At 34.8% G+C, this 72,089-nt stretch overlaps 1 protein-coding gene across 1 annotated transcript; it reads right to left on the reverse strand.

Annotated features, from left to right (window-relative positions):
- Positions 1–37,604: 37,604 nt before the first annotated feature.
- On the reverse strand, positions 37,605–43,465 carry LOC136202369 (uncharacterized). The gene is made up of 6 exons (XM_065992940.1): positions 43,096–43,465; positions 42,269–42,555; positions 42,038–42,127; positions 41,889–41,960; positions 41,561–41,677; positions 37,605–38,848 (listed from the first exon to the last, which is right to left on the reverse strand). The coding sequence occupies exons 1-6, from the start codon at positions 43,412–43,414 to the stop codon at positions 37,784–37,786; spliced, it is 1,950 nt and encodes a 649-aa protein (XP_065849012.1). The 5' UTR covers positions 43,415–43,465; the 3' UTR covers positions 37,605–37,783.
- Between the last annotated feature and the right edge of the window lie 28,624 nt (positions 43,466–72,089).

Consider the following 72,089-nt stretch of genomic DNA (forward strand, 5'->3'; position numbering starts at 1 on the left):
AGATTTGTATTTCAGGTACGAGCAAGGAGCAAAAATCTACTCAAATACGCGGGGCGTATCATCCTTTACGCGGGGCGTGAAACATGGTGTCAGCAATAATTGCCTTATCCGCAGACGCCATGTGGAATTGACTCAGCATACGCGGGGCGTATGCCACCCTACGCGGGGCGTATGACACATGTCGGAAATAATTGGCCTAATCCTGAAAGTCAGACTGCAATGTCTCCTTGAGTTAACTCTTCGTACGCGGGGCGTATTATCCTACACGCAGGGCGTGCCAGGCAATTCCTCAATGATAAAAACTTAGAGACTCAAACACGCGGGGCGTGCTTGAGACAACAAGACATGGATTTGGTCCACATGCAGGAGATTTCTGACAGAATGGGCACTTACGCGGGGCGTAGACCACCTCATGCGGGGCGTATCATGGGATTTCTGCACCAAATAATGTTGCTCCATACTTGTGCTTTGTGAAGTTACAACATTGCCCTTGCTTGATGTTTATAAATAGGAAGCTCTTGGACTTCATTACACACCAATTTACACACTAGAGAGCAAACTATACTTGTTTTGATTATTGTTGTAGTATAGATTCAGTTTTTGTAGCTAAACTCTCCACCTCGAGAGCTTGTTCGGTTGTTCCGGCATTCCATCAAAGTTCCGCTCCACCATTCATCACCAAGCTCGAGAGTTCCACCTCCACGACCTAGGAGACGGCTTTGAGTCCGGTTATCTAGTTTCAAGGGCGGATTCTCCCCTTTTTACGTGCTAATTAGCTTGTACTCTTCCTATGTACTAGGCTTGGTTGTATTCCGTTTATATACATTCCATATTTATAATTTCATGATTTATAATCTTTATTTCCCTTTACGTGTTAGTGTTTGCTACTTGTTTTGATATTTGTAATTGATTATTGTGTAGGAGAACACGATTTTCGACGCCATTCGGGCTATCCTTAGGGAGTTATATAGGTGTTGCCTTACCGGAAGTGACAAACCGGAAACCATAGGAATTGACAAGCCACGGAACTTACGGGCCCTAGTTTTTAATTCCCCCGCATTAGACACACCTTGACTAGGAATCACGTAGTCTAAGTGCTTCACGGGTCGGTCCTACTACACTTAGTCGTCTTTATAAGAGTAAATTATTATCCGTATACATTTAGAGTCGTTATTTATCGTGGTTATAACTTATCGTTATTCATCCTACTTCATAGGGTTTTAGCTACATAAATTTGTGTCGCCAATAGTTAGGGATAGTGTGTAGTTGCGTCTTACTTTACCCCAAAGTAATCACCGCTTAAATAACATACGAAACCGAGTCGTCTAATACTTGTAATTATAAATCCCGTGGATTCGATACCCGGTCTTAACCGGATGATTACTTGATACGACGGGGTACACTTGCCCCTAAGTAGTCGTAGTGTCTAGTGGAGTTAGAACATTTAAAAGATCACATCCATATTCATAGCACATTCACAGCAATACACATTTAGTTATCGTAGAAAACACTACACTAGGCGCCGCGCCCATCACTGCCTCCTTCCTCCCTGCTCATCAATTTTTTTCCTGCGTTCATCATTATTCAGGTCTGTTTATGAGTTCCTCATATTTGTCTTTTCTTGCTTGCGGTTTGTGTCTGCAGTATTCTGTTCTTCCTTTTGGTTTGTCTGTCTTGTTGGTTCTTGAGTCAGTGATTCTCCCCTTCACTTTTTTGTTCATCTATGGCTGATTCCGAGCATATAGTTACCTCTGCCCCTGCTACACCAGCAACATATGTTGCTTCCATTCAAAAGAAAATCTCCTGATTATCTATCATGTGTGTCTAGCTTTGCTACCTGGTTATTTCTTCTTTTTCTTCTGACATTCACCATCTAGCTTGTGGATAGATTCTGTCTAACTTTTTATTTCTTCTGATTTGTTCTTGCATTTCATCATTAATTTTTCGAAAAACTTCTTCTTTATATACTCTTCTTCTCCCTTCTTCCACTTATTCACCGTTTTCCCCTGTCTCTCTCTACTGAATCAATGCTCACTCCATCTTCTATGTCTAATTTCAGCACTCCTTTTGCTTTGATTTGATTTCCTCCATTGCTGATCATTAGCAGCTCTTCTAATCGGTGTATTCGTCATCGTCTTATTCCCTATTTTCTTGATTGATTGAGTGATATCGATTATTTATCAGATTTCTCTGTTATTTGTGATCATTGAGGTTGTTTTTTTTTGGTTCAGGGTGAGTGGTTATAGCTCGGGGGTGCCAACCTAGTTGGGATGTCCAAATGTTTCCCCATAGTTCCAGCCTTTACTCGTTGAGGTTGTTTTTTAGTTTTTGGGAGGTTCAACGTTTTGTTGCTTGGCTGATCAAACTTCTTTCTTCTTCTTGCCCGGTCCATCTTGTTCCAAACCTAACAATATTCTTCGTCTGTCTATCATCTTCAATTTTTAAAACGCTATTACTAGTTCAAGTTTTCAGTTGAGTTATTATATTTCCTATTTTTAATCGGTTAAACCAAATCCTTTCTATCTCTTATTTGTTCCCTGCTTGTCCAACTTCTCTCATCTTCTCTGTTTCAATTTGAAATTCCTAAATTCTACTATTCTCTTTGCCGAATCAAATTCAATCTTCCTTTCTCCTTTGTCTTAATTATTAATAGTTCAAATTCTGTGGGATTCCTTATTATCAATCATATTTCTTCCTCCTCTTCCCAATTCTGTTTTTTTATCCATTGTTTTTTATTTTTATTTTAGCATTTTATTTATCCTCCAAGATCGGATCAATCCACTTACAGATGTCTTACGCCTACCTCTTCAAGTACATCATCACCAGTAACACTAGAGTTGGATAATCATATCTTCTTATTCAATTCACTGATTGGAGGTTTCAGCCCGTCCATGACTTGACCACGACATCTGCTTCATTCCGACTAATCAAGTTGCGGCTATCTTAATCAATCCTCTTGCAAGAGCTCAGTTCGTTATGCTTTGATCTCGCCTTTTGGTTCGCTCTCGCTATCGGCTTGAGGGAGGGTGTTGGAGATAATTATTGTTAATTATCTCTTTAGCTATCATCAGATACTAACGGATAACTATTAGACTTGTTTAGAGTTATCTAATAACTAGTGTTTATGTTTATCTATATTACGTATTGGCAATCCTAGTTAAACTCTAACTCATGTAATCTACTATATATACAAGGTTCTATGATCAACTCTGATTGAGGGAAATTTATTAAACACATTGTATCTATTCTATTATATCTCTATCGTATATTCAACAATGACAACATTACATTTTGATGTATTGTTCTTCTCAAAGTCGTGGTTTTCTTTGCAGGTTCATTTTGACAGGGTGCTACGATTATTTTGGAAGGTGAAATAGGGCACACGCTTTATGTACCCTTTTTAGTTTCTGTGTTAGAATTCGTTGTTTCCTTTTGTAGTTAGCCTTCCTTTTGAAACATAATAGATTATGATCCAATTTATGTAAACTATTGTCTATACTTCAGGGTTTGGAAGGCTGCACGCACATACTCGAGGGGCATGATGATGATATTACTTTTGTAAGTGTCCTCAAACCAGGAGGTATAAACAAGGAACTGTCTCTTTTTGCTGAGCCATCTCCCTTGTCGTCACTTCTCTAACTGTTCTATTGTATTTACTTGCAAACTAAAGGATGAACACAAGCTTATTCGTAATGAAACATATTCAGTGTTCACCTACCCATGACCACAAACTGCATGCTGTAACAATTAATTCCTTTTCAAATTCAATCTGATGGAAACTTTATTCTGATGATCAATTGCCATTCTAAAAATTGATGGTGCTTATACTGAGGAATCGCTAAAGAACTAACTAAATATTATATTCAGGACACGTATATTTGCTTACTCTGAAATTAATCAATTGCTGATGTAAGTTGGTTTGACAAATTAATTTGTTGAAGTGGGGGAAGGAGATGGTCATACACAAATGTGAAGTGCACTTGCAATTTAGTGGCTTGCTATCATTATCGCTTTGCTGGTTGTTTTGTTCACTACGAAAAGGATAAAGCTAGATCAAATAGGCATATGGCATATTTATAAATGATGGAATGAATTCTTCATATGTTTTTGATTGGTATTGTGAGACTTAGAGAAAATCTGACCAAGCTGTCTTAGATTCATTTGCATAGGTTTCTCATCTAAAGAATATGGGGAAGTTGGTTGATAATATCTTACATGTCTATGTTTTTGTTTGTTGTTCATTGTGTTGAATTTATAATTTAGTCGAGTTCCCTTCAATCCAAAATTATATGTTTGACTCTTTTGTAAGTAGTTTGATGAAAGAAAATGTGAATTCCGGAAGTACTCCTTCGAAGAAAATGACGGGTAAAAAACATGACATTGAATCTTCTAAGGTATGTATGGCATTTTTTATATATTTATTTTATTGGGTTATGTAAGATGATTGTATTTTTATAAGAAATGTAGTTGTGGTTTAAGTTGTTATTAATATGATGAAGGAAATAAATTAAAGACAATCAATAAAATAGATATTATTAAAATTTTCAGGTATATTTCGAAAGTCGATGCTCTATCCGCAAGTTTGTGAAACTAGTATCGAGTTTTGATAAACAGAAGACTGAAATTTGTAAAGGTTTTATAGATTTTCCGTAAAGTAGTGTGAATTCACATAAAGTGGTTTGGTGGATAGAATTAAAATTATTTTTATTAATAATTTACCAAAAATAATTAATTTACGTAAAATTGTACAAATATTACAGAAATTTATAAAGGTTTTGTAGATTTTCCATAAAGTAGTGTCAATTTTCGTAAAGTGGTTTGGTGGATAGAATTAAAATTATTTTTTCATTAATAATTTAACAAAAAATAATTAATTTACATAAAATTATAGAAATGTTACGGAAATTTATAAAGGTTTTGTAGATTTTCTGTAAAGTAGTGTCAATTTTCGTAAAGTAGTTTGGTGGATAGAATTAAAATTATTTTTTCATTAATAATTTAACAAAAAATAATTAATTTACATAAAATTATAGAAATGTTACGGAAATTTATAAAGGTTTTATAGATTTTCCGTAAAGTATTGTCAATTTACGTAAAGTAGTTTGGTGGATAAAATTAAAATTATTTTTTATTAATAATTTACCAAAAAAAATTAATTTCCGTAAAATTGTACAAATAATACGGAAATTCGTAAAGGTTTTATAGGTTTTCCGTAAAGTAGTGTCAATTTTCGTAAAGTGTTTTGGTGGATAGATTTAAAATTATTTTTTTATTAATCATTTAACAAAAAATAATTAATTTACGTAAAATTATAGAAATGTTACGGAAATTTATAAAGGTTTTATAGATTTTTCGTAAACTAGTGTCAATTTACGTAAAGTGGTTTGGTGGATAGAATTAAAATTATTTTTTATTAAAAATTTACCAAAAATAATTAATTTACGTAAAATTGTACAAATATTACGGAAATTTTTAAAGGTTTTATAAATTTTCCGTAAAATAATGTCAATTTTCGTAAAGTGGTTTGGTGCATAGAATTAAAATTATTTTTTTATTAATAATTTAACAAAAAATAATTAATTTACGTAAAATTATACAAATGTTACGGAAATTGTAAAGGTTTTATAGATTTTCCGTAAAGTAGTGTCAATTTTCGTAAAGTGGTTTGGTGGATAGATTTAAAATTATTTTTTTATTAATCATTTAACAAAAAATAATTAATTTACGTAAAATTATAGAAATGTTACGGAAATTTATAAAAGTTTTATAGATTTTCCGTAAAGTAGTGTCAATTTACGTAAAGTGGTTTGGTGGATAGAATTAAAATTATTTTTTATTAATAATTTACCAAAAATAATTAATTTACGTAAAATTGTACAAATATTACGGAAACTTATCAAGGTTTTATAGATTTTCTGTAAAGTAGTGTCAATTTTCGTAAAGTGGTTTGGTGGATACATTTAAAATTATTTTTTATTAATAATTTAATAAAAAATAATTAATTTACGTAAAATTATAGAAATGTTACGGAAATTTGTAAAGGTTTTATAGATTTTCTGTAAAGTAGTGTCAATTTTCGTAAAGTGGTTTGGTGGATTGATTTAAAATTATTTTTTTATTAATAATTTAACAAAAAATAATTAATTTATGTAAAATTATAGAAATGTTACGGAAATTTGTAAAGGTTTTATAGATTTTCCGTAAAGTAGTGTCAATTTACGTACAATGTTTGGTTGATAGAATTAAAATTGTTTTTTATTAATAATTTACCAAAAATAATTAATTTACGTAAAAATTTACAAATATTACGGAAATTTTTAAAGGTTTTATAGATTTTCCGTAAAGTAGTGTCAATTTTCGTAAAGTGGTTTGGTGGATAGAATTAAATTTAATTTTTTATTAATAATTTAACAAAAATAATTAATTTACATAAAATTATAGAAGTGTTACGGAAATTTATAAAGGTTTTATAGATTTTCCGTAAAGCAGTGTCAATTTTCGTAAAGTGGTTTGATGGATAGAATTAAAATAATTTTTTTATTAATAATTTAACAATAAATAATTAATTTACGTAAAATTATAGAAATGTTACGGAAATTTGTAAAGGTTTTATAGATTTTCCGTAAAGTAGTGTCAATTTCCGTGAAGTGCTTGGGTGGATAGAATTATATTTTACCTTATGTAACTTTAATTTTCCCTATTTAGTGGTAACCTGTAATAACAGGTCAACTTTTAATATAATTTATTTTATTTTAATTTAATTTGACATGTGTCGCAATACTATTTGTTATTGAAACAAAGTAATTTACTTTGTTTTTAAACCAAGTGACCATAGCGGGCACCCTAAATTATATATTTATGACGTTTCCAAAATGTCCTTCATATATATATACTTTTCTAGTGTTCCGATAGAGTGAAAATTAATTTTATTTATGTGTCATGTGTCATTTTTGTATTGGTTACCTTCGTTAATTTTTCAACACATTTAATTTTTCATTCAATATGGGTTAGATTTTATCTAATTTGATAGGTTAAGGGCCAAATATGACCAAATAATAGGTCAGGGGCCAAAAGCACAAATTTCGGATAGGTCAGGGGCCAAAAAGTGCTTTAAGCCATATATATATAAAGAGAGAGAGATGAGATCAGGTGTGACACATTTTTTATGGTGTGACAAGCCTTATTGTGTGACAATTACCAATTTTGTAATTAACCAAAAGGAGGTAGCAAATTTGTAAATAAAAGGAAAGAGAAAATTGTTTTATTTTTTTTCTTTAAAATGCATTTTCCCAACTTTTCCAACCTTGTTTTTCAAAAAATTTTATACTGTTGGACTCGTCTTAATTAGACGGTCATTTTAAGATCCCAGAAGCTCGGGTAAAAAAAATTTCGGTGAATGGAATCCGGCGATCTGTTTTTCTGTGAGAAAAAAATATCCAGAAAATTCTCAAAACATTCCAGAAAATGTAAAACATTATTCTGAGAAACTTTAATTCTTGACTCAAAATGGGATTTCTTACGGTTTAGTCCCAAATCAACGGAATCCGGCGGTTAGATGGGCGTTTTCCGATAAAAAACTGAAAGTCCCCAGAAAATTCTCAAACAATTCCAAAAAATGTAAAATATTATTTGGAGAAACTTTAATTCTTGAGTCGAAGTAGGATTTCTTACGGTTTAGTCCCACTAAAACTTTTTCCTTAATTTTATCCATTTTACATCCTTCAGTAATTTATTGGGTCAAAACCGTAAGAAATCCCGCTTCAGCCCAAGAATTAAAGTTTCTTAGAATAATGTTTTACATTTTTTGAAATTGTTTGAGAATTTTCTGGGCACCATTTTTCTCGCAAGAAAACGCCCACCCGGATTCCGTTCACCGGAATTTTTTTTACTTGAGCTTCAGGGATCTTAAAATGACCGTCTAATTTAGACGAGTCTAATAGTATAAAAATTTTTGAAAAATGAGGTTAGAAATGTCGGGAAAATATATTTTAAAGAAAAGAAATAAAACATTTTTCTGTTGGAACAATATAAGTATTATGTTGGAACAAATGATACACTGATTTGGAACAATGTAAGTATGACAAAAAATGTGCCCAGAAAATTATCAAAAAATTTCAAAACACGTAAAACATCATTTTAAGAAACTTTAATTCTTGGCTCAAAGCGAGATTCCTTATAGTTTTGACCCAATAAATTGTTGAAGCATGTAAAATGGATAAAATTAAGGAACAAGTTTTATTGGGATTAAACCGTAAGAAATACCGCTTCGACCCAAGAATTAAAATTTCTTAGAATGATGTTTTATATTTTTTGGAATTTTTTGGACACTTTTTTTCTCGCCAGAAAACGTCTACCCGGATTTCGTTCACCGGAATTTTTTTTACTTGAACTTCAGGGATATTAAAATGACCGTCTAATTTAGACGAGTCTAATAGTATAAAATATTTTGAAAAACGAGGTTAGAAATGTCAGAAAAATGTATTTTAAAGAAAAGAAATAAAACAATTTTCTGTTGGAACAATGTAAGTATTATGTTGGAACAAATGGTACACTGATTTAGAACAATGTAAGTAGGACAAAAAACGTGCCCAGAAAATTATCAAAAAATTCTAAAACATTTAAAACATCATTCTAAGAAACTTTAATTCTTGGCTCAAAGCGAGATTCCTTATAGTTTTGACCCAACAAATTATTGAAGCATGTAAAATGGATAAAATTAAGGAAAAAGTTTTATTGGGACTAAACCGTAAGAAATCCCGCTTCGACCCAAGAATTAAAGTTTCTTAGAATAATGTTTCACATTTTCTGGATTTTTTTGAGAATTTTCTGGGCACTTTGTTTCTCGCCAGAAAACGTCCACCGGGATTCCGTTCACCGGAAATTTTTTTACTTGAGCTTCAGGGATCTTAAAATGACCGTCTAATTTAGACGAGTCTAATAGTATAAAAAATTTCGAAAAACGATGTTAGAGATGTCGGGAAAATGTATTTTAAAGAAAATAAATAAAACAATTTTCTCTATCATCTCTTTCATTTTATTTACAAATTTGCCACCTTGCCCTTTTTAATTATCATCAAAACTACGTAGTTTTGTTATGTCACACAATAAGCTCATTGTCACACCCTAACCCCTTGTCACACTGGATCTCACCCATATATATATATATATATAACCATTTAGAAATTTCTCTCTTTCTTCTTTCTCTCGTCGTTTCTCTCTTTGATTCTTTCTTAGTTTACAAACTTGACATTTCGTTTTAATTATCGACTTATATATACGTAAAATCTTTCTTCTTGCGAACTTGACACTCCGTTTTTTATTATTTTGTATATTTTTCCAGGATAATCCTTCCAAAGTACATGATTTCACTTCACAAACTGCGAAGCCTGCGAAGATAAATACTATTTCAGTAAATGATAAAACTGCGAAGAGAAAGTCATTCTATGTAGTAGTATTTACCTTCCCAGGCTTCGCAGTTTGTGAAAAATGCGAAGTGATATATAACATTAAAATCATAACATTATCAAAATTATAACAAAAAGATTGCAACAATAATTAACATTAAAATTATAACATTATCAAAATTTACAACAAGATTACAACAATAATTCAAACCGTAAACAATAATCATAACATTAGAGTGCTTCCAAACTTTACAGAAGCAAGAAAAATCGGCAACGTCATACATAATTAATAGCCTTTGGGAGGAAGTTCAAAAGCAAAAGGAACTAGAACATCTCAATCACCCCTCACTGTGATCGATGTCTTTGTATTCAAGCTAAACAGATACTTGAATTTGATGTTTTGGTTTTCACCATCTTCATCACATCCCAATCACCCCTCACTGTGATTGATCTCTTTGTATTCAAGATAAACGGATCACTGTTGTATTCAACCTTCATAAAAATTAAGTCATTTTAGGAAAATAATGAAAAAAATGCTTCGCAAAGAGCGAATCTGCGAAGAAAAAGACACCTGAAAAATGATGATTTTTACTTCGCAGAAAGCGAATTTGCAAAGAGAAATACACCTAAAAAGGGATGATTTTGCTTCGTAGAAAGCGAATCTGCGAAGAGAAAAACAATCTTTAAAAAAAGGATGATTTAGCTTCACAAAATGTGAAGCAAAATCATTATGCGAAGTTATTTTCTGGAGAAAATACTACTTTAGATGATGATTTTAAATGTGATGCAAACTCATTTTGCGAAGCCATTTTTTGGAAAAGAGAAAGATGAAACAGTAGATACTTACCTTATTTCTGCCTTTTGCCATTAAAATCGATAATAAACATATGATAAACACAAAGGGACGTCGAATGACGATGCCTTTGATTCGCACAAGAAGAAAGAAACCAAGAGACGAAGAAGAAATAGGAAGATGAAGAACCATGCTTTCACAAAAACAGAGAGACAATGAGAGAAAGAAGAGACAGGATAATGAAGAAATTCTTGGTGATTCGCACAATATAAAGGAAGTGGAAGATGAAACGATAGACATGAAGGGGGGATGAAACTGATAGACAAGAAGGGGGAAGATGAAAGGTTTGGGGTATTCTGGAAAAGTCACAAATATATAGTCTAGATAGGCAATGGCTTGGGTAATTGGTCTAAATATATAAATGGGCCTCCCATTTGACCCAGTTTTGTAATTTTTCCTTGTTTTTTGGGTTGTAGGAAACGGTTACAAAGAGCAAAAGGTATGTATTTTGTTGATGTTTGTTTTATTAATATCATTATTCCCTTTTATCTTTTTTAGTTTTAACTTTACACCAAACTACTCTAATTTCATTACACAACCCCTTAAGGGTTTATATTCTTTTTTCCCCTCATTTACTACTAATGTGGTTGAATCCTGTAAGTCCACTTGTAAATCTGCAATTGGATAGAAACAAACTTCAAAGGGAGTCGGAGTCTGGCTAACCCGCTCTGATGCATAAGTTAATTTTGAGAGAAGACTTGGGAATGAACACAATAGTAAATCAAAGTTAGGGTGTAAGCTTAACGAATGAATGGAGTAGTGTACATTGAGTTGTGAAGAATACGGTTATGAGCTTAGGAACGGGACGTGCTACATGTCACTAGTAGAGAGGTGAAACGTACCTGTACCAGATTTGCTAGTATGGTTGGTCCTTATAAAGATGCTACATGCATCGAAGATACTAGCGTTAGCGGCCCTCATGAAGACATTACCCGTATTACTAAGGGTGTAAGCAATCCTCGTGAAGATGCTACACATATAGGATTCGATGCTGCGGGTAGAGGAATAAGGGTCCATTTTGGACTTGATCTACCTTTCTCTAGTCGTGAAGCGACTTCACTATTAGTTGAGCCTATTTTTCCTAACCTAGTGGGAATCACTTTTGAGCCCGAGATTTTTAGCTATAAACCTCCAATGGAGGTTAGAGTGTATGTGTCTGATAGGGGTAAAAAAAACCCTATCTTTTGGTACGGTTTTTTTTTTTGTACTTTTGCTTTAAATTTAATAACTTCGTGTCAATTTCTCCTACTTTATGTTACTTTTCTTAAATATTTGGTTTTCAGTTCCATTTTATCATTTTTATCACTTTTTGCGTTATTTATGTCATATTTAGTGAAATAATGCCAAGTTAAGCACTCACCTAAATTTTCCTTTAAACTTTTGGGCTAATTGATTCACCTATATTCATCATTACCGTATCATTCCATATCCCTTCGGGTAATTACATTATTGAAAGATCACCTAGGAGTAGAGTAACTTAATTAGGAGTAGCTTAATTTAACAAAACTCAATCTCAAACCCCCAAATCCTAGATAACATTAGAAACCGAGTAGCTTGATGTTGGTCCCATGTTTAGTTGCAAGTATAGTTCCAAGGGGGGGTTAGGAACTATTCAAACTTTTTGCAATTTAGGCAGACTTCTTTTACTAAAGAAAAGGTTTGAACAGCGGCGCTGAGTAAACAGCAAGATACTGGCTTAGTCAACAGGTGACTAGGTCAGTTTCTTAGCTTGAGTCAGGAGACAGCACTTAGAGTCTATTCCTGAGCTCTTACGTTTTAATGTGCACAACTCAACTTGACCTCTTGACTTGGTCAGTTTTGATTGTTTAAGCAAGCGATATAAATAAGGAGTCAAAGGTTTAGAAATACTTCACTCAGCAGATTTATCCAGGTTCGGCTTCTTCTAAGCCTGCGTCCTGTCCCCGGAACACGTCCGAGATTTCAAATCCTCTACTGAGCTCTTTAAAGGTAGAGCCTCAAACCTTTTACAATATCAGCAATTGAGTATGACAAGAGTACCTTCCTCTATACTTCTACTCAATCCTAATCTCTCCGCTGAGTACTTAAAACCGAGTACTCAGCCTCTCCTTTCTATTTCTAGAAATGATAAGTGTTTTTGTCCTAATACAAAGATGTGCTAAGACACTTTAGACGATTTACAATCACTCTAGACTTTTACACAAATATGAAAATGTAGTGTAAGAATTTTGCTTTGCTTCTTGCTTGCAGAACTTGTAGAGATTTGGTCAGCGTAATGGCTTGATCAAGTTCTGTATGTTGTGAAGCTTGTGATGGCACTATTTATAGAGACGTCTGGTCATTCGGTCATTTCGAATTTTGAAATAACCGTTGGAGGGAAACGGCTATGTGTCGTTGTCATCCTGACTTGCACAGAGCTCTCGGCCAATCACAATCGTGTATCTTCTGTCCTCGGTCAGCACAGCAGATGGTCTCTCCTTTTATGGTAAAGTCAACTGGACAGCATACTGTGTCGTCTGAACTTTGCCAAAAGAGGAAACACTTTGTCTGGAAGTTTTCCTTTGCCAGCTGCTGTCTTGTACGCTTTGTCGAGACTACTCAGCAGCTTCATCTTGAAGTTGTTCCCGAAGGTCTTCTAGATCCTTCCGATTGCTGAGTTGCGTTTTGAACAAAATGGCAACGTCTTGATATACGCGGGCCGAGTGTACTGAGTTGTTTGACTTGGGCCTTAGCTTCCGTATTGGGCTTGGGCCTTCCAATCCTTATGACTTATAACATTTATACTCAACATTGAACAAACACATTAGTAGAATAAATCAAAGCATTTAAACTTAGTATGTTTAGAATATGTATTTTAATTTATACTTAAACAATTTTGTCAAATCAAAATTATGTAGAAAGGTGTTTCAACACTTGATACTTGCAGGAATAAATCATATGGATTCGATACCTGGACTTGTCCAGATTTTATTACTTGATAACGACGGGGTACATTTATCCCTTAGTGAGCCTCACTTGAGGCGCATCAAGTTTTTAGTGTCGTTGCTGGGGATTTATTTTCTCTGCAATATCGAAACAAAGGTCGAATTTATTAGTTTAGACACTTTTTGTTAATATTGTCTTTTTGTGAATATTTTTGTGTGAATATTTGTTTTTTAATTTTTATTGTTATTTCTAATGATTCTTCTTTTTTGAGAAAATGGCTAGAAATAATGGAAATAAGGAGTCTGTTACGCATTTGCTTAACTTCCTATCTACTCACGGAGATCAAACTTATGATTTATATGCCTCAATTAAAAATTTATGCATACAAAAAGGGATCCTAGTTGATTCAACCGCGGAAGAATCAATTAAAGAACCCTATTTGGTAGGTCGGGTTGATAAGGTAATATCTTTTTTCATTAGCAATGAAGAACTGATCTATAATTATGAGAAACCAAAAGTTTCAGTATTAATTGAGGAATCAGTTGAAATTGAGCCTCTGGAGAAGAATCCAAAGATAGAAGAGTTTTTGCTCCAAATCCAGAAATTTTCATTCTCTTTGATTTACCAATGGAATCAAAAAGGGAGCAAACAAAACTTTTTCAGAATTTATTTAAATTTTATCCTTTATTTTCATTAAAATTCTTTGAAACTGATAATCTGTTTTGTAGGTATGGATTATTTATTCAGGAATTTGAATTCCTAACGCGAATGACAGCATACACCTAGGACGAAATTCTATGTCGAGCTCACCGACTATAACGTAGCACTTCTTGTGAGGCAACCCAAGTTTTAATAAAACTTTTCAGGTTTATTTTATTTAGATTATACATTTATGCTTTTAAGTTTAGTTCTTTAGTTTTCTTTTCCGTTTTCTCTTTTTTCTTCCCTTTCAATGTCCGAGTTTTTTCAAAAAAAAATTAAAATTTTTTCGGACCTTCTACCTGCCAGCTGACCGAAAAAAAAATTCCACCGACCTTTTGCCTTCCAGCTCGCGCCGAGCTGGCCGGAAAAAAAAATTCCCCCCGATTTTTTTTTAATTTTTTCCCCGCTACTGCCCTCCAGCTCGGCGAGCTAAAAAAATTCCCGAGAAAACAAAAACATGTCACGTTGTTTTATTTTTAGTATGTTATAATCCCAAAGATTGTACACTCTATCTGAAGTTAAAGTTTCGTTATTTGTTTTTGGGAAGATTGGAATCGAACTTGAATTTGCATGCTAACTAGTTTAGGTGGGAGACACAAAACTCGTATCTGTAAACTCATGAGCTATAATTGCATCTAGTCTACTTTGTTTCGATTTGCTTATTTTTATTTCAATCGTTTCATAAATTAAGTATTGAAGACATGTGCAATTAAACTTGAGTTTATAGAAAACTATTTAGCACAAAATAACCCAACGAATTGTGAGCAAATTTTGAGCCTTAAAGAGCGAACATCTAAAAGCTCTAATTTCTTTGACATTTTTTGTGTGCTTTTGCTTGTTGAGAGTTATAGATTTTGCACCTAATACCGAGTTAAGTTTACAAGCTTTGATTTGAAACAATAAACGATGAAGGGTCTCTGTAGAATTAATCTTTTCTTTACCTTATTTTTGTCTTTTTCATCAACTCTAGGAGCCCCTTTGAGCCTTAATTTTTGTAGTTTATAGTTTTTCTTCTTTCCTAACCCATATTTTTGCAAACTTTCACTGAGTTTGTTTTCTAACCCATATTTTTGCAAACTTCAATAGAGTTTGTTTTAGCACTTTTTCTTTGTTTATGGCATTTTAAAAAGCAAACCAAAAGGTTAAAAGGTGAACATGCACGCTTGTTTAAATAAAGGACTACTCATTCAGTCCACACCAAAAAGAAAAAAAAAGAAAAAAAAATGCTTCTAAAATTTCAATAAAAAGCTCGTTCCCTTTATGTTTGCTAAATGTCATTTGTACTTTGTTTTTCTAGTGCTAAATTCCTTAACCTTTTAACTTACCCCTGACCTTAACCACATTACAACTTGAAATTCGAGATTGTTTTTGATATTGTTTGAGTCTTAGCAATGTAGAGGTACTCAAATGAACGTGCAAACTCACAATAACTTTAGGCAAGTATAAAGATGAGAGTAAACACCTAGCCACATAAATATAGTGTGATTGAGTGAACAACTTTCAGTGAGGTGTTTATTTGGTTTTATCCATTGAACTCGTTTAATTAAGCATGTCTCCTTTCACTTAAAAGTATGGCATTTGCTAAATCGAATTGCGGCTTTTTGGGCATTGTTTTCTATTTACTTTTTGAATATCTGTGTTTACAGCTGCTTGTTTTTGTGTTGCTCATTTGGTTAAACCGGAAGGTTTTCTAGTTCGGCTAGTCTATTTTTGGGTTTGGTTTTAGTTTACTTGAGGACAAGTAAAGCTTTAAAGTGTGAGGAGGTTTGATAGGGGTCAAAAACTCCTATATTTTAGTACGGTTTTAGGGATTATTTTGTATCTTTTATTATCTTTTTATTTGCTTTAATAGCAATTTATCATTGTTTTGTCAATTTTAGATTTTTAAATTACTTTTTAGCATTTTATTAAATATTTCTAACTTTTGAGTATTTTGTCACTTTTGATAAATTAATATCTATATATTATTTTGAGCTTTATCTGTGCCCAAAATTAAGAAATTAACCTACCAAAAATAAATCAAATTTGACTTGGTAATTAAAAAGGATTTTTGGTAGGATAATTAATTAATTTTGGATGAATTATCTAATTAATATTTTATGAGATTATGTACAGATTTTTAGAGATAAAGGAGGAAATTTTTAATAATCAGAATCAGGACCCACTCGGCGCATCAAATTCAAATAAAAATTATGTAGAATATTTTGGCAGATTTTTAGAGATTATCTTTGGGCTTTTTGTATTTAAATACTTAGATTTTTTTTATCCCCAAAGATAAATTAGTTTTTTTATTAGATAATGTTAGAGTTAGTTTTTCATTAGAATGACTTTTTATTAATTAGTCTTTCATTAGAAATATGTTTTATTAATTAGTCTTTCATTAGGAAAGCTTTTAGTTTTTCATTATATATAGTTCCATTTGTTAGGAATAATATATTCCAGTTTTTGAAATTCCAGTTTTGGTAATCAGATTTTTCATCTATCAATTTTTAGTTTTTAGTTTTAGTTTTTCCATCTTTCATTCATTATAAAAACCCTAGCTTTCCTCTTCAATCATCCTCTCCAACTCCTCCATCTCCTTCCTCCTCCATTGAAGAACATCTGAAGCTCCATTCTCCGAGGATTATTCAAGTTTCCTCCTTAAGTCCTAGGAAGACGCCTGCAGTGGTAGACGGGTTCCCTGAAAGGGATTTTCTTACACTTTTATAACTTGTTTATATCTTGATCTGGTCTATGAATCATAGACTCATTGTATCTCCGTGACAATTTTCTTCATCTTTAATGATAATATAGTTTTTGTTTTGTTCAATTGATTTATCTATTTAATCTTTGTCTTACGCTTTGTTTGATTGGTTCAACTCATTCATAAATCCAAATATTAAGTTGGCACATATTGCGAGCTGAATCTGACCTAGTCAGAGCCTATAAGATTGACGACCTTATAGATGATTAAGCCCAAATTATTGAGCTTAGAGCTAGTTTCGGCCTTACAAGGGAATCACGAACTAGGAACCACAAAAGGATAAAGCACAAGTGACTTAGATTAGGTTTTTAATCAGTTGTCTAAACAACCTATATTCATCATTATCGTATCATTCCATATCCCTTTGGGTAATTATATTATTGAAAGATGACCTAGGAGTAGAGTAACTTAATTTAACCAAACTCAATCTCAAACCCCCCCCCCCCCCCCCAAAGCCTAGATAACATTAGAAACCGAGTAGCTTGATACTTGCAGGAATAAATCTTGTGGATTCGATACCTGGACTTGTCCAAATTTTATTACTTGGTAACGACGGGGTACATTTATCCCTTAGCGAGCCTCACTTGAGGCGTATCAATAATTAGTGGGTCTTAGGTACCCAAGTCTTTTTTGGTCCTTTAGGATTAGTTTTAACATGTTTTGAATTTTCTTCATCAAAATAGTCATTCTTGTGCCAGCACCTATTTGTGACATGGCCTCTTTTTCCATAGAAGCTACAATAAGCTTCTGAATTGTTCTTCCATCCTTTCTTATTGGAAGCATAGCTTCCGTAGTACTGTTGATGGTGGCTATCTTTTTCAAAGTCAAGTGACTCTGAATCAATGTGATGTTCTTTCGAAGGTTTTTAGATTCCTTCTGGACTTCAGTGACAAACTTATGCATGATTTTTAGGTTTTCATCTTACCTGGTATTGTCTAGAAGAAGATGTCGGATGTCTCCGAGTTTCACTTCCTCAATTTCATTATATCTCCTTCCTAATGCCCTAATTTTTTATTGGAATTTTTTACAAGTGCATAGACATCACATAGGGCGTTTATCATTTCATTTCGGAAGATATGAAGGGAAATTACCTCGACATTCTGATGGTCATCATCAGAGGAATTGCAAGCTTCAACTTCTTCAACAGCTACTTGCTCTTTTGTCTCTGTAGCCATGAAACATAGGTTGGTTGTTTCAGCAGCTTTGTGTTCAGAGGATGATGATTCATCATTGTCGCTCCATATTGCTATTGTGGCCTTCTTGTCATACTTCTTCTCCTTTTTCAGAGTTGGGCAGTTTGACTTGATGTGCCCCGACTGATGACATTCAAAGCATGTGATAGGCTTGGAGGGTTCCTTTCTGAACTTATTATCACTTTGCTCCCTTCTTGGTATGTCAGACTGTTTGAACAACTTCTTATATTAATCACTCTTTCTAAACATTTGCTTCATCTTATGAGTGAACATTGCCATCTCTTCATCATCAGTAGTGCTTTCTTCTGAGGAATCAGCTTTCAGCACTATTGACTTTTCTATCTTGTCTTCTGACTTCTCTTTAGTCTCAAAGTTTTTCATTGAGATTTCATATGTCAGAAGAGACCCAATCAGCTCATCATATTTGTATGTCATTAAATACTGAGCCTCCTCAATGGCCGTCTCTTTGGCCTGCCAACCTTTCGGAAGGCTTATGAGGATTTTCTTGACTTGCTCCTCTTCCGAGAAGAATTTCCCCAATCTTTTGAGCTTGTTTATGATATTAGTGAATCTGGAATTCATATCAGAGATGCCTTCTCCATCCTTCATTTCAAACAGCTCATAGAGTCTCATATTTTGGTTCACCTTGGACTCCTTTACCTTCCTGGTTCCTTCATAAGTCACCTCCAGCTTGTTCCAGATCTCCTGGGTTGTCTCACAACCTAAGATCTTGTTGTATTCTGCAGCATCTAAGGCACTGTGAAGAATATTTATAGCTGAAGCGTTAGTTTGTAGCTTCTTTAAATCATCATCAGACCATTTATCCTCAGTGTTACTGATTTGAGTCCCTCCTACTGTCTCAGTATGAAAATTTTGGTTATTACTAACCAGGTGCTCATGCTTTGAGCTTGGATGAAATTTTTCATTCTGTTATTTCAGAATGTATAATTAGATCCAAAGAACAGAGGGGTCAAATCAATAGACCCTCTAGAAGAATTTGAGTGGTCTCATTACCAGGGAGGTTTCTTGTGTTGTTAGCAGCCATTTAGGGATCTTGAGCTCAAGATAGTGTTGTCTTTTAATAAGAGCTTTAGGCTCTGATACCACTTGTTGGTCCCTTGTGAGGTATTATTAGTTCCAAAGGGGTGGTGAATGGAACTATTGGTTAATTTTACCCTTTTTCTCATTTTTCTCACTTGGTATGTTTCTGTTTGCAAAGCACAGAGGCAAGATTTAACATCAAAAGCAAGTTCAGATCAATGACAAGTATTATCTACTGAACATGGTTCTGATCTCAAATATTGCGTTATAGTAGCCTGTTGTTTGGACAAAGCTTCTGATGATATTATGGGTTTAGCGTGTTAATAACAATAAAATAAAGGCAATATATATATATATATATATAGAGAGAGAGAGAATAACTACCAGAGCGAAAATAATCAGAAGTAATAAAGGTAGAGTTAGAAAATAGTTACTCACCAGATTTATACTCGTTCGGCCTCTAGCCTACGTCTAGTCATCATAATACCTTCTTCTGAGCTTTAATCCACTAAAGTACTATTTCACGGGTAGAGTGATACGTTTTTTACGTGTACATGCATGTGAAGGCAATTGTACCTTAATCATGTATCAAGTAATAAAGTGAAAGTAGAATATCGTTCCCACGAGAATGGTGATTATAAGTACTAATCTCTTTACTAACTATCATTATTTAAATAATCAAAAGGTAGAGTTTTTTGGGTAACTAGGTTAAACTTAATTAAGAAGTGGAATGCAAACTAGACAAATTAATTGAAAGATTACTTATATTGAAAGAAACTAAGGCTTCTAGTTTCACTTAACCTCTTTGTTTGGTAATAACACTTAACCCCTTTTAAGTTGTTTTATCTTTCTAAGATGACGATTTTTCTTATTAACTAATAGATTCTTGGGATTGGTTCTAAATTTTTGATTAATTACTTCATTTTGGTCCGACTCAAGCAATTAATCTAGAGAAACATTAAGTTTATTAATCTAAACCTTTTAAACCTATTTTACATTGGTCCGGCTAAAGTGATTACATAAGATTCAAGAAAACCGTTCGAGTAATTAGTTCTTTACTTTCAAGTAATTACTTCACTTTGGTCCGGCTCAAGTAATTAATCCAAAGAAGCATTTAGTTTTCTTAGTTCCAAACCTTCAATTTATTACTTCACTTTGGTCCGGCTCAAGTAATAAATCTAAGATTTGTAATAAGATTCATGAAAAACCTTAAAAAGCCAATAAGCCACACTAAATGGTCATTATGTCCAACTTAAGAGTTTCGATTAATCAATTTAATCATGGTCAATATAAATGATTAATTATATTCGAGTTAGGATTTGATCCATCTCCAACAAGCATTAAGAATCACAAGTTAGTTCTTAAAAAGGATAAGCATAGCTTAAATAAGTTAAATATAATTACACATAATTAAGGTTAAGATCCGTTTTAGCCCATGATTAGATTAAAACACACCTTAGAAAGATATATAATGGAGTTCATAGTAATAAAAGAGATTAAAGTTTAGAAGAAACCGTAATGACGATTGTCGAACAAACTTCTTCGGTAACTTGAAACTTACTTTTATTTGATGAACTTGTGCACAAACAACAACTTAAGAACAACAACAACAATTACAACAGGAAATGTTGAAACACCTTTCCACATAATTTTGATTTGACAAAATTGTTTAAGTATAATTAAAAACATATTCTAAACACACTAAGTTTAAATGCTTTGATTTATTCTACTAATGTGTTTGTTCAATGTTGAGTATAAATGTTATAAGACATAAGGATTAAAAGGCCCAAGCCCAATACAAGAGTCAAAGCCCAAGTCAAACGGTTCAAGACAACTCGGCCCGCGTATGTCAAAACGTTGTCGTTATGGACAAAATGCAACTCAGCGGAAGAAGGATCTAGAAGACCTTCAGGGAACAACTTCGGAACGAAGCTGCTGAGTTGATTCGACAAAGCGTACAAGACAGCAGCTGGCTAAGGAAAACTTCCAGACAAAGTGTTTCCACTTTGGGTAAAGTTCAGACGACACAGTATGCTGTCTAGTTGACTTTACCATAAAAGGAGAGACATTCTGCCGAGCTGACCAAAAGCTGACCGAGGACAGAAGATACTCAAATCTGATTGGCCGAGAGCTCTGAGCAAGTCAGGATGACAACGACAGGAAGCCGTTTCCCTCCAACGGTTATTTCGAAATTCGAAATGACCGATGCCTCAAGACGTCTCTATAAATAGTGCCATCAGAAGCTTCATTCAACACAGAACTTGATCAAGCCATTACGCTGACCAAATTTCTACGCAAGTTCTGCAAGCAGAAAAAAGCAAAGCAATCTTACACTAAATTTCATATCTTTTGTGTAAAAGTCTAGAGTGATTATTCAATCATCTAAGGTGTCTTAGCAATCATTGTTTAGGACAAACACTTATCATTTCTAGAGATTAGAAAGGAGAGGCTGAGTACTCGGTTATAGTACTCAGTGAGAGATTAGGATTGAGTAGAGGTATAGAGGAAGGTACTCTTGTTATACTCAGTTGCTAAGATTGTAAAAGGTTTGAGGCTCTACCTTTAAAGAGCTCAGTAGAGGATTCGAAAGCTCGGAACGTGTTCCGGGGACAGGACGTAGGCTTAGAAGCCGAACCTGGATAAATCTGCTGAGTAACGTATTTCTTACCTTAAACTCCTTATATATATTGCTTGCTTAACTAACCAAAAACTGACCAAGTAAAGAGGTCAAGCTGAGTTGTGCGCATCGAACATCTGAGCTCAGGAATAGACTCTAAGTGCTATATCCTGACTCAAATTAAGAAACTGACCTAGTCACCAGTTGACTAAGCCAGTATCTTGCTATTTACTCAGCGTCGCTGTTTAAAACCTTTTCTCCTAAGAAAAGAAGTCTGCCCTAAATTAAGAAAAAGTTTAAATAGTTCATAACCCCCCCTTGGAACTATACTTGTAACGTTATAAGGGACCAACAAGTGGTATCAGAGCTTTAAAAGCTCACTGTAAAAGGTTTAACAACCTTGAGCTGATCCCCACTATGGGCGAAAACAGTACTCGGTTTCTCCCAGGAAACCAAACAACTCAGATATTGCCTGGGGGGCTGTCCATCACTCGGCCTCCCCTATTCTTCGGGTCTAACTATACCTTCTGGAAGAATAAGATGAAAAATTTCATTCAGGCTACAAATATGGGTGCCTGGCTATCTATAGTGCAAGGCCCATTTGTACCTGTCGAAGTTGTGGCTGGCCAAACAGTTGTAAAAGCTGAGGCCAAATGGACAGAGGATGATCTCAAGAAGCTTCAAAATCACGCTTCGGCTATTAATATGCTTCAATGTGCGCTCGATACTGCAGAATATAATAAAATTTCAGGTTGTGAGCCGGCGCAAGAGATCTGGAAGAAACTGGAGGTCACCTACGAAGGAACCAATAAAGTAAAAGAGTCCAAGGTGAACCAGCAGATAAGACTGTACGAGCTGTTCGAGATGAACAATGATGAGGGCATATCTGACATGAATGCAAGGTTTACGAACATCATAAATGAGCTTAAGAGACTTGGGAAGATCTTCACTGAGGATGAACAAGTCAAAAAGATACTCAGGTGTCTTCCTAAAGACTGGCAAGCAAAGAAGACCGCTGTTGAGGAAGCTCAGGACTTAACCACCTACAAATATGACGAACTCATCGGCTCGTTGCTGACCCATGAGATATCAATGAAAAACTTCGAGGTGAAGGAAAAGTCTGAAGACAAGAAGCAGAAATCTCTTGTCATGAAAGCTGACTCCACTGATGGGAGCTCAACAGATGATGAAGAGATGGCTATGTGTTGAAACACCTTTCCACAAGATTTTGATTTGACAAAATCATCCATGATTAAGAGGCAATTAAATTTAGATACTTTGATTTAATTGTACTAATATGTTTGTTGAATCTTGAGTGCGAAAATATATAAGGTAAAAGACAGGACAAAAGTCAGCACAAACAAAGCTAAGTAGCAAAGAACTCAGCATGACAGAATAGAAGCTGAGTGGAGTTAAAGGTCAGAAACAAAACAAAGCTGACTAAAGCTGAAGACCTCGTCAGGAGCGTTTAAACAAAACGGAGCTGACCTTGGTGGAACTCAGCATGAACCATGAACAAACGGAGCTGAGTATTCATCAGGACAGCAGGAAGGATCCGTTCTACTAAAAGACAAAGTCTGCCAATCATCTGCACCAATAATTGGAACCTCGAAGATACCTAAGAAGACTGATTCCGAGAGTCATGGGACGTTGGATTATTGGAAACAGACAACTGTCACAAACAAACAAAACAGACGCTAAAAGACAACCTGACGCCTGAAGTAAAACAGAAGCAGGGAATGGTGTGCAGTCTGAAGATTTCTAGAAAATGTTCCCCAAAAGAGCCGTTTTGGTTGCAACGGTCAAGACATTTCAAACAATCAAGTCCACAGTTTTCCGTCTATAAAAGGACAATCGAAGAACCAAAATATATAGAAGATAGAAGTATAAAAAGAAAAATACAAGAGAGAAAGTTTCAAAAAGCACTCAAATACAAAAAGAATCTTACACCCACGTTTCTATTCTATGTGTAAATGCTAGATTGAGTTGTAATCATCTAAAGTGTTCTTTAGTTCAAAAAGGAACAAGTCTGTGATCAATAGCAATATTGAGAGAGTAAAGCTGAGTGCTAAGTTGTAAGCATTTCAGTAGTAAAGAAATCTAGGTGCTGGGTTGTAGCACTTAGTAGGAGTTGAGTAGACGAATAGAGGAAGGTACTCTTGCATATTCAACTGCCTTGTAATTGGTTTGTGCTCTACCGTTAAAGAGCTCAGTATTGGATTCAAAAAGCCCGGAGGACTCTGGGGACTGGACGTAGGCAGAAAGGCCGAACCAGGATAAGTAATACTGAGTAATCTCTGAACTCTCTCTTATATTGTATGTGTTGTTTGTTAAATTTACTCAGCATATAAATTGCCTAAGCTGACCTTGAGTAAATAAGTGGTGCTGAGTTAGAAGCTGACCTCCAAGAGTGTCAATTCTCAACTCACAAGAAGACAACTTTAGTCAACATCTGATTAAATCTGTCTTCGAACATATCTCACCAAGCTGACCAAAAGCAGAGTTAACAAACTCTCAAAAATTACTTCCAGTCAGGTCAATTAAATCTTGAAAAAGTTATATTAGTTCCTAACCCCCCCTTGGAACTAATTATCAGGGACCAACAAGTGGTATCAGAGCACAAAAGCTCACTACTCAGAGATTTAACAATCTTGAGCTGATCCCTAAAAATGGGTGAGAATAGCACTCGTTTCCTTCCTGGAAACCAAACAACACAGATACTCCCTGAGGGATTATCAATCACTAGACCACCCCTATTCTTTGGATCGAATTATACATTCTGGAAGAATAGGATGAAGAACTTTATTCAAGCCACAAACATGAGTGCATGGCTTGCAATTGTTCAAGGTCCACATGTGCCATACAAAACTATTAACAATGAGAAAATTGTTAAGAGTGAGGCTGAGTGGACAGAGGATGAGCTCAGAAAACTACAAAATAATGCTTCGGCTATAAATATGCTTCACTGTGCGTTAGATGCTGCAGAATACAATAAGATTTTAGGTTGTGAGTCAGCACAGGAGATCTGGAAGAAGCTTGAAGTAACCTATGAAGGCACAAGCAAAGTTAAAGAGTCTAAAGTCAATCAACATATGAGACTCTACGAGTTGTTTGAGATGAAAGAAAATGAAGACATCTCAGAAATGAATGCAAGGTTCACAAGGAAGATGAAAAGGCTGTTCAGGAAAAATGACAAATATTCTAAGAAGCCTTACAGAAAGTTTGATAAGTATAAAGCTGAGTCCAGCGACAGCAAATACAAGAAAGACAACTCAAAGCCCATTACATGCTTTGAATGTCATCAAACTGGCCATATAAAGTCAAGCTGCCCCACGCTGAGGAAAGATAAGAAGAACGGCAAAAAGGCAATGGTGGCTACATGGAGCGACAGTGATGAGTCTTCATCAACAGAAGCTGAGGCCACCGAGTCAGCGAAGATATGCTTCATGGCTGACGAACTTGTTGAGTCGTGCGTCTCTGAGCATACTGACCCCTCTGTTGCATCTGACGATGAGGAGCAATCAAATGAGGTAATACCACTTTCCCACCTCAGAAACGAAATGGGTAATGCCCTGAGTGATCTCTATACACTTGTCAAAAAGTGTAATAAGAAAATTAGAGCACTCAGCAGGCGCTATGACGAGGTTGAAGAGGTCAAGCTGAGTGACCTCGGATACCTTCTTCAGGACAACTCAACTTTGCATGATAACATGAAGATCATACATGAGTCTCGCTCTGAAGTCCAATCAGTTTCAAAGAAACTAAGAAAGGATGTCACAACTATCCAGAACCAATTAAAGGTTCCAAATAAAAGAAACATTCCTCTGAGAACTCAGTACCAAGGTACTCAGCAGGGATGGAATCCCCAGCGGAATGTCCAGTGTGACTTCTGTGGGAAGAAAGGTCACACCACAAAGGTGTGCTGGCATGCTCAGCACTGGGGTGCTGACCAGTCAGTGAGACAACCTAAACAGAAGGTCAACTGTGACTTCTGTGGAAAGAATGGCCATACTGTCCAAGTATGTCGCCATAAAATAAAATATGATACTTTACCTGTTGCACCTAACAAGCAAGGATCCAAAAAGAATTGGGTACCTAAAAGTAACTAGTTACAATGCAGGTAAGCCTGAGATGTGCTGAGAAGTCAAAGATGTGGTATATTGACAGCGCATGCTCGAGGCATATGACTGGTGATGAAACTCAGTTCATCACGTTTGAGCATAAACGAGGAGGAAGTGTAAGTTTTGGAGACAACAAAAAGGGTAAGATAGTAGAGTCAGGAACCATCGGAGATAATCCTACTATTGAGTGAGTCTCCCTAGTCAGCGGACTCAAATATAACTTACTCAGCGTAGCTCAGCTATGTGACAATGGGAGAAAAGTTATATTTGATGCTACTGGATGTAAAATATACGAGGGTAAATCAAATGAGTTAATTTTAACTGCCCCTCGCATAGATAATGTCTTTATGCTAGACTTAGAGAAAAAGTTTTCAAAAACTGTATGCTTAGTATCAAAGAAAGAAAATTCCTGGCTATGGCACAGTAGACTTGGTCATGTAAGTATGGACCTCCAGGCCAAATTAGCAAGAAAGCAATTGGTTGAGGGACTGCCTGAACTTAAATTTGAAAAAAATCAATTATGCCACGCTTGCCAAGCTAGAAAATAAACCAAACAATCTTTTCACAGCAAAAACATTGTCTCAACTAAGCGTCCGTTAGAGTTACTACACTTGGATCTCTTCGGTCCAGTCCAGCCGTTGAGTCTGGGTGGAAGAAGATTTTCCTTGGTCATTATAGATGACTTCTCTCGGTACACTTGGGTCATCTTGCTGAGTAGCAAGGATGAGACCTTTGAGACATTTTCAAATTTGGTAAGAAAAATTGAAAATGATAAAGACCTAAAATTGGCTCACATCCGAAGTGATAATGGTGGAGAATTTAAAAACCAAAAGTTTGTTGAATTCTGTGAAGCCAGCAGCATTGACCACAATTTTTCTGCTCCTAGAACACCTCAACAAAATGGGGTTGTTGAAAGGAAGAACAGAACTCTGGTTGAAATAGCCAGGACAATGCTGGATAAGCATAGGCTTCCAAAGTATTTTTGGGGAGATGCTGTTAACACAGCGTGCTATATTCTTAATAGGGCTCTAGTTAGACCTATATTAAAGAAAACCCCCTATGAACTTTGGAAAGGACGAAAGCCCAGCATTGGATACTTTCGTGCCTTTGGCTGTAAATGTTTTATTTTGAATACCAAAGATAGCATAGCAAAGTTTGACTCAAAAGCTAATGAGGCTATCTTTTTAGGCTACTCAACAAACAGCAAAGCATACAGAGTTTTCAATAAACGAACTCAAGTTTTAGAAGACTCAGTACATGTTGAGTTCGACGAGACTAACCCTGCAGGTAGATACCAGCCACTGACTGAGGATGATCCACACTCAGTAACCGCTGACCAAGAACTAGCTGCTGAGTCATTTACTAAAAGGCTGACCAAGAGTAAGAGTGAACCTAAGATTGTTTTCACTAACCAGTCTACTTCTGCAGAGATTGTTGAAACACAGACAACACAAGACATAAATCTACCTAAAGAGATAAGGATTCCAAGAGGGCACTCAAAGAGTGCAATCCTTGATTCTGCTGGGAATACCCTGATGACGAGGAATCAACTCAGGAGGTACCTCAACAATGTAGCCTTCGTCTCAGTTCAGGAACCTAAGAACTTCGCTGATGCTGAGGAAGATGAATTCTGGATGAGCGCAATGCAAGAGGAACTTGACCAATTCATAAGAAACGATGTATGGGAGCTAGTGCCACATCCAAGGAATCAGAAGACCATTGGAACAAGATGGGTCTTCCGCAACAAACTGGATGAGCAAGGAAATGTAGTCAGGAACAAAGCAAGGCTTGTAGCTCAGGGCTACAGTCAGCAAGAAGGTATTGACTACGGTGAGACCTTTGCCCCAGTGGCAAGGCTAGAAGCTATTAGGATCTTATGTGCATATGCATCTTACATGAACTTTAAATTATTCCAAATGGATGTTAAGAGTGCATTTCTTAATGGAGTTATAAACGATGAAGTTTATGTTAATCAACCTCCAGGGTTTGAGGATCCAAAATTCCCAAACCACGTTTATAAACTCAAAAAGGCTCTGTACGGCCTCAAGCAAGCACCATGTGCTTGGTATGAGAGGCTGACCAGTTTCCTGCTGACTAGAAATTATGTCAGGGGCAAAGCTGATACAACCTTATTCATTAAGAGAAAGGGTAAAGATACCCTGCTGGCTCAAATTTATGTTGATAATATAATATTTGGTGCAGCTAACGAATCAATGTGCAAGGAATTTAGCAAACAAATGCAGACTGAGTTTGAAATGTCGATGATGGGAGAACTCAACTTCTTCCTCGGACTTCAAATAAAACAAGGAAAGAATGGCATCTTCATCAGTCAAGCTAAATATGCCAAGGAGATATTAAAGAAATATGACTTGGAAAATTGCAAGTCAATATCCACTCCTATGGGCACTGACACTGTCCTCTGCGCTGACGAGAATGGTAAGTCAGTAGACAGCAAATTGTATCGAGGTATGATAGGCTCTCTACTTTACTTAACAGCCAGTAGACCGGACATTCAGTTCTCAGTATGCTACTGTGCTAGATATCAATCTAACCCTAAGGAATCTCATTACATAGCTGTAAAAAGAATCCTTAGATACTTGCAAAGCTCAGTGAACACAGGTTTATGGTATCCCAACACTCATGGCTTTACACTCGTTGGATACACTGACGCTGACTATGGTCGAGACAAGCTAGAACGAAAAAGCACCTCTGGAGGATGTCATTTCTTAGGAAGCAGGCGTCAGTAGCCTTGTCTACCACTGAAGTTGAGTACATTGCTGTTGGTCATTGTGTTGCTCAAGTCCTATGGATTAAGCAACAACTTGAAGACTATGGTGTTCAAACAAAGACAATTGAGGTCAAATGCGACAACAAAAGTGCAATTGATCTATCAAAGAATCCAATTCAACATAGCAGAATGAAGCATGTCAGCATAAGGCATCACTTCATTAGAGACCATGTACTCAAAGGTGAGATAAAGCTGACCTACGTCCCAACGGATGAGCAGCTTGCGGATATCTTCACAAAGCCACTGGCTCGTGAACAGTTCAGCATACTGAGAGAAGCCATTGATATGTTTAATCCTCTTCAGTAAATTCCTGTTCTAAAATGTAAATTTATGCTGAGTGAATTACTATGCTGAATGATTTATGCAAATGCATGCTGAGTGATTGTTATGCTGAGTACTTAACACAAAATACACATCAATACTGAGTCAATATGCACATCGAGTAGTAATCTTAAACTGAGAAATCATCCTTTCATATACTACTGACCACTCAGAATCCAAAACGCTTAGTATTCTAAACGCTGAGTGTTAGATCCGTTGCACTTAATGCTTAAGCACGCGAACAGCCACCTAGGATGACGTATGCGCTGAATGTGTCATAAATGCCAGGATCTTTGTCGGTTGACAATCCCAAGGCAAAACTGACACATGGATTCGATAAGATGCACTCTTCACCGCTATAAATAATGGGTAAATCCCCATTCTTTATTTTCTTTACACCTACCGAATTCTAAGGCAAAGCTTTCTCTCTAAAAACTCTCAAAGCTTCCCAAACTTGTTCTGAAACTATGACTAAAGTTTCCGTCAACATCTCCGGTGCCGGTCACCCTAAGACCAGCTCCGATGAACCCTCCAGGCAAACCTCTGTGCCTAAAACTACCAAGGTCACTACGCCGAGTAAAGGAAAAATTGGGCAAGCTACCTCCTCCAAAGAAAAACCGACCAAAACCAGAACCTATACCAAGGTCTTTGGTAACATTAGCGAATGGAAAGTGGACTTCTCACGATGGGTCTCTGAGTCCTTCTTGACTTCCGAGCAACCCTTCTGCGAATGGATATCGCAAAATGGATGGACCGAGCTGTTCTCTATTAGGGATCACACTTATCCTGACCTAGTAAGGGAGTTCTACCACAATCTCCGTGTTGCTGATGACAACCAGGACTATCTGGCAACTGTGGTAAGAGAAAAACCATTTTCATAAACCCTAACTATCTGGTAAACTTGCTGAAGTTGAAAAATGAAGGAGCAAAGCTGAGAAGATCTGGAGATCATGACGGTACTGGGTACGAAGTCACCTTCTGTAAACCTGAAGGCCACTCAGGAGAAGTCTCCAGTTCCTCTATGGGACAGCACCAAAAGATGGCTCACTATCTGCTGACCTACTTCATTTATCCTAAGATCAACTGCACCACCTCAGCAACGAACTTTGAGCAATGCTTCATATGGCATATGCTGACATACAAACCGTTCAACATGTCAGTATTCCTGATTGCTGGGTTCCTACGAAGCACTGGAACTCTAAGGATGGGCTCGCTCATCACCAGGATCCTCATTGATCATCAAATAGACCTAACTGATGAAGTTAAAGCTAGAGGATCTGAAATCACAGCAGCTTCGCTGAGGGTTTTGAAGTTCAATCAGCCTCTGAAGAAAGGAAAAACTGCTGCTGCTGGTGAACAACAAGCTGAGGAAACAGCTGTCCCGAAGAAAGGGAAAAGAACTAAGGCTCCAGCTGCCCGCAAGGGGAAAGCTGTTGAGACCCCTTCAAAGAAGGCTGAGCCTAAGGCAAAGAAGCCTAAGTCAGTTGCTGAACCAGGTCAGAAGAGACCTAAGTCAGCTGAGAAAAGGAGCAGGCAAGATGAGCCTGAAATTGAGGAAAGTCAAGATGCTGATGAGCAACCTCAAAAGAAGCAGAAGTCTTCTTCACTGACTCCAATTGATGCTATCCCTACTGACGTCATTGTTCCTGGTGACTCTCACTACACACAGTGTCTAGGAACTGTAGCTGAGCATCAAGAAGATGAGGTGCATTTGGACGATCAGTTCATTGCACAAGTTGAGGAAGAGCTAGATGGTGACAGTTCAGAAGATGACGAAGAAGAAGAGGCCAGCGGTCAGGATGACGCTGAGGACAATGAGGAAACAACCAGTGAGGTTGAAGCTGAGCAAGCCAATACTGAGTTGGCTGCTGGAGAAGAACAAGAACATGACCAACATAATGTTGATCAAGTACAAGAACAAGCTGACCAGTTTAATGCTGATCAAGAAGCTGATCAAGAAGAAACTTCTCCATCTCACTCAAGAGAGTCTATCCAAGCTGACACTCCTCCTCCTCGCAGAAGAAGATTGGTTAAGGCAGGTCAGACGACAGTCAGTGACATTCCTGTTCAACAACCAACCCTTCCTGACTTTGTTATTCAGAAGCCAACCAAGGACCCCTCTGCACTTAAGCTGAAATTTTTCAGAAAGCAACCATCCTCTACTCCACCGGCTTCTCTAGAAAAGCAAGCCTCTGTTTCTTCACTAAAGGAACATGCCGACTTGAATGCTTCCGCAAATTCTACGAGTCAAGTGGAATCAATTCCCGTCGATGCTGTCAATCCAAGTCTTGTGCTGACTCAGAACATTCCTGCCTCAGTTAACACCGACAGCATCTGGATTACTTCTTCTCCAATCAACACCTCTGCCGATCAATCAGTTCTACCTGAAACACAAGTGCAGATTGGAAACTCACTTCCAGTCACTGACCATGTCATTCCCTTGACTCCTCTTCCAACCGGTCATACTGATGTCACTGGACAACTTAATGAAGGCTCTCAAAGTTACATAAATGCCACTGAGTCTGGCAAAAGAATAACCGACTCAGTGCAAGCATTGATCAAAGACCTTCAACAAACTACTCCTGCTGCTGCTGGGTCTTCCACTATTGAGACAACTCAGCTTTCCCAAGTCACTCAGCTTCTCAACGAAGTTAAGGGATTCAAGGATTTGCTGAATGTCATCATTACCTTTCAAGCACAGCAAGCTAAGCAGGATTCCATTGCAAAGCTGGCTGAGATCCAGCTGACAATAGTTCAACATCTCAACGCTCTTCAAGAACAAGTTCAGACTTTGTCAGCTGCGAACACACGCTATGCTACTTCTGATGAAGTTAAAATGCTCTTTGCTCAGCTTCACATTGAGCAAAACAAAACCAACGAGCAAATGGTCTCCTATTCTCAGTGCTTAGTGGAGAAAATTGGTGAGGCCGTTCGATTGCTGAATCTGAACAAGCAAGAGATGGATACTGACGCTATGAAACAAAATGAAATGTTGTCTATCACCAGACAAACCTTCAACCACATACGTCACAGCAATGTTCAGCATCAATACTATGACACCTACTTACTCAAAACATTCCATCAAGTCATTGCTGGTCTGACCGATGCACTTACATGGATAGGCAAATCTCAAGCCTTCACAGTCAGCATGATCAGCGCTGCTGAGCTTAATATACCCGCTGAGGTCTCAGATAATGGAGTGGCTATTTTTGATGGTGTCAATGAAAGCGCCGATAGACTTAAAGCGCTGTCCACAGAACTGACCAGAGCCGTCTTAACCGACGCCTTTAGGATTCCTCCTCTCGATGCTGACAAAACGGGGGAGAAAGAACAAGCGAGAACACAGCATGAGTCTAGTCAGTCCAAACAGAAGAGAAAGAAATAGATATAGGCTAGCTCAGTATAGGCTAAGTATGTAGTCTCTATGCCTGTCTTGAACTTTTGTTTGTAAACACTGACTATCTATATTAAATATCAATACTTGCATCTTCTGTTCAAACTCTGAGTTATACGATGCTGTGTATTATGTCATTATGTATCTTCAATAAAATCAGCTATGTTTAAAGGCTTATAAAATTTATTGATTGAACCCAATGCTGATAACATGTTTGACATTGACTTGAATGTTTATAAAACATCGTCTTATAAAACTCATTGAACAACAAATTACTCAGCGCTCTCTGAATGCTATAATTTCCGCTTAAACACTGAGTAAGATAGAATATGATCCATGAGCTGACCTATATCTGAAAACTGACCTTAGACTTACTCGATTAAAACCTTTAAATGTTTAGAGTAAAACTAAGTCAGTAGCTCAACCCTTACGGGAGAGTTTGCTAAGTTATATTAGGTCAACTATCATGGGGGAGCTCAACACTGAGTTCCTCGCTGAATAGTTTTGCCAACATCAAAATGGGGGAGTTTGTTGAAACACCTTTCCACATAATTTTGATTTGACAAAATTGTTTAAGTATAATTAAAAACATATTCTAAACACACTAAGTTTAAATGCTTTGATTTATTCTACTAATGTGTTTGTTCAATGTTGAGTTAAATTGCTTATAAGACATAAGGATTAAAAGGCCCAAGCCCAATACAAGAGTCAAAGCCCAAGTCAAACGGTTCAAGACAACTCGGCCTGCGTATGTCAAAACGTTGTCGTTATGGACAAAACGCAACTCAGTGAAAGAAGGATCTAGAAGAACTTCAGGGAATAACTTCGGAACGAAGCTGCTGAGTTGATTCGACAAAGCGTACAAGACAGCAGCTGGCTAAGGAAAACTTCCAGACAAAGTGTTTCCACTTTGGGTAAAGTTCAGACGACACAGTATGCTGTCCAGTTGACTTTACCATAAAAGGAGAGACATTCTGCCGAGCTGACCAAAAGCTGACCGAGGACAGAAGATACTCAAATCTGATTGGCCGAGAGCTCTGAGCAAGTCAGGATGACAACGACAGGAAGCCGTTTCCCTCCAACGGTTATTTCGAAATTCGAAATGACCGATGCCTCAAGACGTCTCTATAAATAGTGCCATCAGAAGCTTCATTCAACATAGAACTTGATCAAGCCATTACGCTGACCAAATTTCTATGCAAGTTCTGCAAGCAAAAAAAAGCAAAGCAATCTTACACTAAATTTCATATCTTTTGTGTAAAAGTCTAGAGTGATTATTCAATCATCTAAGGTGTCTTAGCAATCATTGTTTAGGATAAACACTTATCATTTCTAGAGATTAGAAAGGAGAGGCTGAGTACTCGGTTATAGTACTCAGCTAGAGATTAGGATTGAGTAGAGGTATAGAGGAAGGTACTCTTGTTATACTCAGTTGCTAAGATTGTAAAAGGTTTGAGGCTCTACCTTTAAAGAGCTCAGTAGAGGATTCGAAAGCTCGGAACGTGTTCCGGGGACAGGACGTAGGCTTAGAAGCCGAACCTGGATAAATCTGCTGAGTAACGTATTTCTTACCTTAAACTCCTTATATATATTGCTTGCTTAAATAACCAAAAACTGACCAAGTAAGGAGGTCAAGCTGAGTTGTGCGCATCGAACATCTGAGCTCAGGAATAGACTCTAAGTGCTATATCCTGACTCAAATTAAGAAACTGACCTAGTCACCAGTTGACTAAGCCAGTATCTTGCTATTTACTCAGCGCCGCTGTTTAAAACCTTTTCTCCTAAGAAAAGAAGTCTGCCCTAAATTAAGAAAAAGTTTAAATAGTTCCTAACCCCCCCTTGGAACTATACTTGTAATGTTATAAGGGACCAACAGCAAACACAAATGATTTTTGAAGAGAATAAGCAAAGTAACATTTTAGAGGGAAGAATTAAGTCTAAGCTTGGTGTGTCTTCAAATGGCTCCCAATGTCTCCTTTTATAGTAAAATGGCACATATGCTTTCAAAGATCAAGTTTCCTTATGTCCAAATTCAGATTTAAAGAGGGTGGCGGAAGACTTTGACAATTTAGGAGTTGAAATGTGTGAAGGTGGGAAAGCAATCTTAGGCTTCAACATGTACATCAACTTAGGACAATTTTTTGAGCCTATTACACTTTGAATTTGGAGATGATTATTATTAGACATTTGTTCATCTTCTCGCTTTGAATCGCCTCCATCTGATTTTGTATGACGGAGATACGATAAAAATACGAAAATGTGTCAAATATGCCCTCAATTTGAACAAGGAGACTTTGTAACTTACAGCTCCCATCTCAATGTGATGCATGCTGGTAGTCAATAAAACTCATTTTTACTCTATTTTACTTCCGATTTCTCGCCTTAAGCCCCGACTTTGGTTATTTATGCCGAAACCTTGCGAAAGTGCCTGAAAAACACAAAAAAAATGACTTAGATACATAAATGATGAAAATATAAGAAAACTATCATTAAAACTTATTAAATTGTACAAAATAACTAGTAATTAAGTACAAAAAATGCTATAAATTACAACGATAACATAGAGCACTAACATTTATACATGATAACATCTTAATATTATCCTCGAGGCAAAATAATAAACGTCCAAAATTGAAAGGATTTATTGACACAAAGCACAGTCGCGTGGTAAAAACCACTGATTCAAAGATATGGCATACACCAGATGAAACCCGGATATGCCACGTGGATCAGACATGCCAAAAGGTACCTACGTCCGCCAAGATGCAGATACGCTATTGTTACCACTGAGCCTTTTTTCCAAGAAACTGTTATGACCAGTGGCATTAAACAACTCATTAAAAACCCTAACGGCCAAACTTGAAGAATGTATAATTAATACATTAAAGGGCACTAAATCCAAAACAGTTCGAATACCACAAAGATGGTTACAGAATATAGTATAAATATGCCAATCCTAATAAGTATTAGGCATGCTTACTGATTCCTTACTATTGCACTTTTGAGTTTATTCTTAGAACCATTACTGACTTTGATAATGGAGTGTCCCCCGTCGATCCCAACACCTCACATGGAAGTGCTCCAGCAAGAAATTTTTTTACAAGTTATCAACTGGTGTGGTGAACATGGAGCTCTCAAATTTATAGAGTTTACACCACAAACACAATGACATCGGAGGGACCAAATCCTCCCACCACTGGCATCAATAACACGACTCAGGGAGTATGAGATGCAGTTCTTTTTTTTCTTCTTAAAAAACGCACTCGTAAAAGTTAAAACCAGTCGCAAACCAAAATGTAACTTTTAATGTGCCATTTTATGTAATTCTCCAAAGATTTATTTTAAAAAATACTGACACTAAAGTATGAGATGCAACTCGTTTTTTTCTTCTTAAAAACGCACTCAAAAACCAGTCAACAGTCACAAACCAAAATGTAACTAATTGTAAAAAATTAAACTAATCGTAAAAATTTAGAACAGTTACAAACCAAAATTTAACTTTTAATATGACATTTTATATAATTCTTCCAAGATTTATAAAGCTTTACAATTAAAAGAAAACTCACACCGAATTATGAGATACAGTTCCCTTTTTTCTTCTTAAAAACGCACTCATAAAAGTTAAAAACATTCACAAACCAAAATGTAACTAATTGTAAAAAATTAAACTAATCATAAAAAATTAGAAAGGTTACATTCCCAAGATTTATCAATCTTTGTAAAAACAGATTATGCGAAGTCTGCGAAGAGAAATGTTCATGATTTTCACCTTCGCAGACTTCACATAATCTGTTTTCACAAAGTAAAATCGTCAAATTTCTCCTCACAGACTTCGCGAAATTCTATTTTCACGAAGTAAAAGCATCCTCTTTCTTGCACATTTATCTTCGCAGACTTCGCGAAATCATCTTTTTTCTTCCTAACACGATTAAATTTTTCTGAATGTGGTTGAATAATAAACATCCCTTTCAGGAAGACGGGATACTGGAATATAGAGAAGTTGAGATGGAACTTGTGAAATATCCATCCCAAAAGGTCTAAACTTGCATTTCTCATCCTTAAATTAGGAGAAATGGTGCATCAAGATTAGTCATATTGACTTTAAAATGATGTCTTAGAAGTTTACTGTGACAATCTTGTTGTAAATTTCGATAATGTTAGTGATTTTAATGTTGTTATTGCAGCAATCTTATTGTAAATTTTGATAATGTTATGATTTTAATGTTAAGATCTCTTGTTATGTTATATATGTGAGATCTGCAAAGATATATATAGCAATAACCTCTAATTTGTTATTAAAAAAAATCGATCCCAACTTGGTAATAACCCCTCAATTGTTATACAAATAGTCTCAAATGTATTCCTATATAAAGATTTTATAGTATATATATATTAACAGTATTTTGAGAAAATCACACCAACATAGTCTAGATATGTAATAGGCTGAGTAGTTAAATATGTAAATGGGTTTCCATTTAATGGGATTTCAATTGTTTCTAATAAATTTGATCGTATAACTATTTTTGGAAGAGCAATTCCCTCTCTTTTTTTAAAGGGTTAAGGTACAAAAATACCCCTAACGTTTTGGGCCAGGAACAATTTTATCCCTAACATTTAAAATAGGACAATTTTACCCCTAACGTTGGAAGCCAAGAGCAATTTTATCCCTAACGTTAATAAATTGGGTTAATTTGAAAAATAATTCATCAAACTGTCTTCTCGATCATGAATCTTGTTATCTACATTTCATATGTATGTCATTTTTCAATAACAAATCATAAACATTCGTTGGGATGTGAAAAAAACAAAAAAATATACTGTATCTTTGTACGAATTAGGCAAAAAAAATAAAAAAATTCACCGAATTTATAAATATTAATCTCAAATTCTATTATTAGATTATCAAAAACATGAAATCCTTTTTTTAGAACAAACTGTTATGTAATTCGTGCAGAATAATAAACAAAAATATGTGTTTTATAATAGTGTTTGAAATTGACACAATTTATCAACGTTAAGGGTAAAATTGCTCTTAGCTTCCAACATTAGGGGTAAAATTGCACCATTTTAGACGTTAGGAGTAAAATTGCTCCTGATCTAAATCGTTAAGGGGTATTTTTACACCTTAACCCTTTTTTAAATTAAACCAAACAGACTGAAACAAGTACATATACATGCATACAAACTAACTATAAAACTTGAATGGGATTATATTCTCACGAGTGATTTATCAAGGTATAGCTAATCATTTGCATATTTAATAAATCAACCCTTGGGCCTTAATTTTCTTGATGTATTGTCAACATCTTCAGAGCAGCTCCCAGAAAGAAAACAAAAGTAGAAAATCATTGGAAAACAAGTACGGTCAACAAAAACCTCTAATGAATGACATGGGTTATTAATGTCAAACCTTATCCAGGAAAAAACTGCAGCATAATTAATTAACAAATGTTCAACAGAATGGTTAAAGGCATGAAGTGCAAGTAAAGCATTACAAACCAGAAAATTTAAAGCAGCAGAAAGTAATTGCAACACCAATATAGTATATCAGACAACATACTGCTAGGTTCATCTAAGACAGATATTTTAATACTGAACTCAAATTAATGTATTCTCCAACTACAAAACCTGACTACACCCTAACAACATTACACAAAATCCACCATCATAGAACCAAAAGCAAGCATAAAAAAACCATACCATTAACTCTGCGGCGATGTCTTGGCAACTGATGTACCGTTACCATCAGTTGAATATGCTGATGCAGGCTGAGAATAGCTACTACCATAAGAAGTGTTGTAAGGTGGCACAGCCTGCCCATAACCTGATTGCCCATAAGCTGCTGGTGCACCATACCCTGACTGAGCACCTGTTGCATTGAAACCAGATGAGGTGCGTTGCGTACCTGATTCTGGTTGAGCATAACCAGATGCTGCATATCCTGGTTGCGCAGCAGTGGGCTGACCATAACCTCCACCAGTAGTAGGCGATTGTTGAGCCTGTCCATAAGCCGGGGGATTACCTGGAGGTTTCTGTGCCTGAGGAGCTCCATAACTGGATCCATATCCAGGTTGAGCTGGCGGTTGGCTCCCATAACCAGCTTGGGAAGTTGGGGTCAGTCCATATCCTGGTTGGGCATTTCCTTGAGGCTGCTGCCCTGTAGCATACCCTTGCTGACCCATTGCAGGAGGCTGACTTGGTGCTTGAGTAGAGTCTCCTTGTGCTCCATATGGAGGAGTATGTCCTTCTTGAGTTGCACCACCCACATTACCATAATTGGGAGCAGTATAACCCTGCTGTTGATCATATGCTGGTGGGTGACCATAACCTGATTGAGTATACCCACCATAGCCATCATGAGCATAACCTTGTCCCTGCTGATTGTAACTAGAAGCAGCTGGTTGACCATAATTATAACCAGTGCTGTCTGCTTGAGCTGCAGAGCCAGCAGGAGTTGGTTGTTGCTGTGAAGAAGCTTGCTGGTTATAATAGTCATAACCCTGGCCGGTCTGCTGACTGGCAGATGCATTTGACTGATCCCAATTGGATGGATATCCACCCGATGATTGTTGGGGAGGATAGCCTGTATAAGGTGGCTGAGACATATTATACTGTGGCGATGGACCAGGGTAAGCTCCAGGTTGTGCATAACCATAACCAGGTTGCTGCGCTGGAGGAGCTCCAGGTTGATTCCAACTTGTTTGTGGCCGTGCTTGATATCCTTGTTGAGGATATCCTCCGCCCATTGATGGATTCCTTGCACGATTCTGCACAGAAGTGTTATCCAAAATAACCCATGCGAACTTCCCACATATGCTATCACTTGCACATTGCAGAATAATAAAAATATATATACATGAACATATAGGCAATAAAAACAACCACATATACAAAACAATACAAAACAAGAGAACGCATGCCTGATGTAGGGATTAACGGATTTCATATTATATCAGGAAGGGGTATAAATGCCTACATACCGTACTCGGTTGGTGGAATTATTGAGTTACTCCAGCAGAAGCCCATCCTCTCCCTACTTGAAGTGAATGGGTACAAAAAATACACCCAGACAAAACAAAAATTCTATACAAGCTTTACCATATAAGTGAATTAAGACATATCTCACTGCCAAATCTGGCAATCAGTTCATGTTCATTTGGAAATGCATATCGATATAATATAGTAATGATGTTGCTATGAAGAATTCATAGAGGCAGGAGGCACGTCTAAAATAAATAAATTTAGATAGGGCATGATATGGATCAATATTATATCAACTTCTCAGAAGTATCAGAATTCATCAATACTGCAAATGCAACAGAAGTATACAGTAAGCAACCAATACTTAGAATTCAGTAACTGACTAAACGCACCTGGATCCTGACTAAGAATGAAGATACTAATAAATATTATTAAAAAAACTATCTTGCGAACTTCATAATATTAGAAAGAGGCTAAAATTCAATACCCAATGATCACCACTAAATAAAGCTACTACTATGAGATGAACCATATAGACACTTTTAAGCCAACAAAGTCACTAAAGTAAAACATATTTCAGTCAATAAAGCCACTAGGATCAGCTCAGGTGATCTCCTCCACCATAATGCTGACATAAGCGCCATCAGCGACATTTCAGTGACACATCATGAAAATAATCAAGGAGAGCAGCCATGTAGCATCCACATGTCCAAAAAATCATAACTTATGTGTCCACATGGCATCTATGGCGCCAGCATTCCAATGGAGGAAATCGTCTGAGCTTGTCCTGGTGACTTAATTGGCTCAAAATTTACTTTAGTGCTTACTGATGCATATATCATATCCTCTACTTTAGTGACCATTGGTGCTTTTTACCCCAATAGCTCAGAGCCGAAAGATAAATCCAATCTGATTCTATCCCTTGCAAGTAAGCTTGCAGATCCTCTAGGCAATGTCATTTGGTACACATCAAGATATGGGATTCAGAGCCATACTACGGCAATGCTGAGGGGAACACCAACACAATGTTATCCATGTTGGTATCACCGAAAGTCCAACAACACTAACCCTACAATAATTCCCAATAGCAATATCAGTGGCATCACAAGGTCAATAAGAGCATTCGGTTCAGAATTGCTATATCCAAAAGTAGCACTTGAGATTTCAACCAAAAGCTAACATTGGGCTCAGAAGTTGTTAATTAGCATTGCCAACTAAAAACAAAATATTAGCACTCCCACCAACCAAAAATCCAATATAATCAGTATTGCACTAAGAACTTATGGCAGATATGACCACTCTTCACGTGTAGACAGAACTCAAAAAAATTCATGTGTAGACGGCACTTAAAAATTTCAAATTGTGGACATGTTGCCTTCAACCCGCAAATCCACCTCCACCTCAAAAAATGTTAGCAGGTACTAGGCATATAAATATATGAAATCGATACAGTAGGCAAGAGAGAAGAAAGCTGATATGCTAATTTAATGTCATTACTTGATCTGAAGAAGTCAGATATAATACTTGAGGAATGCACATTACCATGCTTAGTTCCTAATAAAATACTACACAGCAGCAAATTTTAATAAACATGCAGTCTCAGTTCAAGCAGTTAGTATCGCAGAATCCCTTCTCCATCTTCCAGAAACCAGTTCTACAAAAGGCACTCAGCCAGATATGCTGTTAATTCCAGGAGGATCAGCAACCAAAAGATATCTGCAACTTTCTGAATCTAAATAGTCCAATAACGGAAAAATATATAGATATATCTAACCCAGTTATATATAACCACATAACTGCCTGAGAAAATTAGTTCTTGGAACAAATCCTATAATATTCAGCACAACAATGGAATTATCTTGAAAAATATCAGAATCCAGATACCAGGTGACAAATAAACATAATGGTACACCATCTCTAATTCCATGTGAGGTACAAAAGACAGCAATTTATCTTCAAACTACATAGATGTGACAAGTTCAAATAAAGCCACATACGCATGACACCTTAACTAAATAGCTTGTATCTAATTAATATTGCCAATAAGATTAAGAACTGTGACGAGAACAAAAAGAGAGTATCATAATAAGTTTCTACTGGAAGTCAAAACAACCAATTCACAATTAGTAAAAAAAAAATCAAAAACGGAGTTCTTCAGATGCTGCATTATGAAGAAGAGATACCAGCATTGAATCTGAATAACAGATGCAAAAATTAAGCATAAAAAATAAACAGATATATGCAGTAAGTTCTTGTCATAAGCACAAAAGCACTAAGCAATATGTCCCAGGTCATATAAGAAGGATGTGGAAACTACATATGAAGGAATTACAACCAAATACAAAAAATGGATGAGAGATAGCCATAAGTAAGCAAAGAGATAGACATATAAACAAACTACATATCTTAACAACATAATTCTCCAAATATAACCATGTTTGGAACAACAAAACCCAAGAGGGGCCAACTCTGCAACGAAAATTAACAAACAAGCATACCTCGCTAGTAACTTCAATAACCAATTGTTTTGCAAATTCTATCTGTTCATTGGTGCCCTCTATATGTACGTTTCTTTCTGTTGATGTGTCACCAGGAGGCAAATGCAAAGGTATCACCTGCAAAGGTTTAACAAAATGAACATTCTTGTTACTATCTTGCAATGCAAACATGCAATCAATAATAATACCACCGGCAAAAGTTTACCAAAATGAACATTCTGGTTACTATCTTGCATTAATAATAATACCTACAACACTTGGCACTCATACAGCGCAATATATAATGATCTTATGGCATAAAGATGATGCTTAATGTCAGAAAATAAACCTGTATACGAGCTCCACTCCTTGTTTGCATATTCTTGATTGTATCGCCTCCTTTACCAATTACAAGACCAACCTAAGTCATGTATAATGTATCAGTCACATCTATCACGAACCAAATCAAATAAAACAAGTATGGCTTTCTAGCTATACCTTGTTGTTGGCAATTTTCATCACAAAAGTATCAGAACCACCTTGTCCTGTAAACCTCCGAGAAACTGTGCCAGAACCCCCTGCATCAGCCTGCACAAAACGAAGGGTTAGTACTATGTTAACCGACTAATTCAATAGAATAATGTACCATCTGAAAGTTAGCAGCTAACTAGCAGAACAAAAATAAATGTGCATTGAAGGTAAAAAATAGTACTAATACTAGACCTTCACCTCTGAAAGAACTTCATTTATCAACTGCTCTGCCTTAGAAATTTGTTCTGGGCTACCCATTAGCTCCACAATCCTTGTTACAGAATTGGGATCGGCATCCATATCTCGGGTAACCTGAATCTTTGCTCCAGACTGAATCTGGAGATATTTAATAGTTTCCCCTCCTTTGCCAATGATCACGCCAACCCTACCATTTGGAATTTCAATCTTTTTGCTTGAACCCCCCAAGTATGAGCCATATGACACAGGAATCGCAGAGGGAGCAGAGTTTGACAGGGACTTCACATCTGCTTGTGCCAGAAACACGTATATCAATAAAAGTAAGCACTGTTATTTTGGGATAAAGAACTTTGAGAATCAAACCATCATATGGCTAGAGCAACAAAAGGAACACAAGGTGAACTTCCTAACAAATTAACCAAACTATGTACACCCCAGCATCAATTAATGGACAAAAACAAATAAACTCAGTAGAGCAATAGACACGTATGGGGGAGAAGTAACAACAACAACAACAAGCATATAATAATAGAATTAATATCATAACCCAGTAGCTACTCATTTAAATGCAGCCGTAACACACAGAAATGGGAAGTCTCCTAATGAGGCCACAAAGTCAATTACCATCCACATACTATAAACATAACATAACTAGAGAGAAAAACTAACATCAAACGAAAGTAAAAAAGGCAGTAGCAACATGACGCATACAAACGCAAAGCAGCAGTAGCACAAACAAGACAACACACGGATCCGCAAACTATCAAAACCAACAAAAGATTGATTGTATGTAAATTTACACAGCGAGACAGAGAAAGAATATTAACCACTAGAAGCAGAGCTAAAACCCTTGTCCATGGAATCAAAGCCGGAGGCACCGTTTTCAACTCTAGGGCGCTTAATGTCAGCCCCAGCGCCACTCAAGAGTCGAGCGGCGATCTCCTGAGCTTTCTGCTTGGCCATTTGGATCTCGTCCGCAGGCGGGGGTACGTTGTTATAAGACTGTGGGGCATGAGCCGAATCGGGAGAAGAGAAACCAGTGGACCGGCGTGTTGGCGGCGGCGGCGTTTGATCATCGTATTTGCGCTTGTTTGTAAGGGTGGCGGTGGCATCTGCGCCCGATGGGTACTGAGATTCGTCTGCCATGGTTCGGGGGGAAGAAGAAACCCTAGAGAGTGAGTGGTTGATTGTCGCTGTGAAAGTTGGAAGGATGGGGTTTTTATATACAGTTGGCCCACCGCGTTAGATACTGATTTTTTTATTTTATTTTTGGTTTTTGTGATTTTAATTTTTTTAGAAGAAAAGTTAAAAAAACAAAAAAAAAGGCTTTTTTTATTTGAAAAAAAAAAATGGTTTCGTTAGTAAGGAAACTATTATATCTCAATTCAATTAATTAAATCATTACAATCCATAAAAATATATCATAAAAGTTTGAATTTACATCTTCCAAATCATAAATCGTGATAGATTATATAGTGTTTAAAACTATTTTTGGCACAATAATGAAAAACACACTTCATCCAAAATCGATTTCATAGTCTTTTTCTTTATGAATGACTTCGTGATCTTCCAGTGAGATATATCTATTTGAGGATACAAAACTCTTCTGTTGAGTAAAACATAATAACACACATCTAGAGATATAAACGACAACCACACATACAGAAAACATACCACAATTACCCATAAATTGAGAAAGAACAAGAAGAAACTCACAAATCTACCATAATATATCAATCAACAACTTTATTCAATAAAGGAAAAGCAAAACTAAAAACTAAATAAAGAAAAAGCTTATCTTCTGGCTTTTAGCCGGAAAAAAAATCTCAAAACCTAGATGAAAAAGACGAAAGTTTCTTGACGGCTAGGTTTATGTCTTATTATCCTTACACTACAAAACCATTCCTTCTGATTTTAGTTTTGATAGACAACTATAAAATATTCTCATTAAGTTTCAGAATATTAAATTACGGATAGAAGTGTCTAAGTAGTCTACAAACTTAACATCAAACAAATTTTTGAACCTTTTTTTATTTTATTAAAATAATCGGTAATGCAAGTTAGTACAAATATCGAATATGAGCTACATAGAAAAACAAACACTTAGAAAGGTGTATCTGTATTTATAATCCAATGATTGTAATTTTTTCTTACGATGTCTATTTACATTAAACACTAACCATCATCTTTTTTTTATTAGTTGTTGGCATAACATTTTGTATAATAATGGCTATATAACATATAAATGGTGTACATTATATCATGCATAACATTGTTTTGCATTTAACATTATGGGTCAGTTTGGCATTGTTGTGACCAACAAAACATGTTATTAGGAAAAGTTGTGTAAAAAAAATTGATTTGTGTTTAGTAAATACATGATAAAAAAAATCTAAAAGTAAAAATTATATATATACACATATATATATGTATATATGTATATTATATATTATGTTATATTGAAAGTTATGGCTATTTTTGTGCCAACAAAAATGAATATCAGTTTTATTGATAAGTTATGAAAGCTACTAATGTGATGGGGAAAAGGGGCCAAGAATCGGCGACCTTGTTCTGATGTCTAAGTTAGAGATGAGATATGCTACTGAGTTGTATGTAAACTTAAGTGAGCAAATAAAATGAACTCAATCCCTTTTGGATATTGTGTACTTATATTTATAAGAGGTCTAGGTTTTGCACCCTATATATGAGTAAAAGGCCATGTGGCATTTATTCAATGATGAGTTCAATAATGATTACAACAGTTGCACATGTGATTCTGCAAATCACGGTGCTCGATATGGGTCAGAATGTGCGTGATATTAAGGCCTCTTTTGACTGGTCCACGTGGCTATAGCGATTATTATTAAAGGATAATGTGTTTTACTGGTCCATGTGTATTCACGATCAATGGCATGATATCAGATGGCCCCCCGAAGCTTACGATTCGAAGTGCTTTAGGGCTTTGTTTCATAATGTGATCGAAAAGTGAATTCTCGTAAGTGTTGATAAATGTGTTGCCAGAGGTGGCGTGCCGATCTTTTTACCTTTTATTTCTTAAAGTGTGACACATTATCACTGGTTATTACTTTTTATTCCTTAGGTGATGGTAGTAGGTGGAAGCATTATGTGATGCCATCAGGCATGAATTTTCACATGCACATTAATGAGCAAGTGAATTTGCTCATTCGCCGTTAGATATAGGCTTATTAAATCTAAGCCTCATGATGCTTTGAATCTCCACCTTAGGATTCTAATAAGCCTAGATCTAATGGTGAATGAGCAAATTCTACATGCTTATTAAGGTGCATGTGATCAAGACTGTGTCATCAGGTTATGCCAAACCATGTTAGTGTAGAAGCGCGATGTATTTCACTATTTTTTTGCTGGCCTTTTGAGTTCATGACAGGTTTCACTTTTGTGTGCTATTTCATGTTAATCAAAGTCATTATTATATCATTTAGGCCTTTGGACTACATTAGGATAGGGTGCAAAATTACAATCCCTTTAATTAACCATGTCGTCTCTTCACCTTCCTTAAAAGCCTATAAAAAGTGGAGAAAGACCACTTGCATGTTTTTTTAGCTCTCTATTGCATCTCTATTCTCCTTCCATTGGAGTTTCTAAACATAAAGTCTCTACTATTTTTATTTGTTTTATTTTCGTTGTATGGAAGGTTTGAGACAGAAGAACTCGGATAAAGCCCCTAATTTTGAGAGTATTGAAGATTCCACCTTTTTTTCTAAACATACAGAATACTGTCATGGCCCCTAAGAAGTCTAAGTCTGCCAAAGCTGCTAAGAAAAATCAAGACCAGTCGTTTAAGAAAGTTGGTTCCTCAACACAAGTAAACCACTTAGTTTATGACCAATCCTCGACCTTAACATCGGAAGATCTCATAAAGATCGTGGATTCTTACCCCGACTTGTATGAGATGGATGCACGCCTTCCAATTGAGGAGCAAAAGGAATTTAACCCTCTATAAGGATACCTGAGGGGTTTGCTCCAATTTCCAAATTAGGGTCATCGATTTCCCATTTTCAATGGGATGGTGAATATGCTACGAGTATTCAATCTTTACCTCTATCAAAATTCTCCAAATGCTTGGCTGGATTTGCTTGTGCAAAGGTTTGTGAATAGTAACTAGGCATTTGTTTTGGTCATGTTGTAAACCACTTAGTTTATGACCAACCATCGACCTTAACATCGGAAGATCTCATAAAGATCATGGATTCTTACCTTGACGTGAATGAGATGGATGCACGTCTTCCAATTGAGGAGCAAAAGGAATTTAACCCTCCATAGGGATACCTGAAGGGTTTTCTCCAATTTCCAAATTGGGGTTATGGATTTCCCATTTCTGATGAGATGGTGAATGGGAAGGAAAATAGACAAACCTAGGCGCAGTGGAAATTCATAGGTATGGGGACTATTTATAGTCTTCCAAATACTAACCCTAATTGCATTAGGTTTAATCACTTAATTAGAATCATATTCCGAATAGGTTTACTAATAGATACATAAATAAATATTATTATTATTTTTATCTATATCTTAATATAAATAGATAATAATCCTAATTCTAATTAGATATTTATTTATGTTAGGGATTTAATTATTTAATTATAATCCTTTTCCGAATAAGATTACTAATTAGATAAATAAATATAATCATTATCTTTATTTATATCTTAATATAAATAGATAATAATTCTAATCCTAATTAGATATTTATTTAGGTTAGAGATTTAATTAATTAGAGATATAATTACATTCAACCTTCTAATCTATACTATATATAATTATGAAAGCAGAGAGAAATGAGAAGAAGTGTTATAGATATCTTTTTGATGAGTTGTCAACGTAGTAAAAAATCAGATTAAAAATATTTAATTAATTAAAAATAAATATTTAATTAATTAAAAATAACAAATTTATATTTATAATATATTAAATAATTACTAGCCTATTAATTAAAATAATAAAAGAAAGCAAGAGTTACGGGAAGATGAAAAAACACAAAGCAAAGAAAATCCAAAAGTCACAAATAAACTTCTATATAAAGCATGATAGATAGTATTCCACCATTATATTCATTGGTCACGATAGATAGTATTATATTTCTGAAGGTAAATATTCGATTTTTTTCATATGTTGTAGTTATTTTGTTCTCAATTATGTTGTTGTTTTATTTTTATTAAACAATAGTTGTTATAGTTTCATCTTTCAGATTCATTTCTGTTGTTACCCAGGTTCTATACCTCTCGCTATCTTATCCATATTTTATTTTTTATTTGTCTTTTTTTTCCAAACTGATAGCTTCAATTGAAGTAATCCGACAGAAATAGAAGATGCATGAACAACTAAAACTGGAAAACACAAAAGTGTCAAAATTTACAAGAAATTCTTATGTTTCTCAAGGTATTATTCGATTTTTTTTTTCATATGTTGTAGTTATTTTTGTTCTCAATTGGGTTGTTGTTTTCTTTTTATTAAACAATAGTTGTTATAGTTTCATTTTTCAGAGATGAAATTCCATTTCTGTCGTTACCCAGGTTCCATACCCCTCGCTACCTTATCCATGTTTTCTTTTTTATTTGTCTTTTTTTTTCAAAATGACTAAAATAAAGATTTTGTAAATTTGTATTCTTTTTTAGTATATGTTGCTAGGTGTTATCGTTTCGATTGCTAACTCTTAATTAAAATTTAGATTTTCGGCTTTATATTAACTCAATTTTTGGCTTTCTCAATTGTGCTATTGTTTTATTTTTATTAAACAATTGTTGTTATAGTTTCATCTTTCAGAGATGAAATTCCATTCACTACCTTATCCATGTTTTCTTTTTTATTTATTTATTTTTCAAAATGACTAAAATAAAGATTTTGTATATTTGCATTCTTTTTTAGTATATGTTCCTAGGTGTTATCGTTTTGATTGTTAACTCTAACTAAAATTTAGATTTTTGGCTTTTTATGAACTCAATTTTTAGTTTTAATTGAAGTTTGATTAATTTTTCTAATTCGGAACATGTTGAAATCCACTCATTTTTTTTAGTTTGAGTTTAGCTAATTGATATGGATTGTATTTTTTATTTTTATACATTTTGGTACAAATAGATATAAAGTTTCACACGATAGTTGTTCATTGAAGTTTGAGACATATTAAATAAAATATTAGAATATTATACTTACAATGACGTTTATTTCAATATAAATTATGTTATATTATTATTATTATCAATAAGCAGAGCTGTCTTAAACTTTTTGGGGTCCTATGCTAAATTTGTATCAAACCTTAAAGAATTTTGTAGGAAGAAAATATAAAAATAAAATTTGGGGCCCCTGTGCTAATTTTTTTTTATCAAACCTTTAATATGTAATAGAATTTTGTATTAAGAAAATTTAAAAAGAAAAAAATGAATCGTAAGGTTGTGAATTTTGGATAGTTGAATATCTAAATCACATATACATTCAACAGAGTGAAAGAATATAAATAGATCTTATTACATTATATCATTATTTTTTTCAATTTAAGCTAATATCTTGACTCACCACGTCTTAAATTTTGGGGCCTTTATAATTTTGAGGCCCTGTATGTTAGGGCTCTTTGCACACCCCCATCTACCCCCATGTCAATAAGTTATTTTTTCTCAATTTTCTAGACAAGGAGATTGTAAGCGTCTAATACGCTTAATAAGATGTTTATTCTTGAAAAATGTGAATTATGCTAGATACGAATTCAAAAGCAAGGTAAATAAAAATAAATTTTGATGCTCAAAATCCTAAAAATGTACATTAATTATGGATATTGAGATAATTGCTTTTGCAACATGGCTTATATAATTTTTAACTATTATATTATGGTTCGTACAAAATTGTTAGTATTTCAAGAGTTTTTAACAGATGAAAATGAAATATGATTATAGGACAAATTATTGAAAAATATTAATTAAGAAAATATTATTATTTGAATCTCTTCAGATTCTCAAATATTGAGCATAATGATTCTAATTAATATAATTAATTTCACATATTAATTATAAAACGTTTTTTTTTGTACTGAGTGGTTACAATTGCGATTTAATTCTATTTAACTAAAATTAATTTATGGACTTAATACTTCATTAAGAAAAAATAAAATGTTTAATTAATAGGCAAAAAATATTTTCACTCTCCTTTTTATACACTTATGCCTCGACATTCTCTCTTATTTTAAAAAAAAAAACCCGAGAAGAATATGGTTTTCTCCTAATTATCTTTTTCGTCCCTTCATTTTTTTTCAATTCTTTTGTTTGTTTTTCTTAATTACTTACAAAATTCAAGAATATATAATTATTAGAAAATATTAATGAAGTCAAATAAGTGATATCTGCGAGTATGGCTGATATTTTATATAGTGAAAGAATGAAGAACAAATTGATCGAATGTCTTGATGAGATATTACAAGATGAAAATAGGAAAAATCATCATCTTAAACTGATTCAATTAGATATATTGGGTTATTGTAGCAGAATGAATAACTGAATTCGAATACTTGGTGATCATGAAATTCCATCAACCAAAATAATTATCATCAAGATGAATTTGTGACTAATTCTTACGAATTTTATTTTTTAATATGTAACATATTGAATTGATAAAGTTTCTTCATATGCAACATTGGAAAAGTATTGATTGTAATAGTTTATAGAATAATATATTGATGTTGTTTCCATTTTAACATAGATTGTAATTGTTTTGTATCGTAGATATAATATTTAATTTTAATTGTAGTTTAATTCAATTTTTGTTTAACCTATATTGTAATTCTTTTGTATCGTAAATATAATATTTAATTTTAATTATAGTTTAATTCAATTTTTGGTTTTTTTATTATATTCTAATATATTTCTTAATTAATCTGCTATTATATTATTATTGTTTCACAGAATATTTGGAATATGAAAATGTATTAAAATTCCTAAAAAGTACAAATCATTGAATTTTGTAAAAATAAATAAATCATTCATTTTTAGTTAAAATTCTATAAAAAAGTAGTCAATTATTTTTAAAATTAATTTAATTTGAATTATCATTAAAAAATATATATTAATTTCAAATGTATATAATATAAATTTTTTTCATAGCATGATATAAAATTACTTAAAAGTAAATATATCAATTTTTTTATTTATCTAAATTATATAAAAGTTTCATACCTCGTGCATCGCACGGGTTTTCGGCTAGTTAATATTATACCATAATCATATAATTTAATTACAACCATAATCTAATTATAATTATGGCCTAATACATCACCAGCTCCCTGAACTTGTCCAAAATAGTAGATTGGCTCCCTGAACTTTACAAATATCTCACCAGCTCCCTAAACTTGCTTATTTCATATCACCAGCTCCCTAAACTTGTCCATAAAAGTATATTAGCTCCCTAAACTTTGCAAGTGTCTCACCAAAACCTCAAACTTGCTTATTCTGTAACAAATAGATACAAAAACCATAATACTAATTTTCGATCCTCATTCATTCAATCTCTCAAACTTGCAACACTAACTCTTATAATAGGTTGAAAGGTAGGAAAAGCGAAACTATTACCTCTCGAATAGATGAAGACATATTTTTAGAATTTAGGTTTAATGAGTTTTTGTATTTAGTTGTTACAGAATAAGCAAGTTTAGAGAGTTGGTGAGACACTTGCAAAGTTCAGGTAGCTAATCCACTGGTATGGACAAGTTTAGAGAGTTGGTGATACAAAATAAGCAAGTTTAGGGAGTTGGTGAGACACTTGTAAAGTTAAGGGAGCCAATCTACTATTTTGGACAAGTTCAGGGAGCTGGTGATGTATTAGGCCTATAATTATCAATTAAATTATTCATCCCTAATGAACAAAATTCGGCCCATACATTTCATCTCCCTTAATTACAATTTCATCCTTTGATTCCAAGTATCATGTGTGACCCAATAGGTCCTTAACGCTACTAGTCATATATATTTATTAGAAGTAATTCAACCTGATTAATTTCTTTTTTTTTTATAAACAACCTGATTAATTTCAACTAAATATATAACAAAATGGATTCAAAGACTGTTACTAGCAGAACCGTAGACATTCCCCCAGAGTGATAAGAAGTCAGGTTGATACTAACGTTTACCTTTATGTATGAGGTCCAGTATAATTCGATCATTTATCAGTTATATCCTTATACGAATCTGTAACTATGGAATATGTCAAGTTATATATAATGAGACGTCTGTTTTACTTGTCCAGGTAGAATTAACTCTGAATAGATAGGTTAAGTGAAATCTCCATTTCCACTCTTAACCTTATCACCTTGCAAGGATTTCGAGTTAATTCTCCACAAGAGGCCATGTATATATCTCTTATTTGCCAGGAGTGACGAATGCTCAATCTAATATTAACTATCATGCAGTTACTTTATATGATACCCAACGCCTGTCACACACCCCGGAGTCCCCTCTGTAGTGGATCATGCTTGAACAGAGTCAAAGCACCACACTCCATAATCCATAATCACTAATTAATGTTCATTTGAGGATTACTTATACCTACTAATACCATTTGAGGATGAAACCTGTGACATTCGGATAAATCATCCATCCTATTATCTCAAGTCAGGTCCCCAATCCTAATGAACTCCTTCATCGAATCCATGTAACTGTCTGGATATCTCCATATCTAAAGCTTGTGAGATCAGTTCTCTGTTCACAATAGAAGACATTATTACGTGCAAGTCTCAACAACACTTTGTTAATCTCATAAACATATTACTTGACCTGGAGTTGTTTTAAGTTTATTGGTTTATTATAAAGTTCAGTCCCACTTCATGCTTGTATGAACACTTTATGATCACTTAAATAAACTTGGGATTTTTTTTATTTAACTTAATTAATTCTGATAAAATATTAATGTCTTTATATGGTTAAATTTACTATATCTTATAAAACAAATGATAATGAACAATTCATTTACAAATAGTTTATATCTCACAACAATTGTCTATAAGACATTAAACCCCAACAGAATGTGCTAAGAGTATTCAATCTTTACCCCTATCAAAATTCTCCAAATGATTGGCTGAAGTTTCTTGCTTGCACGAAGGTTTGTGAATATTTGAACATCATTTTAACTAAGCATTTGTTTTGGTCGTGTTGGAAGCCTTTGAAATGGTTGTCAGATGATATGAACTACTAGCAGATGAGCAACTGCCAAATATCTTTTATTTTGGGAAGATGCAAAGCATAAAGGATTTTGAGCCAAAACGGTTTTGGCAGAAAGGTATTCCAATAATTTGGAAAGTGTTTATTCTGATAGTTTTCCTTTTTAAACCAAGTGGAATGAAGATTCGTGTAATTTGAGTACTTGAGAGCTAGAACTAAGCCTGAACAAAGAAGAGGGACACTGTACCATAAAACCCCCTAATGCAACCAAATTTGAATTTGTTGCTTGAAAATTGATGCATTAAATGAGTTTATTTTATTGTATTTCAATAATGTTGCATTTTTGTTGCAATAATCTTCAAATTAGCAAAATGATAAAAAAAATTATGCAACAAAAATATTAATTGTTGCTTGTCTTGTTGCTTTTAAGCAAGCTAACCCAACAATTTGTTTAAATTGTTACAAAAAATAAGGTTAAACTGAAAAAGTAACAAAATTATAATTGTTACATTGATATTTAAGTGATCCAATGCAACAAAAATGAAGAAAAACTAACAAATATATAATGTTGCGATTAAAATAATTTATTATTTTATTTATATATATATATATATAAATATTAATTTTTTAGAACACTTATTTAATAATAATTTTTGGAAACAATTATATAACATTAAATATTAATTTTTTTATTAATATATAAACTTGTAAAAAAAATTCTAATTTTTATACAATTTTTTTTTACTTTCTATATAGTGTTTTGCACAAATTAATTTGAATTTATTTACGAAAATTAATTTTTCTAAAAATAAATAAGTACTTTCTAATTCTATTTAAATTAAACTTATCAAGTCGATACTTTTTTAGTTACCGTATTGGAAGCACAACTTATCCCGCCACAATCTTGATGTCATGCATATAGAGAAAAACATTTGTGATAATATATTAGGGACTTTGTTGAGTATTTCAGGTAAGAATAAAGATCATCTAAATGCTCGATTAGATTTGCAAGATATGGGCATTAGGAAGATCCTCCATCCACGACCTTCTAGTGACAAGCAACACTTTGAATACGAGGCTGCTTGTTTTGACATGACCAAAAAAGAGAAGGAAGTCTTTTGTAAAGTACTAAAAATGGCTAAATTACCATATGGGTGTGCATCCAATATTGGCCGATGTGTACAAATGGTTGATAGGAAAGTATCAGGGTATAAGAGCCATGATGCTCATTTCATACTTCAATATTTGTTACAATTTGCTGTGAAAAAGTCATTAAAGGTTGAGGTTGCATTACCTTTGATTTGATTGGGTGCATTCTTTAGAGGGTTGTGTAATAAAGTTGTTGATCCAAATGAGTTAAAAGGGTTGCAAGAAGAGATTGTGGAAACACTTTGCCAGCTTGAGATGATATTTCCACCCTCTTTCTTTGATATAATGGTTCACTTATCAATACATTTGTGCAAAGAAGTTCAGCTTGGTGGTCCTGTGCATAATATGTGGATGTTTCCAATTGAACGCTACTTGGGGAAGTTGAAGTCCTATGTTCGCAATAGATCAAGATCGGAAGGGTGTATATCTGAAGGGTATTTGGCAGAAGAATGTGTCACTTTTTGCTCAAGATACTTGGGTGATAGTGTGAAAAACAAACTCCTTAGCCGGTCGGTTGGTATTGGGGGTTCAATTGTTCCTATGGTCGGTTATCCTCTAGGGAGGAAGAAAAATAAGCTTGAGAATTCTATTCATTTGGATGATGACACTTGGGATAAAGCTCACCGCTACATTATTTTCAATTGCGGAAATGAAGAAGTGGAGAAATACATAGAGTAAGAATAATCTGTCCATTTCAAATTCTTTCAAATTCCGATTTTTTATTAATTTTTTAATTATGCATGAATATATCTTTTATGTTTGTATTCCATTATGTTATTCATTTCTAGGGAATATAGGAATTTGTTGGAAAGTTTTCCAAAGACACAAAGGTATAAAAAAGAAAAGCACACAGTTTAAAATTTCATAAGTGGTTTAAGGATGAGGTTCAAAGGAAGGTTTTTATTTCTAGTGATCTATTATGTTTGGCGAAGGGTCCAATTTAAGCAGCAAAGAGGTTTAGTGGATATGTTCTCAATGGATCCAGATTTCATACTAAGAAAATAGACGAAAAGTGTACAACCCAAAATACTGGTGTCTTGTTAACAGCTCTAACCACAAGTTTTGCAAGTTTAAAGGATCAAAATCCAAAAGTCGGGGATGTTAATTACTATGGATCAATTGAAGATATCATTGAAGTTGATTATTGGGGGGCGTTTAGTGTGGTTTTATTTAGATGCTCTTGGTACCAAGAAGAAAATGATGATTATGGGTTGCCTCGAGTTAATTTTAGTAAGGTATATAAAAAAGATGACCCCTTTGTGATGGCCTCACAAGTGCTTCAAGTATTTTTCATTAAAGATCCTATAGAAATGGATTCACACTATGCTATTAAGAAGTTGCCTAAGGAATGGACTGGTATAGAAGAATGCAATGGTGCCATTAAGGAAGATATGAATGTTGTGGATATAAGAGAGACAAATCATGTGTTATGTGCTGAAATTGATATTAATGAAGCTAGTTGGTCTAAAGATGATGTCCCTATAAGGCAAATCCCATATCCAACAAATACAGACTTGGCATCAACGAATTACCTTGCAAATAATGTTTATTCAGACATTGACAATACTGATTGGGATTGGATGGACTCGAATAAGTAAATGTATGTTTTCTTAGCAACCTTTCTTCAAATAAATTTATATATATGGTTTGAATTGCATCTTTTCTTAGCATCTAATTGAGATAATATTTTGAAATTATATGTAGTTTGTATTTTTTTTTCATGCTATGTATATGTTTATCCTTATTTGGGATACGTTGAGAATTGCCTCTAGTTTGAGATTTGTTGAGAATTGGTACTTGTTAGCATTGCTAATGTTTAAACTCAATTTTTTAATTGGTACAAATGCTACTATTTTGTTGCATAATGACGGAGAAAAAGTTTGGTATTAAATTCTACCATAGAGGAGATTTCAAGGACAACGAGTATGTTGGTGGTGAGATTTGTGAGTTGTCAACTTATGAAGATCCAGACCTGGTCTCATTTACTTCATTAATGAGTGATGTCAAACATGAGCTGAAATATACTGAAATTGGAGGCATGTATGTCAAGACAAGAGACAAAAGATGATTCAAACTCCTTACGAATGACAAAGATGTCATTGATTACATGGAGCAAATAGTTGATTTAAGGACTTTGAAATTTTTCATTGACAATGTGGTTGACCAAACTAGTACAGTTGTGAAACAAACACAACCAGTTGTCCTTGTTAAACCAAGGAAGCTTCCCACCGAAGGTAATTTGTGGTGTTTTGTTTTTTTATTACACTTTTGCTATAATATTTGATTAATTGAAATTTCATATGTAGAAATTCCATTGAGAAGAAGTCCAAGGTCAAAAGGTGAAAAGTGCAAGTTTGTCACTCTCAAAAGTATTCAAGAAGATAGTAGGGCATAGATTGCTACTAAAGCTAAAAAGAAAGAGTTGCAAAGAAAGCAAGAGCTCATGCAAGTTGAAGTTTTTCCAGGTGATGAAGAGATAGGAGATTCTGATGATATTGAAGAGAATGCTCATGTCGGACAGGATGAGGACTTGGTTAATGAACAAAACTCTTATCTTATTATCTGACTAAGGTTGACTGTAACTAAATGCAGCCTTAGGATAAAGAATCTTCTGTACAAATTGGCGAGAATGAATATGAACAACTCATGATTGATAATATTGCAAAGAACAAAGAAAAGATTGCTGCACTCCGGATGGATTCACTTTCTTCCTCTATGAGGAATTCTCTAAATCAAAAGGATGAAAATCATAATGCAGAATTGAAGGTATAATGGCTTAAACATAACTCTTTACTTTATGTTTTATTTTGTAACCTTCTAACATAATCAAATAACATTCAATAAAAGAAAAAAGTAAGAAAGAAAAGGGATACTAGCAACCTCAATGTAACTAGGAGGACAACACGTTCCCTAGCACTTGCCATTGATGAGGCTGCTAAGAAAACAACCACGAATGCTGCAGTAGACGAGTGTGCTGAAAAAAAATAGCTACGGAGATAATAGTGTGTTATTCTAGTCTTAATTTTCTTTTTTTGTTCTTTCTTATACATGTTTTTAAACTCTTACCTTTTTTACATGTGGGTTTGTAAGATGACTGAAGAACCAATGGTAGAAATTTCTGAAGGGTATACTGAAAAGTTGGACATCATGGATCTTCTTCAAAAGAGAAATGAAGGTGTTGGAACAATGGCAAATTATATTGCATTGCGGCAATGACAAGAAAAAGCTCCAAATCAACCACAAATGGAGTCAGTTGAGCCACCGATGCCCGAAATGATAGAAAATAAACATGATCCAGCTGTTCAATGTGGGGATCAATTAACAAATGATTCAAGAGGTAGAAGAACTTATCTCATATAATATTCAAAATATTATCATTCTAATGTTAAATGTTCATTTTATAATATTGACAGCACCAATTAAGCAAACTAGAAGGAAGTTTGGAGGCCAGACAAAGATGGATGCAGTCCATACAAGGAAGTTTGGTGAAAGGAAGCTGATCATGCTAAATGAATTGAATCAACCAATTGGTGATAGCAAAACCTTGTCAGAATTCAGTAACTTTTTAGGGACATTAGGAAGACAATACATCAAGTTTAGCCACACAAGTTGGAAACATGTTCCGGATAAAGAAATTTTGTGGCAGTTTGTATTGGTAAATTTACCTTTCTTTGATGAATACTTTAGCATTTACTTTTATCTTCTTATACATTTTGTTTGTGTTATAGCAAAAGTACATGATACCTGATGGTGGTAACAATTGGGTGATGAAAACTATTACGGATGCTTGGAGGGGTTATAAATCTCGATTAAAGTTAGGCATTATAAAGCTTATGATAATGATGAGGATAGATTGGCAAACAAACCCGAAGAACTTCCTCTTCAAGAATTCAAGGTTCTCCTCAAATATTGGGGTGATACAAAAGTACAGGTAAGTATGAACTAAATAGATTCATTTTTTCACTTTTAAAGTTAACATTTTGAACCTATTTTTTTCTTTTTTATGATTAAGGAACGGGCTCAAAAAATGGCTGAAAATCGAAAATGTGTCAAGGATACACACACTGCTAGACCAAAAAGCTTTGCACAAATTAGCAACAATTTGGTATGTTCAAATGCTTATTTATGATTGATTTAGTCATGTATATTGGTTTACAAACAATTTGTTTCTATTTTATATAAGCAACTTAAAAATCCAAACAAAGTGGCGTCATCAAAGGCTGAACTCTATATTGAAACTCGCAAAAGGAAAGAGGGACGTAATTACAAAGCACCAGATGACTATGTTAAATCTAAAATTGTAAGTTTTTTCTCCTTTTCTATTTATATTTTGCAAGTATTTATTTGGTCTCTCTGATGGTGCTGCATGTTATCAATATATATGAACATTGGTTCTGTTCTCCCTCTTGACCCATTGTGTGGTGATGATATTTGTTTGAGGGATGGAACAAAAAATGGTTGATTCACTTATCTTAAGAACTTATACATGGGATCAACTGATATGGGTTTTGTGCCTTTTGGCTGTTCTTTCAATTTGATGATAAATTGTATGTCAGAAAACGGTTGATAAATTGGCAAATAACATATATTAGATGTTGTGGAGGAATAGGAATGCATGCATTCATATTTCTGATTCATTCTTCAATTCATATATTTGCTTTTTTAGGCAAAGATGGAACAAATGCAGTCATCGGGAGGCGAAAGTAGTTTCATGGTTGATCAAGTGCTATCTGGCAATTCATCCCATTCATGGCTTCTTGGTAGGGGTTCCAAATGTGTGTCGAAGAAGGACCAAGAACTGAAAGCTCCACCAGAATTGGTGAATGAATTAAAAACAAGCCTAAGGGAGGAAGTCAGACAAGAAGTGGAAGAAAATTTGAAGAAAAATATGGAGGCAGAAATGCATAAAAGGATGGAGGGAGAAATGAATAAAAAGTTGGACACGAAGATGGCTTTGATGATGAAACAATTGGCACGACAAAACCCAAGCTTAAATATTGATGTTGACTCGATCACGACTTTGTTAGCTGATTCTATATCTCCTTCAAATAACGTATCGAATGAGCCAAACAATGAGGTAAATATATAATATAACTTATACATTATTATAATATAATTTCATAATGAGAATTTGCAATTGACATGAGTTATACGTCAATTCTTGTACATGATGATGATGGGGAAGATAACGAGTGATATCAATGAAAGATTGTCGTTTCTTAGAATTCGAAAACTATGTATTGTACATATATTATGATACTCTATCTTATTTTGTAAAAGATTGTATATGTATGTTTTGGATCATTGTTTAGAAGTATATTTATTATATTTCAGATTATACTTTCCAAAATTAGTCAAAATTTGCATTTATTACAAGTTTAAATTATTCAAAAGATATGCAACAAAAAAAATGCAGATTGCAATTGTTGCAAAATTCAATTATAAATGTTGCAAAAAGCTACCAAATATGTTGCAGTATCCAGTTAAAATTGTTGCAAAAACTAATAAAAATGTTGCAGAAGCCAATTACAATTGTTGCAATTTCAACCAATTATGTTGCAATTTCGAACTAAAATTGTTGCACATTCATAAAATTTGTTGCACACGAAGCAATATTCGTGTTGCAAAAACTATTAAAAGTGTTGCAAAAATTAAATAAATTAGTTGCATTTGATTTAATGCAACAATAATAACATGTTGCATTTTTTTTGTAAACTTGTTGCTTCAATCAAAAATTTGTTGCAACTAATTAAAAAATATCCAACAATTGTTAATTGTTGCTATTCTTTACAAATTGTTGCATTAGCAAATAATGCTACAGGAGCGTCCGCAACAATTGGAATTTTGTTGCGTTAGGCCTATTTTTGGCCTACTGCAACTCAAAAAGGGGTCTAAACCAACAATTTCACTTGGTTGCATTAGGGGTTTTATGGTGTAGTGGGAGTTAGTCTAAAGTCCTTGACTGAATACCCTGCTCAATGGTCCTATCTTACCATGATGGAAATGGTTCGGTCAAATACACCTTCAGCCATTCTCAAAAAGAAGGGAAAGATTACTTACAGAGATACCAAAGGCTATCGAAAGCTCAATGAAGGTGATTATCTTTTTTACTTCATTTTGCTTTTCGATTTTGGAGGTACTTATGCTAACATGTTTATTCGTGAAATCATGCTAGCCTATTTGTGTGCTTTTGAAGGGGTTGAAGTCGAGAACGATCCTCCATCAATGATTGAAGAAAATGTTAGGATGGAACTCACTGATTTTGCAATGGGAAAGGAAGTATGAAGTTCGACCTTCCAGAGTGGTTGGAAAGGATACACCCGATGGGACTTCCATGGCTGCCGAACAAACTAGTACTAATCAACTTACGGTGGTAAGCCAGGAGGGGATTCCTTTTCCAAACATGGCAGAGCCTATGGACTCAGTAGATTATAAAGTTCATGTGTTACTTGTTGAAACACATTTCCACATTAATTTTGATTTTGACATAAATATTAAAAGAAATTAATATCTCCATAATTAATAACATATTAAATTTAAATGTTGATTTATTTGGACTAATGTGTTTGTTAAGTGTTTTTTATGAATTAAGTATAAGATTAAGACACTATGCCATTTTCCCTTTCACATGACACAATATACATGACAAAGATTTGTTTTCGTGTCGTCTGATTATTTTTCGTGATAGTATATTAAAATTCTGTCATTTGAAAGCGTAAGTTTAAATCAGCTCAATTTCGTTGTGGCCTTCCGATGACACAAGTCTATCATCTATAAAAAGCGTGCATTTAAGTCAAAATTTACTTAATCATTAGATGACAGTAGTTATAAATAACTGTCATTGTTTGCGGGAAACGGCTTGCTGTCGCTTTCACTCGTCAGTACTCAGTGTCTTCGACCAATAAGAACGTTGCCTTTTTGTTGGAAATTAGCCGAAGGTATAGCAGCGGAAATATAAAAATTTTAACCTATTTCCATTTAACCACAAGATCCGTTAACCGTTATTTCATATAAAGAAGGATAAGAAGAAATACCTTTTAGAAGTTCTATCTACCGTTGCAAACGAAGTGCCCACAACTTCAAAAGAGATAGAAACTGTCTACCAATCTGCCCCTATCCGAAACAGACCTTCCAGACCTCCGAACGACAATCCCTTCGGTGTAAACATGGAAGAATATGTCTAGAAGCTCATGTCCAAAAATCGTGACGATCCAACGGTTCAATCTCCGGGAATCCGTGAAATCGTGAACTGACCTGATGTAGGAGTAGTAAAACGAATTTCTCCCTTTTGTTTGTTTTTCTTCTTCGAGTTCCCAAACACGAAATAAAACACGGGAAGATTAATTTAGTATCAACCGTTGAATAGCAACCAAAGTAGATTGCCTCTAACTAATCAACACAAGATCAAGGATAAAAGAAATAGATGAAAATCAATTGATCAAACGAAGCCGTAGAGAAATATCGTCCTCGAACTAGGGGTGTCGAATTTTCTCTCTCTTGGACTAGGTGAATTTCGAAAATCACAAGTAGGGTATGGCTTGCTTGGATTTCGAAAATCTCAAGGGAAGGGGTATTTATAATCTCTTGTATCTAATCCCTAGTTAGATAGAATTAGGTTACTGAATAGGAATTCCATTCGGAATAGAATTCCTAATTATTATCTCACTATATATCTAATATATTAAGGATAATAATAATAACCTTATTGGATAATAATAGGAGTATATTAATCTAATTAAAACTCCTAACTTAATTATCTCTTAATTAATTTAATTCATATTCCTAATCTAATTAGGATTAACAAAATCAAATTATTTATTCATGTATATTACTACATGAATTTCGACCCCCTTATGTCCATGGGCCTTATTGGGCTCAATTGGGCTTCTATCAATTAATTAACATCTATCTCTCTTTTAGGTTCCAAGTCTTATGTGTGATCCATTAGGTTCTTATTGCTTCTAGCCGTATGCAACGTTATTAAATTAATTTTCAAAGAATTATATTTAATCTTTGCATAACGGAATGATGTACAGAGTATGTGATTAGCAAGTCCGTAATCATTCCCCCAGAGCTATAAGAAGACATGTTGATTCTGTCGTTAACCTTTCCGTATTAGTTACAGTATAATTCGATCCTTTATCAACTACATCCTTGAACTGAATCTTATGATTATGGGTGATGTCAAGTCACATATAGCGAGACGTTCGTTTTACTTGTACAGGCCAAGTCAACTCAAAAAGATAGGTTAAGTGAAATCTGTATTTCTTACTCTTAAGCTATCACCTTGCAAGGATTTAGAGTCGAGTCTTCCACAAGCGATCCATGGATGTATCTCCCATTTATCGGGAGTGATAAATGCTCAATCCAATATATAACGACTCCGCAATTACTTCCTATGATACCCAACGTCTACTGTTCACACCCCAGAGTCATCTCTGTTAAGGATCGTGTTACACCAGAGTCAAAGCATCACATTCCGTAATCCAGAATACCAATTAATATTCCTTTGAGTCTGAGGATTAGTTATACCTATTAATACCAATGAGATGAACAGGTGACAAGGATGAATCTACCCATCCTGTTATCTCAAATCGGATCCCCAATCCTAATGAACAACGTTTCATCGGATCTATGTAACTGTCCAGATATCTGTATATATGAAGCTTGTGAGATCAGCTTTTTGTCGGACAGAAGACATTGTTACATACAAGTCTCAACAGTGATATGTCAATCCCAAACATATCACTTGACTTGGGGTGGTTTTAAGTTTATCAGTTTACTATAAAGTTTTGTCTCACTTCATGCTTGTATGAACACTTTATAATCATTTTAAATAAACTTACGGATTTCCTTTTATTAGACTTTATTTAGTGCTTAAAAGGGATTGCCTTTATATAGTTATAAAACATATATCTCATTAAACAAATGATATAAAGAACAATTCATTTACATTAAGTTTGTATCCTAGAACAATTGTCTATAGGACACTAAACCCCAACATACTCCCACTTGGACTAAAGCCAATTGTTTCTAAAACTTATCCCAGTAGAAGTTAAATGACGATAATGTATTCTCTGGGTTAAAGGCTTTGTCAACGGATCTGCAACGTTGTCCTCGGTAGGTACTCTTTCTATTCTCACATCTCCTCTAGCCACAATCTCTCTAATGATGTGGTATCGCTTAAGGTAATGCTTGGATGCATTATGAGACCGTGGTTCCTTTGCTTGCGCAATGGCTCCATTGTTATCACAGTACAGTGTAATGGGATTGACAATGTCAGGCACCACACCTAGTTCTATAATGAACTTTCTAATCCAAACCGCTTCCTTTGCTACTTCCGCAGCTGCGATATACTCTGACTCGGTCGTAGAGAAAGCTACGCTTCCCTGCTTGGAACTCTTCCAACTAGCCGCGCCCCCATTCAAGATAAACATGTATCCTGATTGGGATTCATAATCATTCTCATCTGTGAGATGACTTGCGTCTGAAAATCCTTCTATTTTCAGATCACCTTCTCCGTACACTAGGAACATATCTTTAGTTCTTCTCAAGTACTTAAGAATGTTCTTGACGACAATCCAATGCTCGTCTCCCAGATTCCCTTGGTAACGAATCGTTACAGATAACACGAATGCTACGTCAGGTCTAGTGCATAGTATAGCATACATAATCGAATTGATTGCGCTGGCGTACGGGACTACAGCCATGCATCGTTTATCATCATCGGTTTTAGGACATTGATGATTGTTTAACTTTACTCCATGTAACATGGGTAAGTTACCTCGTTTCGATTCAAGCATGCTAAACCGATTTAGCACCTTTTCAATGTATGTAGCCTGTGAAAGACCAAGCAGTCTTCTCGATCTATCTCTATAGATCTTTATACCAAGTATATAAGCTGCTTCACCAAGGTCTTTCATTGAGAAGTTACCAGATAACCATACTTTTACCGACTGTAGTAGAGAAATGTCATTTCCCATTAATAATATATCGTCCACATATAGTATGAGAAATGCTATAGAGCTCCCACTTGCTTTCTTGTAAATGCAAGCTTCTTCGCAATTTTGTTCGAAACCAAATTGTTTTATTGTTTCGTCAAAACGCTTATTCCAGCTTTTTGATGCTTGCTTGAGTCCATAAATGGATCTCTGAAGTTTGCAAACTTTATTTGCATCCTTTGATATGAAACCTTCAGGCTGCATCATATATACATCCTCAAGCAGGTTTCCGTTTAGGAAAGCTGTTTTCACATCCATTTGCCAAATCTCATAATCGTAGTGAGCGGCAATTGCAAGCATGATTCTGATTTATTTGGACATAGCCACATGAGAGAAAGTTTCATCATAATCAATTCCTTGCTTCTGACGATATCCTTTCGCTACTAACCTAGCTTTGTAGGTGCTAACCTTTCCATCCATGTCTGTCTTCTTTTTGAAGATCCACCTGCACCCAATGGGTATTATCCCTTCGGGTGGATCAACCAAAGTCCACACTTGGTTAGTATACATGGAATCCATTTCAGAATCCATGGCCTCAAGCCATGCTTTAGAATCTGGACTAGTAATGGCCTCTTCGTAGTTTTCGGGTTCGTCGTCTAACACGGGAACCTCATTATCATCTCCCACTAGAAAACCATATCTAACTGGGAGTTCACGAACTCTTTGTGATCTACGAATAGGTGGCACTGGAGTCTCATCTAATGGGACTCCTTCGGGTACCTCAACCGCCTCTGTTGTTTCAGTCGGTGTTTCTTCTTCTTGAACTTCGTCAAGTTCAATCATGCTTCCCTTTTGTGTTTCTTCGAGAAACTCTTTCTCTAAGAAGGTTGCGTGCTTGGATACGATTACTTTCTGATCATCTGGATGATAGAAGTAATATCCCATAGTTTCCTTAGGGTATCCAATGAAGAAACATTTATCAGATTTCGAATCTAGTTTGTCGGACGCAATGCGTTTGACAAAGGCTGAACAACCCCATATTCTCATAAATGAAAACACGGGTTTCCTACCAACGAACAATTCATATGGTGTGGAACTAGCGGATTTAGTTGGTACTCGATTTAGGGTGAAGAGGGCAGTTTCTAAGGCATAGCCCCAGAACGTCTTTGGAAGTAAGGCCATGATCATCATGGATCGTACCATATCTAATAGGGTACGGTTTCTCCTCTCGGACACACCATTGTGTTGTGGTGTATAAGGAGGTGTCCATTGTGAGCATATCCCACATTCAGTTAGATAATTCAGAAAATCATCTGAAAGATATTCGCCACCTCGATCAGATCGAAGCGTCTTTATTTTCTTTCCTAATTGATTTTCTACTTCATTCTTGAAGCATTTGAATTTCTCAAAAGCTTCTGACTTGTGCTTCATCAAGTAGATGTAACCATATCGGGTATGGCCATCTATGAAGCTTGTGAAGAATCTGAATCCTCCTCTTGCTTGGACTGACATAGGACCACATACATCTGAATGAATGAGTCCTAGAGTGTCTGATACACGCTCACCTTTATTGCTAAAGGGTGTCTTTGTCATTTTACCTTTTAAACATGATTTGCATGTTTCCAATGATTCGGGATCGATTGGATTTATAAGCCCATCTGAATGTAGCTTTAGCATGCGTCTCTTGTTTATATGGCCTAAACGACAATACCACAAGTAAGTTGAATTATCTAGCTTATGTCTTTTGGTATCAATTGCAAAAACAGGAATTTTGTCATCTAACACATAAATCCCATTTTGTGATATTCCTGAAAAATAAAAGATCGAATCTTTATAAAAATTGCAACTCTTGTTTTTTATTGAAATATGAAAAGCCGTCGTCAACAAGGCGGCTAATAGAAATAATATTTCTAGATATTCTTGGAATATCCTCAGGCTACATCCGGTATCAAGTACCAAAAGATTCAGACTGTGAATTTCAATATAAAACATACCAGATGTTGAAGTCCCAGCTTCTTCCCCTTTTGAGGAAGGCTAGGTACACCAACAGTTTCTTTTCCAATGCCCGTATTTACCACAGAAGTGACACTCTCCTTTGGGCTTCTTCACTTCCTTTCCCTTAGCTTTGTAGGCACGACTTTCTTACCTTTCTTGGGATAATTAGGATTGGGATAGCTCCTTTTCCTTTTCTTTGATCCCTCAATGACAAGAGCCGGTATGGCTTTGTCTTTCTTCATATTGGGCTCAACTGACTTGAGCATATTTGCAAGCTCTTCAAGAGAGGTTTGCAAGTCATTCATCTGATAGTTCATAATGAACTGTGAATAACTTTCTAGGATGGATTGAAGAATTAAGTCTATACTTAATTCGTTATCCATCGTAAATCCAATACTAGAAAGTTTGGTAATGTAGCCAATCATCTTGACACAATGTGTCATGATAGATGTGCCCTCTTGCATCCTACTACGATATAGCAACTTGGATATCTCGTAGCATTCGCACCTGGTTTGTTTCCCAAACAATTCCTTTAGGTGCATGATGATGGAATAGGCATCCATTTCCTCATGTTGCCTTTGTAATTCCGGTGTCATCGATGCAAGTATGATGCATCCGGCATGATCATCATCAGCCTTATGCTTCTGGTAAGCATCAATTTCCTCAATGGGAGCATCATCAGCAGGGAGAGGGGGTATCGATGTATCAAGTACATACCCTATTTTATCGAACTTCAAAACAATTTTGAGGTTACGAAACCAGTCGGTGAAGTTTGAACCATTCAATTTGTTATCAGTAAGAATGTTTTGCAGATTGGCTTTAGTCATGATTATAAGAGTGGGTTTAATTAAACCTGAGAGTGAGAAAGAGTAAACGTATGTCATTCATTTGCTTAAAGTATGTCAATCTAAAATTATAGGCCTTTTAGTTTATTTTAGATTGCTCCCACTATTTTGCCAAATTAATAGCCCTCCATATTAATTCGAAGAATTTCACAAATCCTTTAGTGAGCTAGGATCCTAACTCCTGAGATTTCTCATTGAGTTTACTCAACAAGCTAGTCTCATTCATTAGGTAGATTCATGTAATCAATCACATTTTTAATGTGATTCCTAGGTTATTGGGTTACTAACCACATTAGTAACTAATATGCTATTCATATTAATCCCAACCGTCTTGCCCATTAGTTTATGACAACATGAGTTTACTCATCCAATTATCATAATCTAATTTAAGTATTACCCCATATTCATGAAAAATGATGTTCGATAATTCAGGTGTTACCGAAAGGACCCCGAGCTTGAGTTTACACAACAACCCAAAGGCCCTCAGCACTGCCGGCTGAATTATAATATTAGGGAGGGGCAACCGATTTTAATAACTTGTTTATTTACTTAACTTTTTAATGAGGGATTTTATTTTAGGTCTCATAATCTAACTTAGTCTTGATTTGCTTTAGCATACATCAGACACATACATTCACATACATTGGCGTTATGGACATATCATCTAAATTATTCCGTCGAGCCAGAGACGGAATAAAAGGGCAAACCTAAGGAAATACTAACTATTACATATTTCTCTTTAGGTCCTCCATCTTCTCCATGGCGCCTTGAAATTACATATTAATTTCTATACTACTAAAGAAAACTTCAATTGAATTGAAGGGGATCAGATGAGAGGAGAAATTACAATAGATAGTAGAAAGGCAGGACTCGCAGGCCCTATTTCAAAAATACCAAAAGACTAAAGAGGGTCCAAATATGTCCATAACTCCAAACATGCATAGACTCAATTAAATAAATTTAATTGGTTGATTACATAACTATCTTATCTAGTATTTATGTTAATCACATTAACATATCAAATTAACTTTCATCCAATTTTACTTCTAATAGTTTCGTATCTTTTATATTAATTTTTAGATTAATATAACTATACAAAACTTTAATTATGCACGTCCCAATTATTTTGATTTTAATTCATTTAACATTTTGATTTACAAATTGGTAAAACAAACTTTTAAACAAATCTTCATTCGATAATCAAAACAGAAAACTATCAATTTCTGAAACATATATATTTAAATATAAAAACGATTTTAAATATATATATATATATATATATATATATCAGTTCTAAAACGGTTTTAAAACGATTTTCAGAAAATAGGAAAAATTACTATAGATTTCCGTTTTATCTTTAGAATTAATAAAACTGATTTTATCAATCTAACTATAAAACTAATAGATTTTGTTATAATGATTATCAACCAAAATAATTAGGAACATACACATAATCTGTTTTAATTAACAATTAATTAAATCTTATTTATCTTTAGAATTAATTAATCAAAACAATTTGTTAATTAATCCTAACTATAAATATTTATTCAATCCTATTGAAAAACTTCTAAATTTTCATATATGAAATAACGGATTTAACGATGGCTCTGATACCACTGTTGGAAATTAGGCGAAGGTATAGTAGCGGAAATATAAAGAAGGATAAGAAGAAATACCTTTTAGAAGTTCTATCTACCATTGCAAACGAAGTGCCCACAACTTCAAAAGAGATAGAAACTGTCTACCAATCTGCCCCTATCCGAAACAGACCTTCCAAACCACCGAACGACAATCCCTTCGGTGGACACGTGAAAGAATATGTCTAGAAGCTCCTGTCCAAAAATCGCGACGATCCAACGGTTCAATCTCCGGGAATCCGTGAAATCGTGAACTGACCTGATGTAGGAGTAGTAAAACGAATTTCTCCCTTTTGTTTGTTTTTCTTCTTCGAGTTCCCAAACACGAAATAAAATACGGGAAGATTAATTTAGTATCAACCGTTGAATAGCAACCAAAGTAGATTGCCTCTAACTAATCAACACAAGATCAAGGATAAAAGAAATAGATGAAAATCAATTGATCAAATGAAGCCGTAGAGAAATCTCGTCCTCGAACTAGGGGTGTCGAATTTTCTCTCTCTTGGACTAGGTGAATTTCGAAAATCACAAGTAGGGTATGGCTTGTTTGGATTTCGAAAATCTCAAGGGAATGGGTATTTATAATCTCTTGTATCTAATCCCTAGTTAGATAGAATTAGGTTACTGAATAGGAATTCCATTCGGAATAGAATTCCTAATTATTAGCTCACTATATATCTAATTTATTAAAGATAATAATAATAACCTTATTGGATAATAATAGGAGTATATTAATCTAATTAAAACTCCTAACTTAATTATCTCTTAATTAATTTAATTCATATTCCTAATCTAATTAGGATTAACAAAATCAAATTAATTATTCATGTATATTACTACATGAATTTCGACCCCCTTATGTCCATGGGCCTTATTGGGCTCAATTGGGCTTCTATCAATTAATTAACATCTATCTCTCTTTTAGGTTCCAAGTCTTATGTGTGATCCATTAGGTTCTTATTGCTTCTAGCCATATGCAACGTTATTAAATTAATTTTTAAAGAATTATATTTAATCTTTGCATAACGGAATGATGTACAGAGTATGTGATTAGCAAGTCCGTAATCATTCCCCCAGAGCTATAAGAAGACAGGTTGATTCTGTCGTTAACCTTTTCGTATTAGTTACAGTATAATTCGATCCTTTATCAACTACATCCTTGAACTGAATCTTATGACTATGGGTGATGTCAAGTCACATATAGCGAGACGTTCGTTTTACTTGTACAGGCCGAGTCAACTCAAAAAGATAGGTTAAGTGAAATCTGTATTTCTTACTCTTAAGCTATCACCTTGCAAGGATTTAGAGTCGAGTCTTCCACAAGCGATCCATGGATGTATCTCCCATTTATCGGGAGTGATAAATGCTCAATCCAATATATAACGACTCCGCAATTACTTCCTGTGATATCCAACGTCTACTGTTCACACCCCAGAGTCATCTCTGTTAAGGATCGTGTTACACCAGAGTCAAAGCATCACATTCCGTAATCCAGAATACCAATTAATATTCCTTTAAGTCTGAGGATTAGTTATACCTATTAATACCAATGAGATGAATAGGTGACAAGGATGAATCTACCCATCCTGTTATCTCAAATCGGATCCCCAATCCTAATGAACAACGTTTCATCGGATCTATGTAACTGTCCAGATATTTGTATATATGAAGCTTGTGAGACCAGCTTTTTGTCGGACAGAAGACATTGTTACATACAAGTCTCAACAGTGATATGTCAATCCCAAACATATCACTTGACTTGGGGTGGTTTTAAGTTTATCAGTTTACTATAAAGTTTTGTCTCACTTCATGCTTGTATGAACACTTTATAATCACTTTAAATAAACTTACGGATTTCCTTTTATTAGACTTTATTTAGTGCTTAAAAGGGATTGCCTTTATATAGTTATAAAACATATATCTCATTAAACAAATGATATAAAGAACAATTCATTTACATTAAGTTTGTATCCTAGAACAATTGTCTATAGGACACTAAACCCCAACACTTTTCTGTCTGATTCAGGTGGCAGGTACTTCCAGTCAGTAAGCGTCAGATTGTCTATCTACTTATGATAAAGTCTTCTAGATAGCTTTTTGCGACGTCTGAATCTTTCCCAAAGTGGAATAGCTTTGTCTCGAAGTTGTTCAGGTCAACTGCTGACCTGTCTTCTATCCGTTCGACTCAGCAGCTTCGGCATGAAGTTGTTAGGAATGCCTTCTGGATCCTTCTTCCTGCTAGGCCGCATTCTTCAAATGACTTGGATCTGTTGACTTGGGCTTTGACCTTCTCTTGTGGGCTTTTGGGCCTTGGTCTTTAATGTCTTTTAATTCTTATCAATTTAAATACTCAACATTGAACAAACACATTAGTAGTAAATAAATCAAAGCATTTAAATTTAATGTGTTGGAATATTTTATCATAGGAATTTAAATTTAATTTAAATAATTTTGTCAAATCAAAATCATTGTGGAAATGTGTTTCAACAATCCTGAACCATATCACGGTAAGATTTGGGTTGTGGGGGTGAAGGCAAGTTAGGGGATCCACAGGCACCAACGCTAATAGGCGGCGACGGGATAGGAAGCGGAGATGGGGGGTTATATAACATCCCTAAAACCCTAACATATGAGTCTTTCCACATTCATATATATTTTCATGATTGAATACATACATTTTAGATTCATCTCATTGTCATTGGAAGTTTCGTATGCATAATGCGGTTACCATGCGATTAGTAGGCGATTAGTGTGTCGTTAAGATATAACGATTGGTTAATTGAGTTAGGACTTAAATGAATGAATGTATATGTCCTTAATTGATTAAATTAGACTTATGGAGGACTAAAAATGAAGTTTAGTAAGTAAGCACCTCACTAAGCATGAGGTGTCACTCAAGTAAGACAAAGCATGCCTCTTTGATTTCAAAAGGATGTATATAACTCATTCCTCATCATTCCCAGCCACAATTTCGACCATATCTTCAGTAAACCTTCCATTTTCATACCCTAACATCCTCCAAAGAAAAATCTTCCAATTTCTTCCATTTTCAAGCCAAACAAGTCAAGTTAGGAAGCATACTAGGTGATAGACACCAATTGAAGGTTAGTATATTGTTTTAACATCTTTTCTATGAGTTTGGGATTCTTAAATACCTAGAGGTATAATGATAGGATTTGTTGTGGATGAGTTATGATTGAGTTTGTTGAGTTTTGGTGTTATTTAAATTGGTTTTAGGCTATATAAATAAAAGATATCTATCAAGTGCCCTAAACAGAAATAAAGGGTTCTGCTTTCAATCATCTTGGAACATGTTTTTCATCTTGATATTGTTCGAATTTGGAGATACATAACGAATAAACTATGTTCATATATATGTTAAGCAACTCTCTATAAAATATGGGACTTTAATTCAATATATAGATGAAGCAAACCTAGATGGATCATGACTGCCTCAAAATTGAATGTCATGTGAGGCAGCCATGTTGATGTAGCATTTTGAGGACCTTAGAATCAGAATTTAGGAAAGTTTATCTATACAAAAGTGTTCCTAACTACTTGAAGTATATTTCTGTAAAAGGATTTGGAAATCCATTGTGTTTAGTGTTGTAGACACTGGAGCCGGGAGTCCTGTGATGAAAACCTTTATTAAACGATCAAGAATACTCTATAAAGTTACGAAAAGAGGAATAAATAATTAACCTATTTATCAGTCTAAAATTTGTCAATATATATATATATATATATATATATATATATGGGAGGGATCAAGTGAGAACCCTCCCTTAGATGTGGACACTTTGTTATGTGAGAACAAGATGAAACGACGTAGTTTTGGTGCTTTTAATTAAAGATTAAATAAGAAAATGAGGGAGGAGGGATTCAAACCTAGGACTGGGGCATAGAAAGAGAAACACGCGCATGCCATTTGCCGCTGGGCCACTTATTTAGTTTGTTTATTATATAATTCCTTTATTTATATATTATTAAGTGGCTCTGATACTAAAAAAAATCCAATACTATATTTTTTAAATAAAAATACACTTGCTTTAGTTTGTTCATTATACAATTCTTTTATTGAT

Source organism: Euphorbia lathyris, chromosome 8, assembly GCF_963576675.1.
Source record: "Euphorbia lathyris chromosome 8, ddEupLath1.1, whole genome shotgun sequence".
Taxonomy (NCBI): domain Eukaryota; kingdom Viridiplantae; phylum Streptophyta; class Magnoliopsida; order Malpighiales; family Euphorbiaceae; genus Euphorbia; species Euphorbia lathyris.

What these genes read in the sequence shown, in the direction of transcription:
- LOC136202369 (XM_065992940.1), bottom strand. Translation starts at nt 43,414, where the DNA reads ATGGCAGACGAATCTCAGTACCCATCGGGCGCAGATGCCACCGCCACC. An exon ending in TTTTAGCTCTGCTTCTAGTG is followed by an intron (nt 42,556 to 43,095) that starts GTTAATATTCTT and finishes TGGCACAAGCAG; the next exon opens with ATGTGAAGTCCCTGTCAAAC. An exon ending in GGAGTGGAGCTCGTATACAG is followed by an intron (nt 41,678 to 41,888) that starts GTTTATTTTCTG and finishes AAACCTTTGCAG; the next exon opens with GTGATACCTTTGCATTTGCC.